The following is a 72,089-nucleotide window of genomic DNA, read 5'->3' as shown; positions in this document are numbered from 1 at the left end:
AGATCCTCTCTCTCCCTCTGCCCCTTCCCCAGCTTGCATGTGTGCTCTCTCTACTGAATAAAAAAATAAAATCTAAAAAGAAAAAATAAATAAAGCTTCATTGGAGATCACAGCCTATACACGGGACCAAAATGAGGCTTCTTACCACTTCCCCCTGAATTTAACTTACCCAGTAGATGCTGGGCAGGGCAGTCTTCACTGCACAGGGGGATGCTCTGCTCAGGTTCACTGATCACAGGGAGATGACACACACAGCTGAGGCCAAGGCTTGGGCTGGAGCCTGGGGTTATACATCCCTCAGTGAACCACCCTAACGACCCACAAACATAAGGGGAATGGGCAAGTGAATAAAGACATCCCAAATATCTAACCCTCTCTTGGGGGAAAGACTGGAGTAAAGGCAGAAAACATGGAGTATGAGATGTAGAGTGGCTGGTGGCCCAGAGTAATTCTTACACAGGAGGCCTCTAGCACAGTCTGCAACCTGGGCATTGGGGAAAAAAGTGATAACAGTAGTAGTCTATACTGGCCTCCATGCCCAACTTAGGCAAATACTGCCAGCTTTTACATATGGAATAGCTCACAGTCAGGAAAATCAGTCTTGGCACCCTGTCTTGCAGATGAGGCATGCCCCAATCAGAACACCATCCAGTGAAGGACAACCCCCCCCAGAGCTGGGACACTTATCCAGGACTCTTTGGCTGTAGTCGCTGGCTCACACTGCAGGCTGTCTTCCCTACAGTCCCCGACTCCATTTCCGAGCTACTATACTACTCTTACCCTTTTTACTCTTGCACTCTTTGATTCTGCCTGTGTACATTGGCTTGCCTCTACCTCACTGTCCCCACTTTGGACCACATTAAACAGGATTCCTGTCCTGTCTGGAGCCTTGACACACCTCCCACGTTGGCCAATCCTGGCCGCCAAGGCCAGGTCCTGGTCAGGTCATCCTGCCCTCCCAAAGGGCAAGGACCCAGACAACTAGGATGGCCACACACAGCAACACAGAAACATGTTTTTGACCCAGTTAACTATAAGCAGAACACAAATTACATTTGCAAATACATGACAATAATACACTAAGGGGAAATGACAGAATTTTTAATTCAATGTTTTTCTATTATCATTGTTGCATTATTATTGTTCTAAATTCTATTCTTAAAAAATAAAATAAACTCTATTCTTAGTTCAGACTTTGTTTTATGTGGCTTTCACTCTCAACATCAAGGCCAATCATTATTGTTAATTATACCAAAAGATTTGCATATATTATCTATTAGCTCCTTTGTCTCTAGATCAAGAGTAGGGAAGAGGAACCATGCCATTTAGATCCTTCCAACTAGAGAAGAAAAACACACAAATGCTCATCTTTATTTCAATTTATTTTATACAACTGAAAGAGAAACAGAAAAAAATTGTTAACTTTTGGCAAAGTAAAATTGGCATTCTAACTTCACAAGTTGAAAACTTTTATTATCTTATTTAACTTTATAAAAAATGGATGAAATTGAGTTTTTTTAGATTATCAAAGAATATAAAAGAAAAAGAAAAGCATCACTCTGGGCTTAAAAACGTGAAGAACACTTTTACAGGATATGAAGTGCTTAGAGTATGAGCAGAAATTTTCATGACTAAGGAGGTATATGATTTGCCCAAGATTATAAGAGTGACCAAAATGGAACTGGACCCTTGGCCTCTGACGCCAGTACTCTTTCCATTCTCATCCAGCTGGGAAACTGGTTGGAAGATACAACAGATGAGCCAGAGAAGAAGAAATTGTGTTTTGTTTTGTTTTTTAAAGATTTTATTTGTTTGAGAGGGAGAGACAGAGCACAAGAGAGCACAAGGAGGGGGAGGGGCAGAGGAAGAAGCAGACTCACCGCTGAGCAGGGAGCCTGACTCAGGGCTTGATCCCAGGACCCCAGGATCATGACCGTGAGCTGAAGATGGACACTTAACAATCTGAGCCACCCAAAAACTGGGTTTCCCAGAAATTGTGATTTTTAATTTGTCTTCAGATCAATGTAGTCCAGGGATAGTGTCACTGACTGACAAATATTGTTTAAGTCTCATTAATGGAAATATGGAATCTACCCATTGCCCATCATGACAATCAAAGTACTCTCCCATTCTGAGAGTCTCTACTTCTCTCAAACTTTTGAGCTTCTCCCTGAAAAATTTCCAGGATGAATTAACTTGAATGCTGAACTACACAAAAGTCATTAAAATGGTATTACAAGTTTCTAAAGACAATCTATATGATGAAACAGACTGCCTCTAAATTAGGTTTATGAGAAATTATAATAAATGTCAGAGAATTGGAAGCCTAAAAATATGCTAAATTTATCCGAAAAGAAACAAGTCCAGTAGAAAAATTAATGATCAAGACTTTTCCTTAAATCTGAAAGGGAAATTAAGACAAGATTCAGAGTACATTATATCAAGAAACTTTCCTCTAAAGGGAAAAAATCCAACATCAATGTTTGTTTAAAATGCTTCTCCTACATGGATCTTGCTTATGGTTGACATTCAAGGAACACTTCTTGATTGATTTGGTGCCTTCAAGGTAGGTCTCCCCAGAAGCATCTCTATTATATGAAGCTATGGTACTTTAGCCATCAGGAAGACAAGACAAAACAAAAGCTCCTCTAGCCTAAAAGTTGCTAGGTTAAGGTCGAAGGGGAATAGGGTTTGGGAATTTTGTATGTAAACCACAAATTTATGTACATGAAACTACCTAGCCATTAAAAGATAAAAATTGTTCCTTTTCTTCTTATCATGTCTTTCGGGGCCTTCTCATAGATCAGAATATAAAATATCTAGAATTAGGCATAAATCTATGTTTACACAACCGTTAGTTTTTCTGAGATATTCCTGACATATACAACATAACGATTCAAGAAATTATTGGTATTTAAATCAATATGATAAGTGTGCTATGAAACATTCTTAAGATTTCTGGAAACCTAAAATCTACTAAGTGGTCGAATGTAAACACGAGGTTAAACCTTAGGCTAGGTGGTTCTTGTCTGACATCTAGTGTTTCTGATTCATTACTGCAAAATGCCTCAGTTAATTTTAAACTACTATGAGAATGAAAATGCTATATGGAATAAAAACTTATTTCATTTTAGAAAGAAATTTGTTAAGTGGGGTAAAATTACAAGATAAATAGTAACAAAGCTTCTGTGTCTAAGGAGCAAAAGACTCTTTTCTCTTAATTCTTCCCATATGAAAAAAGTGCTGTATTTTCTTGCTAGTCTGATAGGGCAGAAAGACGCAGCATGTATGAGGGCTGTTCATTACTGCAGAGAAGGCAGGGGAAATGAGAGGAGGGGCACCGTGTGCCATGTGCTGACTGGGCTTGAATACTTTGGTGGGAGTTATCACTGTACTTTGAGAAACCACAGGACCATCCTAACCCCAGAAACTCAGCCTGACGAGGTACAAGGATTTGCACACTCCGCAGTGTGGAAATGAGACCACTAACATCCATTCATGGAACATCTTGTGTCAGGCCACGAGTTAGATAAATCTGTGGGCACTCAAAAACATCTGGCTGAGTAGAAATGAGTGACAGCCTGTGCTTTGGAGTCCAACATTCCCACTCCATTTGAAATGTTTCATAGGGGTAAAAGGATGAGAAATATGGAGGGGGGGTGAGGTAATGACTTTGGTAGTTGTTACCCAAAAACCCTTATACGCTGCATCAGCTGTAGGCTGGGGAAGGATCCTCATTAGCTGTCTCTTACGCACAGAAAGAAAGCCCCATTTAACTCAATCCTTCCTCCTTTTGTCCTTTCTTCCTTTTTCTTCTCCCCACCCACACATCGACTTGCTCATACTTTGTCTTTTGGACTCTGCTCCTGTCCTGCCAACAGAGAAGTCTCGAGCCTCAGTGTGGCCCGCTGACGGATAGCATCAGCATCACCTGGGAGCTGGTCAGAAGATACTCAGGCCTAACCCCAGACCTGCCGAATCAGAATCTGCATTTTAGTAAGGTGCCCAGGTGAGTCCCATGCATGTAAGCTCGAAAAGCACTGCTTTCAACCAGAAGCAGTAGCAAATGAATTTCAGCTGACATATCAGCTCTCACACTAGAGATAGATGATTGGAGTCATGAACTGGCTTGATGAGGGTCCTGGGACCGTGAGGGGTGTCTTCCATGAGCATGGTGTGGAGTGTGGCATCTATACTTCAGATTCTAATGCTTCCTCAGTTTCTCTGTGTATGCAGCAGTTGTCACTGGGCCCCTCGTGAGTCAGGAAGCATCACCCCTAGACACAGGCAAGCAGAGGTCCTGCTCCAGACCTTGCCCAGCCAGGCCGCCTCTCTGGAGTACCTTCCTCAAAGCCATCCAAGCCCCTTTCTAGTGCCTGGGACTGGTCAGGGCAAAGTGCTGTCTGGGTTGGGTACCCTGCACCTGGACCTGGTCTTGTGTGGGTCCTGGTCACAGGAAGCACATCCCCCCAACATTTCCTATGTGCCTCCACAGTGGTGGGGAGCCAGCCTTGGCAGAGCCATGTGGGTAGGGCACTCTGAGCCTAGGCAGACTTGCATGGGCCCTTGGGCCCGCTTCTTCCCTTCAACGTACTATCCAACACTACTCCATTTGTGCCGTACCAAGATGCCCAAGCAGCTTTTGGAATTGTCCCGGGTCCTGTGGTCAGACTCCAGTTCCAGGAGGGCCACCCAGAAGGCACAGGATTTCTTTCACAGGATTGCATGAGATTGGTTGGCCAGAATGGTGCTGACACACTGCTTTTAAGTGACCTTCATGAGGGGCACAGGGCAAGTTCAAGGATGTGGGCTACTGGGGTCTACTGCTGATGCCTGGGCTTGAGCTGCAAGTGTGGGCCTGTGTGTATTGACCTTTACACATCCAACTTCCAACTACAGTGTCGCCTCCGGTTTATAGAATGCAAAGGTAGTGGGGTGGCAACCCCCATCTTTTAGCCTTCATGTCTCCAGTCACTGGCACCCAAGGTGGTCACTCTACTCTTTCCAGGGGCTGCACATGATAGTTGGGCAGTCACTCTACTCCTTCCGGGCAGCTATCTCCTCCTGTGGTTTTCCTGAATGTTGGCTCAGGAACCTCAACAGGCACCTCTACTCCATCTTCTCTTCCCTCCATTGATGTAGCAACATCAAGCTGCCCCGGTCAGTCTTAAGCTAGACAAGAAAGGGACATTTGTTGTCTGGATGGGACTGCTCTTCTCACTTGCCCTTGGGCCTCTTGCCAAGCCTTCTGGCAGGCGGTGCCATATGAAAAGTAAGGCTGTTGTCAGCTTTGAAAATGATTCCATTCTTGGAATAACGTGAGTCTAGCATAGAAGACTTCAAAAAAAATACATGGCTGGAAAAATGGAGGAAAAATGGAAAACTTAGAGTAAAAAGGAAATGATGACTTCCATTTTCTTGTGTTTGTGGTCATTATCAATGAAGCATAGTGAGAATCTTTGGGTATTCATGGCAGAAGGATGGATGCTATGGCATCATGAGCAAGGATAAAGTCAGGATGGAGGGTTATTAGGGAACTTCAGAGGTGAGATTTAGATTTTAACGCAAATGGGTTAGGGAGAGCCCTGGCAGTCTAACAGCATCGCGAACCTTTTTCTAGTGGTAAGAAGGTGGTGAAGTTAGTTAGCAACGGCACACTGGACAAGACTTAACAGAACTTTTTTGCTCGTAGATACAAACTAAGTCTGCCACTCTTGTTAAAGGCTCGTGATTAACTGACTAGACGTGTTATAATTTCTATGTTCTCTTTGGACTTCTTGCCCAAAGCTCATGGCTTTATTATCTTCAGATTATCTTCTAAAAGATCTTATTCATAAGAGACCCAGAGAGAGGTAGAGACACAGGCAGAGGGAGAAGCAGGCTCCCTGCAGGGGGAGCCTGATGCAGGACTCTATCCCAGGATCCCAACCTGAGCCAAAGGCAGATGCTCAACCACTGAACCCCCCAGGTGCCCCTATTGTTATCTTTCTGTACATAAAATCATTGCTCATCTCCTACAACACTGCCCAGTTTCCTGGGTTTCTGCTTCTCTAGCAGGAGCACTGAAGGACGGAGAACGGAAGCATAAACATTTGTCTGTCAAGAACAGCTCAAACTATCTGCTCTTCTGCTTTGTTGTCCTCGAGGAATTCCTAAATGTCAGAGTTGGTGAGGGTGCGTGGGATGATGAGGGATGGGAGTGGGAAGACAGATTGAGAAATGTATTAAAATGTATGCAAATAAATGTACGACAGCTTTCAAATGATTTTCCACGGAAAGAAGTTCACTCCCCAACGGTCACAAGTATTTATGGAGGGCTTACTGTGTTAGACACCGTGAGAGATAAAAAGTTCAAGACATGCTTTGCTTTCAGGTATGCAGTTTAACTATGAAGCTGAAAAGGCAGAAAAGGAAATATAGGTATATGCACACACTCTTACACACTCTCTTATGTACACATTCACACCCTCATACTCATACTCTCACATACACATACTCAAACACCCTCATTCTCACACTTACTCACATACACACCTTTACGCACTCATGTAAACATTCTCACTTGTACGCTGTCACACATACACACCTTCTCTCATGTACACATCTTCACACTTACATGCTCTCACATACACCTCACACATATTCAAATTCTCACACTTACACCCTCATGTACATGTACTCATATACACACACCCTCACTTATGTACATATACACACCTTCACATATACAAATTTTCTCACACACACTCTTACACACTCTCTCACATACACATACTCACATACTTTCACACACACACACACACACACACACACACACATAACCCCAATACTCCTAAGACTCAAAGAAAGACTCACAGTGAACTAGAGGTAGGATATAAAAAGGGTCTTTGGTAAGGATGGGGTTGATGGGTAGGGGGAGGTGTTTATTTCCACAATCAATAAGAAAAAAAATATTTGTTATTTTCAATCCTTTGTTTGTTCTAATCTTCAGATAAAAGCTTTTCCATGAAATACACTGGGATTATTTATCTCACTGATTATCAAAGGCGATATAAATTGTCAAATACACTGGGATTATTTATCTCACTGATTATCAAAGGCGATATAAATTGTCAAATACACTGAATGAAGAATCAAAGCTAGGAATATCATAGAAAAGGGATCTTTTCTGTGTGGCTTTCCATTATTGCCATGAGTAGCAAGTTATTGCAACAGTTTAATCACAGAATGATTCAAAATTTCTCAGTTAACACATTGCGGGCTGTCAATCAAATATATAACTTTGCTGAAATGAAGAAATATTTCCCGTATAAACTGGACGGAACTGATAAATCAGTGCTTCATTCTCTTCAACGACAGATTCGAAATGATGACTGTTTTTCCGAGCTACAAGAAAAAGACAGCTAAATTTTAAAAAGATCGGATAAAATTTTCAAAAGGCTACCTTCTAACATTTCTTCCTATAATCAGCAGTATCAAGCAGGAAAATACCACCAAAAAAAAAATACCATCAAAAAGAGAAATGTCTTCTAAGATTTCTCCCAAATAAAGCAGCACCTAACTTATTTATTGCCTCTGCTGAAAGAGCATCTGCATCGGCCCTGCACCAGATCCAGTGTGGGGCTCACTCTCCCACTGATCTAAACATCGCAAAGGGCCTACTATGTGCAAGATTTGATGCAGGACCCGGGGATGGAAATAGAAATGGGGCAAGGACCTATCACTCAAGAACCCTAGCCTAGGGACGCTTGGGTGGCTGAGCAGTTGCCTTTGGCCCAAGGTGTGATCCTGGAGTCCTGGGATCAAGTCCCACATCAGGCTTTCTGCATGGAGCCTGCTCCTCCCTCTGTCTCTGCCTGTGTCTCTCTCTTGAACTTAAATAAAAAAAAAAAAAAAAAAAAAAAAAGAACCTTGCCTAGTAGCCACACAGAATCATACACTGTGTTGTTCTCATGTGTGTTCTCTGTGTTCATGGAGATGCTCCCAGAGTCAAGGGAATGGAGAAACTGGCAAAGCTGAGGCAGACAGAGAAGTGGGAGATAAGACAGAAATGTAACAGACGAGGAGGCACAAGTCGGCTGACGTCAGAGTGTGAAGCAATGAAGGCTCAGACTTTATCCTCAAGTGGAAATAAATACAGGCTTTGTGGCAGTTTTAGTAAGAAGAATGTTGGGAAATAGAGATAAAGAGAATAGCCCTGCCATGTGATAGTACTGCAACCAACTCCACCTATTTGCTGTTCTCATTTATCCCCGTACATGTGACACAAAAATGTTATCTGGGATTAATACTGCACATGGGAAGATTTTGTTTCCAGTTTGGGGTTTTGGTCATGAAACTACCCATTCAACTGAATGTAATTCTTAACCAGAGTAAACTCATGAGGAAGCACTTTACTAATGTGTGAGCAAGGAGGGCTGACAAAAGCTTAAGGCAAGCTTGGGGAGAGGGGGCAACCCCAGCCGGCCGAAGTTCATGCCTCACCAGAGTGATGATGCCCTGTCCCTTGCAATTGTGTTTGTAGTTCTGTCTCATACTTGTATCACTCAACTAAAAATTAAGCATCTAGGGACACCTAGGTGGCTTAGTTGGTTGAGTGGCCAACTCTTGATCAGCTCATATCATGGTCTTGGGGTCGTGGAAGAGAGTCCCACATTGGGTTCCATGTTCAGTGGAGAGCTTGCCTGAGGACTCTTGGCTTCTCCCCTCACCTGCATGCACTCACTCTCTCACAAACAAATAAGTTAAAAACAAACAAACAAACAAAAGGGGTACCTGGGCGGTTCAGTCAGTTGAGCGTCTTTGGCTCAGGTCATGATCTCAAGGTCCTGGGATTGAGCCCACATTGAGCTCCCTGCTTAGCAGGGAGCCTGCTTCTCCCTTCCCCACCCCACTCGTGCTTTCTCTCTGTCTCTCTCTCTAATAAATCTCTAATAAATAAATGAAATCTAGGAAGAAAGAATGAAACAAAGAGAAGAAAGAAAGAGGAAAGAAAGAGGAAAGAGAAGAAAGAAAGAAAGAAAGAAAGAAAGAAAGAAAGAAAGAAAAAGAAAGAAAGAAAAAGGAAGGAAGGAAGGAAGAGGAAGGAAGGAAGGAAGGAAGGAAGAAAGAAAGAAAGAAAGAAAGAAAGAGAAGGAAAGGAAGAAAGAAAGAAAGAAAGAAGAAAGGAAGAAAGAAAGAAAGAAAGAGGAAAGAGAAAGAAAGAAAGAAAGAAAGAAAGAAAGAAAGAAAGAAAGAAAGAAAAGAACTCAGCAATCTATGCTATTGTTTAAGAATTTAGCGCACTTCAGAGCATACAATACTGTTAACTGAAATAACTGTCCTGGTTTTATTTGAATGCTTAATATCTGAATTTTAGGGCTTTCACATAATTTATTTTTTTGTTAAAGTTAAACCTACAGAGCATCTATAGAGCAAAAGAGTATATACAAAGTTCAGATCAGGACAATTTCCTCCAAAACTACATACACTAGACTAATAAAATTATATACCCACATATTACCTTCAGCAACAAAGAACTCAGCTAAGTAGAATGCAGCCTTTACCGCATTAGGTGCATGGGAAATGCCTTTTAATTGCCCCCACTCATAAGGTGCTTTCTCTGGATGCCACTGGACACCATATACTGGATACTTGTACCCTGCATGAAGAACACAAATGAGTAAGTATTAAGGATGGTCTAAGGGGAACCTGGTTGGCTCAGTTGGTTAAGCGTCTGACTCTTGATTTCGGCTCTGGTCATGATCTCAAGGTTGTGAGATCAAGCCCCATATCCCTGCTCAGTGCAGAGTCTGCTTGTCCTTCTGCTTCAGCTCCTTCAGCACATTGCATGTGCTCTCTGCCCATAAAATAAATGAAAAAAAAAAAAAAGAATGATCTAAAATGTAATTTACAATAAAGTTATGTTTTATAGCCTATGTAAAACATTATTTTATAACTCACAATGTCAAAGTAAAATTGTGCTTATTCTCCCAGAGATAAAACTTGTCCCATGTGATTAGTGACCCAAGTTTCTTCCACCAAGGGTCTGTTTCCCTCCTATAATGATGTATTCATAGGAGAACAAACTATGCCATGCATTTTTGGGGTCCTTTTATGCCAGCCAACTTGTCTCAGCCTAAACTATGTCCCTTTTGTGGGATGGTTCCTAAAGTCATGACTGGTGTTTCAGAGGCTGCCTGGGAAGTGGCTCTGTGGACAGTTAGGAGGCTACTGAGGAATTGGCAGGTTAGGAAAGTAGTTACTATAGGACAAGGCTAAGCTGGATGGATGGGAGGTAACATTTTCATGCATCTGGGGAGCAGAAAAGTGGCACAAATTTTTTAGATGCAGAGAAGGAGGGCAGTAAGTCAAGGACAACATCCAAGTTTCTCACTTAGGTTGATGTGGCAAATGGCAGTGCTACTGCTGGACCAAAACACAGAGGCGGGAAACAGACTTAAAGAGAAGATGATCAGCTCACTTCCGGCTGGGCTGACCAACCTTCCCCAGAATTCCCCAGATATTGTTTGTAAACCCTCCGTCCTTTGGCCTCCCCCAAGAGCAAGCCAGTAATAAGGCCAATCTTCGGGTAACGTGAACTACGCCCACCTTCTTCCAGTTTACTCCCCTCCAGCACCCTGGCCTCCTCAGGTAGCACTGACCGGCCTCCCTGACTCAAAGATGTCTATTGTTTCTGTAAGCTCTCATTCATGGTACTTGATTTTTTGGCTAGGAACTGCTCATTTTTCCTTAAAGCCTCATAATGTGGAACTCCCTTAAAGTCTGGGATAAATGAAGTTTTCTCCAGAGAGAATTATGAATATTCACTTTTTCCATGCATGTTGGGACACTACCAGACTGAGACAACTCTAAACAAAAATTTCGACTTGAGATTTATTGAACTTCCCAGTTTAATGCAGGCCACATGTGACCAGCCTGTCATTATGAATGCTCAAGGCTTATTTACCACCACCCTCTCTCCCTTAAGGGTCAAAGTACAAGATGGCAATTCTCACAGTTACGCAGGCAGGATTTGTTGGGGGTCCTGCTACATGGGGTACTTTGACTGTGGGGGTTCATCTTATGTCCTTCTGATTCAATAATAATAATGCTGGTTTAAACACTCCACTTAGTAATATAATACCATATAATCCAGTAATTCCACTGCTGAGTATTTACACGAAGAAAACAGAAACACTAATTTAAAAAGATGTATGCACCCCTATGCTTACTGCATCATTTGCAAGAGCCAAGATATGGAAGCAACCTAAGTGTCCAGCAATAGATGAATGTATATAAAGAAGATGTGGCATATACATAAAATGGAATATTACTCTGTCATAAAAAAGAATGAAATCCTGCCATTTGGGACAACATGGGTGGACCAACAGGGTATTACACTAAGTGTAACAAGGGACAGAAAGACAAATACTATACGATCTTGCTTATATGTAGAATCTAAAAAACAAGACAAACATGGGATCCCTGGGTGGCTCAGCGGTTTGGCGCCTGCCTTTGGCCCAGGGCGCGATCCTGGAGACCCGGGATCGAATCCCACGTCAGGCTCCCAGTGCATGGAGCCTGCTTCTCTCTCTGCCTTTCTCTCTCTCTCTCTGTGTGACTATCATAAATAAATAAAAATTAAAAAAAAAAAGACAAACAAAAAATAGAAACAGACTCACAAATACAAAAACAAACTGGTGGTTGCCAGAGGGAAAGGGCATGAGGAGATGGGCAAAATAAGGGAAGGGTATTAAAAGTTACAACTCCAAGCTATAAAATAAAATAAGTTACAGGGGTGAAAAGTACAGCACAGGGAATACGTCAATAATACTGTAATAACTCTTCGGTGATAGAAAAGTACACTTATTGTGGTGAGCACTGCATAATAATGGAATTGTTGGATCACTATGTTGTACACCAAAAACTACTATTAACATTGTCAACTACACTTTATTAAAAAAAAAAATACTCCACTTAACTACCAGAGGTTTTGGTCTGAGTATCCTGTCACTTCATCAATGTACAGGTATCCCTCTGCTTTCCAAAACTCCACATTATGCCACTTCCCTGTTATGAAAGACTTACACTAGTATAGTCACAGCTTTATTTCACAAAAGTGAAAATCCTCTTCAGATTTCTCTGTTAGAGGAAACAGGTACTCGTGCAGGTCTTTCATAAAACCAACGTGCCTTAACTTGAACTCTTGGAAAGTGGAGAGATACTGTTTTGTGCCATTGTGGCTTAGGAGTTTCATAGAAAGGCTCTACTTTTGGATAGTGGGGTAAACTTGTGTTTAGGAAGATGTTTTTCTGAACATGAGTCATATTTTTTGTTGTTGTTGGGAGGAGAATCCATCACAGTACTCATTCTACAACACTGGTAGAAACAGAAGTCATTTTCTTCACTTATTTCTTTATCTAATCCCCCCTTATTCTTTACTTTCTTTCTCCATCACTCCATCTATCAGATGACCCAGGTGAATCACAACTGATTTGGAACATAGACAAAAACACGCCTCCTATCCCCCAAAATGCCTTAGCTTCTATCCCCACACCCCAGAGTAACATGATTTTATTTGTAAGCATCAAATCAAAATTAACATAAATATAAGTGAAATAAAGTGTCCATGTGCCATGATAGATACCTTCCATTGTTGAAATAAACTCAGTCTTGCCATCTGTATTTGTAGTTAATACATTGAAAAACTCCTTTAAGTTTTCATTCTTTGTAAAATTCTAGAGTATAAAAATAAAACAAAATAATTACTTCTGTAGTTAATCTACCTGCATTAATTTCATTGTTAATTAATGTAATACCGTCACAGAGAGGCTCCACTTGTGGAAGTTTGCAGTCAGAGGTTCCACTGATAATGACTTCAACAAGTCAGGAGGAAAATTCTGGAACATTCTGCTCTGCGATGCATCTGAAATAATTTAAGCACAAGAGAAATAATTTAAACACAGAAAAAATAAAATCCACTGAACTCACTGATGTATGGCCAAAAAGGGCCATAATTAAGACATAAGATAACCAAATGATAAGCAAAACATATCATTTCCACACATGTATTCATGTATTCATGAGTCTAACATATAAATTCAAATAAGTTCCATATTAAGTACTTCTAGAATTTTAAGATGAATAACTAAAATCCTTCTGGCAGATTAATTATCAGGCTAGCCATAGAAGAAACAGAAAATTTTAACTTGTGTTTTCTTGAAAACAGGTACAATTTACCGCATGAATATACTATATACTTTTGTTTTCTCAGGAAATGATCCAGAACGTTCAACATATTTTCGAAGGTATCTGGAATTTAAAAAGTTTTAAAATACCAACAATGTAGGAAAGAACATTAAACAGGCCAAGAGATTCCTACCCAGTAAATAGATCAAAAAGAGCAATTTACCTCAACACCAGCTTTCCCTAAATGAAGCCTCTCATTCAGCATGCTGATGGCTTCCATGAGAATCCTACACCTCAGATAAAAATCTGACATAAGGTAGTTGGGTGAATTTTATTTCTTTTTTTATACACACTGGTATTTCACCACATATATCCAAAATAGTCTGACCTAATACATGTACTTCGCACAGAGGTCTTGCAATAATTAAGAAAGATAATGTGAGAAAGAACTTTGAAAAGTATATAAAGCATTCTGTAGGTTCTATGTATAACAACTACTGCTTTCCATCCAAAATCCTCATGAGAACAGAAAGAGCTGACAGCACTCAACTCTGAGGGTTCAGAGATAGGTAACCTACAAGAATCATCACCTAGTTACACAGAGGGATATAACAAAGAATTTTCCTGGTCTTTGCCCTGAGTTCCTGACAGGGAGCTTCTAAAACTCTCAGAATTTCCTAAGCAACAGGAGTGTCTTCGTCATGCTAATGAGGTGACTTCCGTGGGCCCCTAGATCGCTGATCCTCAGAGAAATCAACCACAGGATTAGAATAGGTTAGGACTTTGAGCCAGCCTGATTTCCAGGGATGGAAAGGGGAATAAAGATTGAGTTGAGTCACCCAGCCGATGATTAAATCTAGCTTGCCTTTGCAATGAAACCCCAGTAACAAATTCTAGACAATAAAGCTCATGGGAGTTTTCCAGTTGGTGAACATATTGACGTACCAGCAGAGTGGTGTGCTCTGACTCAACAGGGAGAGGACGTGGAAGCTCTGCATTCCCTGTGGGACCTCATCCTATGTGTATCCTTCACAATAAAATTGTTAGTGCAAACACAGCACTTTTCTGAGTTCTGTGGGTCATTCTGGTGAATTACAAAATCTCAGGAAGGGTCATGGGAATCCTTAAAATTGTGGCCAGTCGGTCAGAAGTGTGGGTGGCCTGGGGATGTGACCTGTGGATGGTATCTGAATTAAGGGCAGTCTAATTGGTGAGATAATCTATAACTATGGAGCCTGCGCTAACTCCACCAGAATCGAATTGCAGCACACCATAGCTAGGGTTAGAACAGAGTGCACAGTCAAGAGAAAAATGCTGTACTGTAATCATGGCTAACATTTATGAATTGTATTTAAAGCACTTAGCACATTAGCTGAAAAGGAGTATCTTATTTAATCTTCACAAACAATTCTAAAAGGAAAAGCCTTTAAAATCAGGAAATTAAAGTCAAGAGAGGTTAAACTTTTCTCCAATGCAAAAGGGACAAAGCTAGGACTAAAGCTCTGGTCCAATATTAGAGGTCTTAATCATGCATGGTCCTGATATCCCTATAGGCAATGAACTGTCAAAACTCAAAACTCCTAAGCCGTCGTCACAGCTCAGAACAAAAGTGATCATTCATATCGGCAGCTTGTGCAAATAATTTAAAAATTAGTGAACATTAGGAGTATTTCTGACTTGAATATTTGCTCCTTACTAATCCAGCCCAAGTAATATTTTTAAAATGGTCGAAAAGAGGGGTACCTGGGTGGCTCAGTGGTTGAGTGGCTGCCTTTGGCTCAGGTTGTGATCCCACATCCTGGGATTGAGTCAGCATCAGGCTCCCGAAAAGGAGCCTGCTTCTCCCTCTGCCTATGTCTCTGCCTCTTTCTCTGTGTCTCTCATGAATAAAAAAAATCTTTTTTTAAAAAAATGGTTGAAAAGAGAATTCTCACCTTTAGTGAAGTTCAGTGGCATTGTAATTCCATCAGTATGTGTAAGAGTTAATAAGCACTGTCCACTAATCAGGTATGAAAGCTCTTCGAATCCAAGGCAAGTGCCCCATACAGGAAAATAGTCTCCATCATCAAAACTCTTCGCAGAGTAAAAGAGAAAAGGTTATTCAAACTTTTTAAAACAAAAAATTATACATTTGATTTGTCATTTCAAGGCAGGCACCTGAATCATGCATGGGTTTCTAAAGAATTTTTCAGGATCCATTAAGTAGGCTAGCACTTAACCTTTCCTCAGATCAAGCTCCTGTATAATAATTCAGTTTTAGTCAATCAAATTCTCCAAATCTCAGCTGTGCTGGGAAAGAAACTGCCAGGCAACTACCAAGCAATACAAGTGACAATTAGGAACTGCAAATATTAAAGAAAATGCTAGACAGATGTCTATTTATACATCTTCTACAAATCTTGTTGCTCTGGATGATGGCCCGGTTTGAACACACTCTGAAGTTCTTCCATTATCTCAGGATTTATAGGAATAGCTGGATTATTAGCTGGATTTCTAGTAATAGCTGGATCATACCACCTTCAGCTAATCAAATTTAAATCAGAGGAAATCCATGATATGGAAAGAAAGGAACAGTCAGGAAAGAAACGGCTGTGGCTAAATAAGTTTGAGGTTGCTGAGCTTTTTTTGGTTTTTTTTTTTTGTTTTGTTTTTTTTTTTGGTATCTTCAAGTAGGTAATTACATTTCAAAAAGTAGACTTTTGGATCTTAGGGGTTCGGTGGCTCCTTTTTGTCTTTTTTTAATTGAGCAAGCTAGTTACACGAGTTCTTCTATGCAAAAGGCAAAATGACTAATTTATAATATTCAAATATATATTTCCAATGCATTTTAAATCATTCACATTATAAAATTTCCACTTTTTCAAAAAATAATATCCATTGAGCATGTACTAAGTACATGGTACCATATAATATGAAATGAGGAACACCTCAAAGGGTGTTAGGACCATGAAATCTGCTGAGACATGAATAACTAGCGTCAAGATATTCTGTCTTCTGAAATAGAGGCTCCCGAAGATCATAGACCCTGTCATATAATTGAGCAGGAGCTAAATAAATGTTTGAATTATTCTACAACAAAATACTCTGTTAAGAGGGAAGCAGGATGCCATTCCTGTTGGAGTTGGGAAAGAAATCTGGGCAGAAGGGAAGGAGGACCTTTTCCTGGAAAGATGGACAAGTTGTGAATTAGGGATGGAATGGAAAGAAACAGACTAAACCAGTTTAAAAGTAGGAGGACAGAGAATACATGCTAGAAATACCAAACCAGCTTCAATTATGTGCATAAGGAAGAGCTAGGAAAGTGGGCCGGGGACACACACTCTATGTCTTGATCCCAAGACTATGAAAGGCTACAGATTATTTAGCCTAGAATTAAAAGTTTCTAAACAAGTATCTCATAGGCTAAAAGCAGTTCTTCAGGGAAATATTTAAGGGCAGGGGCAGATACGAAGGCAATCAAGATTATAGTTCAGGAGAGAAAGAGTAAGGATCTGAGGTAAAGTGCAGAGGCAGGCTCAATGTGAGACATTGCAAAAGGATTCAAGAGGCTCTGCCGGCTATCTGAATGTGGAGTCCAGAGTAACTGTGAGGACAAGTCAAATAGGATAGAAGTCAGGACGAAGAGCGGTTTCAAGAGGAGATGAGAGCTAGTAACATATGAACAATGCCTGGTACACGCACAAAAAAAACAGCTTAGCATGAGGACCTATTTCATACCAATGAGCACTAGTGCAGACGGCCAGTCTGCCAGGCCCTGGTTCCCTCGGAAGCCCAGAATTAAATGGAAAACACAGGAAACAGGTGAGTGCCACCAAGGGCTGCTAAACAGCAGGAAGCTCAAAAGTTAAATGGGGATGAAGCTGGGGTCATTGTGAGGGAAGTATTACCACATTGCTTAAGAAAGAACTGTCCTAAACATGAGAGACACCTAACTCTGGGAAATGAACAAGTGGTAGTGGAAAGGGAAGTAAGCGAGGGGCGGGGGTGACTGGGTGATGGGCACTAAGTGGGGCACTTGGCGGGATGAACACTGGATGTTATGCTAAATGTTGGCAAATTGAACTCCAATAAAAAAAAAATCTTTTTTTAAAAAGAAAGAAAGAAAGAACTGTCCTCATGCAAAATTAACAAAACCCACCTGGAATAATATGCAACTGATATTTACCTGTTTGGCAAAGTTGTAAAATGTTTTGGCCGCGAGAGCATAACCTGACTTCTTGAGGTCAACACTTCCTCCAGGGAAAAGGATCCTGAAACAACATCAAATAGGGTGCATTTCAAACCTATACCCCACAGAAAATAAACATTCTATTTTATTTTAAAACAACGTTTTCCTTATCACATCAGCAGCAATATCACTAAAGAAAGAAAATTATGACAAATATATATAAAGTATTTACATTCCTACACATTTGTAAAATACCATAGTTAACAATACTTTTGTGCATATTCTTCCAAAACTTCTTCAATAAACAAGTTTATTTTTGAGACGGAGGGTGGATAAATTAAGAATAAGTAAGTGGGGAAGAGGAGGAAAGTGTACAAAGCTAGAAATAAAGTCGAGATAAAATTCTAGGTACAGCTAGGTTTAAATTATGGAATCAATGATGCCAAAATCAATTACAGGCCCACAATCATGAGTCAGTCTTGGCTCGTAGAGAATTATTTTTAATCATAAAGAACAAAATGGTCATAAGAATATATGTAGGCTAGAATTAAATATTCATGAGAATTTAATTTTTGTTATCACCCTGAAATTTCTTCTAAAATATGCACACTATTAAAAAATTTTGAAACAACAAAATTAAAAATCCAGAAAAATTCTGGGAAAAAAGAGGGGAAGTCATGTTTGATTTGATTTTATTCTACCCATAAAGGAGAGATACAGAAAAATATTTACTATTTTTTATATCTTTTTTAAAGATTTTATTTATTTATTCACGAGAGACACAGAGAGAGAGGGGCAGAGACACAGGCAGAGGAGATGCAAGCTCCATGCAGGAAGCCCCATGTGGGACTCAATCCTGGGACTCTGGGATCACACCCTGAACCAAAGGCAGGCGCCCAACCGCTGAGCCACCTAGGCATCCCTATATCAACTTTTTATATTAAATTTTAAAATATAGGAGATCCCTGGGTGGCTCAGCGGTTGAGTGCCTGCCTTTGGCCCAGGGCGCGATCCTGGAGTCCCAGGATCGAGTCCCGCGTCGGGCTCAAAGCATGGAGCCTGCTTCTCTCTCTGCCTGTGTCTCTGCTTCCCTCTCTCTCTCTCTCTCTCTCTGTGTCTATCATGAATAAATAAAATCTTTAAAAAAATTTTTAAAAATAAAATTTAAAATATATAACAAGTCTTCAAATAACTAGAGTTATTCAAAAAAGATTACAAAACTGGATTAAATGTGTTAAAATTCTAAAAATACTTAAATATGAATTTGAGATATATGACAGTTCACATTTTTTAAGAAAGAGAGAGAGAACACATGTGACGGGGGGTGGGGAGAGGGCAGAGGGAGAGAGAGAAAGAGAATCCCAAGCAGGCTCCACGCTTGGTGCAGAGCCTGACATACGGCTCGATCTCATGACCCTGAGATCACGACCAGAGCTAAACCCGAGTTGGATGCTTAACCTACTAAGCCACCGATGCTTAACCTACTAAGCCACCCAGGCACCCCAAAGGTTCACTTTGAGACTACTGCTCATTCAACAAATACATTCTACCTCTTGGTATTAGCTTGGAGAGAAAAGGATGAGTAGAAAACTTACAAACTATAAGGTAGAACATCTACCATGAAACTATGCAGAAAACCCTACAATTAAAAGTGGCTTAAAGAAGGCTCATTAGCAGGTGTCCCTTTTCATTTACTCCATTTCTAAAAAGCTGCCTCTGCTCAAACCTGGTGTGTTTAATGCCAAAGTCCTTTCATAAAGTAAAATTTTAGGTCTGTCTCTTTCAGATTGGGAAACCCCTTTAAAAGCAAGTCTCTGCCTTTGCATCTGTGTTCCTTCACAGAGCAGTATGGGGTTCACTGTGTAACACGGGCTCAATAAAGGTGATTCTGAAGTTTCAGGAGAGTACAGCTCATGTTCTAGTATATATTTCTTGTATATTTTTGAAGTTCTATCATATATTCTGACCTGGATTTACTTATCTCTTCTATGCCAAAGTACACCGCACATAATGGGTACTGTAAATGTTTTACTCATAGCTTCAAAAAAAAATAGTAATAAACATAGCTTTGAAAAGTCAGGGTGGCAGGGAAAGAAGCTCTTTTTATAAAAGCTTTATCATAAAATAGACTTCTTCTACTCAACTCCCAATCAAAAACAACCACCTTTAGGGGCGCCTGGGCGGCTCAGTCGGTTGAGCACTGGACTCTTTGATTTTGGCTCAAGGTTGTAGGATCTAGTCCATTTGGGCTCCTTGCTTGGTGAGGAAGAGTCTGTTTCTCCCTCTTGCTCCCCCTCTCCTTCCCAGACTGGTGTGTGTTCTCTCTCTCTCTCTCTCATAAATAAATAAATAAAATGAATGAATGAATTAATAAATATCTTTAAAAACTACCAGCTTTAAAATCTGTGTGTTCACCTGAGAGTTTATGCTATGCTTAATCTCCTCACCCCTACCTTAAAAAAAAAAAAAAAAGCAAATGAGAGTATTCTATACAAACCATTATGTGCCTTGCTTTTTTTACATAACAGTATCACACTGTCCACATAACAAGTGATCCAAACCAGAATACTGATACCCTCATTTTTTTTAATCTGTCCATAATACTCTTTTATATGCATGTAGTCAATCTCTTTTTACCCAATTCCCAACTGACTGACTACTGGGTGGCTTCCAAACTGGAGATATTTCAGACAATTCTACTATGAGTGTTGGGTCTAAGTTTTCACATAACAAGAAGAATATATTTATAAAATAAAATTCCTCTTGACAGATTTCCTGGGTCAAAAGGTATGTGCATCTTTAATTTCATTTCAATTTCAGTAGATATTGCAAACCTATCCTACAAAAAACTATATAACTTACAGACTCATAGAGTATGAGAATACTTGTTACCTCACAGCCTCACCATAGAGTATTAACAAATTGTCTTCTTTGCCAACTTGATAGTTAAAAATAGTTTTTAATTGCTATAATTATCTAACCTTTAATTATGAGTAATGTTGAACATTTTTCATGTGATTAAAAGTTTTATTGTTAAGCTAACCAATCATATCTTTTGTGGTGAAGCCAGAGAACAGAAAGCTTTTTTCCAAATTCTATTCAAATTATCCTCTGAAAGATAATCGATTATTATCCTCAGACTAGGACTTCTAAATCTCCTAAATAAGCAGTATGCCATGGCATTCAAAGTGGCTTCAAAATATTTAAGAGAGTAAGCATTTAAGCATTAAAAAAACAAAGATTATGTCATATGTTTAAATAAACTAAATGGATCCACTATGCAACATTTATTTCTTAAGCTGCCTTCTCTCTGCAGGACTTTTCCAATTTCTCAACAAAACAATTCCTATAAAAGAACTTGGAAAACTAACATTACACTACTATATGATAGTTACACAGTAACATGTATATTTGTAAGTACCTTTTTGCAAAAGCAGATTACATCTACCTCATACCCTGTAACAAACCAATTGCCAACTTACCCATTAATAGATTGGAAAAGCTTTTTATACTCTTCATTTGTAAGATCAGGCCTGAAAACAATAAAAACAGTTACAAAAGATCCATTTCCAAAACCAAAGGAAAAATGTAAGGCTGTAAGTGAAGTCCCCACATTAATTTTAAAAAGACAAATAAAAAATAATTGTTAAATACCAGATAATTTTTCTCTCCCTTCCTAGAGGAATTTTTTTCAAACTACATGAAAATCACATACTGTAATTATATCCTTGTTTTGCTAATCAGACAAGTAAACATGTTTTTATGTGGTCTCATATAATTTAATATTGTGAAGTTCGTGTTAATATGTAAAACATTGAAGACCATGAGATTTGGGCACCAGTAATTTCTCTGCTAGGTGAAAACCATCAAAAACATGTAAGGATGTTCAGTAGTTTTACATAAAGACTAAGTAAACAGATTTATTAATGTGCCTACCTTAACTATAAGCAGTTTGGGCAGATAAAAACAATACATATAAATGTCAAGTCTCTGCTATATTCCATCCCCACCACCAACTGCAAAGATTTTGAATACACAACTGTGTATTCAAAAGTCATGAGTTCAGATCTAGGGACAGGCTGCATGCACATCACTGTACACCAGATAATTATTCTGAAGCTAAGTTGCCCAGGTAATTATGCTGAAGCTCCTTTCATCAAACACTACTTAAGGGCTCCTAACATCACTATGTTATTGATGATTTTAGACCCTTCTCCAGAAAAAAGTGATGGGACTGATACATGAAAATTTAGTTAAGTCACAGTAAAATGGGTTTGCTCTTCCAACAGTTCAAGAAAATGCAAGAACGAGAGAAGAGAGTATCCTGGTTATGAAATTCCTGTGAGAAATTTCCTACATTAAGTAGTCTTCTGGTTCTATAAGAAAATAACAAGGTATGATACCCTCTCAATCAGCCATAAAAGAAGTAGGCTTATGATCAATGTCAACCAAAGTCCATTCCTGCTCCAGGGACCGTTTTTTTTTTTGGGGGGGGGGGGCATTACAACACCTCTTCCATTTTTAAATACACTTATGATGCCCAGAACTTGGGCTGTGCTTCGTTCTGCTGGGTTTTCCTGTAAGTACAAATGAGCTTTGCAAGTCCAAGCTATTTAGGGGTGCCTGGGTGGCTCGGTTGGTTAAGCATCTGACTGTTATTTCAGCTCAGGTCATGATCTCAGGGTTGTGAGATTGAGCACGTGTGTCAAGCTTCATGCTCAGCAAGGGAGTCTACTGGAAATTCTCCCTCTCCCTGTGCTCACTCTCTCACTCTCTCAAATGCTCTTAAAAAAAAGTTCATAATAATCCTCCTCCCAAGAGAGAGCTATAAAGCAGTGGGTGATATTGCAGTGGTGCTTAGCAATATTTCAGACAGAGGATTAATGGACAAATAGCCCTGACTTGGGAAGTGACACGGAGATTCAAATCTGAGTCCACATTCCCAGTATTCGGCCAACCCAACCTCCCCACACTGTGTCAATAAAAAGGGAACCAAACCGTCAGGACCCAGAATCTTCCCCATGAATATTTAAACCAGGACATACAATCACCACCAGAATGGATTTAGATCACTCAGCTACATTCCAGGGACTTCTACCAGCTAGCCGGGTGGCCTGGTTTCAATCATTTCATTAATTCTAAATAAATGGCTCCCCTATTGTCCATGACAGAACCTTTGGACCCTGCTAATCACCCTTAAGGGGCTTAATTGTTGAGGGGAGGTGGGGAAGAAGTGTCCCGAACTCCAGTGCCTCAGAGTCTGGACAGGAAAGACAGGCCAGGTCACATTCTTTGAATACAGATGTTATTTGCAGTCAGACTTTCTAGAAACCAAAGACCTTCTCAATAGGGCATGAAAAAGTTTATTCTCTCTTTATCTAAAAGAAAACAGCTTGAGCCTGTTAAAGATGACAGTTTCAGCAGCAAGAAAAGGAGTAACAGGCATTGTTGCCAATGGTGGGCGCTTACTTCATTTTAAAGTCAGCCCTGACGACTGTCTTTTAAAAAAAAAAAAAAAGGCTGGAAAGTCAGACTTTTCTGAAGTCTTCTGATTTGTAAATGTTTAAAACTGTTTTACATGTTTTTTTCTGTTTTACATTTTTAAACCAAAAGCAACCCATGGGCTGTCACAGGCTACCTCTCAGGAGGATGCTCTGTGGGTTCCACTAGCCCCTCAGTGAGGATTTATGATAACCTCAGGGCAACAGGCACCCAAGAAGACAGCAGACCAAAGACAAATTTCTTTAACTATTCCAGAATTTTGCCTAGGTCTCCAAGCATCCAAAACTCAGAAATAAATTCAACATTATTGTATGGCCACTTCATTCTCATACTATATTAGGTCATCCTTTATAGGTTACTCTGGGAATTTAGCTGCCACGCACTACATAGTTTTTGTAGGATAATATGATTCTAATTCTGAGCAATATACCTTAAGATGAACTTTGGGAACCCAAGCTGGAAATTAACCTCCATCCTGACAGTCATGTTTTCAGTGACTGTCATAAATGCCAGCATTCTGCTGCTAAGTCATCAGGTTTCAAAACTTGCTCAGTTTCAAAACTTCCCCAGTTTCAAAACTTGTCCAGTTTCAAAACTCCTCATTCTCAACTATTCCTCCCTATGTCCTTTCATTCTATTAGTCATTCAATCTTGCTGATATTTTTAGAGAATATTTACCCATCGACCCTACAAGTAGGTCAAGCCTCATCACTTCACACTTAGCCTCCCTCGACAGTTTCTGAACTGGTCTACCTGCCTGTGTCTCTCCTACCTTGAATCCAGATTATCGGCACTAATGTCCTAAAAGAACACTTGCAGAAAAAAGCTCCCATGATCAAAACTTTGAAACACTGTTCTGAAGCCTTAAAACCTCCTCAGTTCTAAAACTCTGGTGTTATCTGGGTTCCAAATAAGGTTTCATTTGAAAAATTAGATTTGCTATGAAAAAAAATGAAAGACGAATGTCAAAAGCGAATGGGGTAGAGATAATTAAACGTAAAAGATCAAACAAGAGGACGATCCGTATGAGGCTAAACATAAAACCATTTTGTGGTACAATTCTCTCAGTTGTAATGTTTGCATTTTGATTATTAGTGTTTTATTTGAACAGTACCTTTCTTTGTTATAGCTTTTTTTTTTAAAAGATTATTTATTCATTCAGAGAGAGTGAAGAGAGAGGCAGAGACACAGGCAGAGGGAGAAGCAGGCTCCATGCAGGAAGCCCAATGTGGGACTTGATCCTGGGTCTCCAGGATCACACCCCGGGCTGCAGGCGGCGCCAAACCGCTGCACCACGGGGGCTGCCCTGTTATAGCTTTTTAATGTGGAATTAATCACATAAACAGGCTGCCCAAAGCAAGCAGTTTGTTTTGTGTGTGAAATCACTTACAGTGGCTTAGACAAGGAGAGCTGGAAGATTCTACAATATGACATAAATCATTTAATCTTACTATGCCAATATATCACAAAAAGTAATGTAGCTCCTTTAAGATTGCAATTCTTGTTATTTATATTGAAGCAACACCACTGTGCTAGTTATTTATTTAACTTTTAAAGAAGAGTGTGAAGGTTTTTTAAAAGTTATCTTCTAAAACTGTGTTTTATTCCATAAGTGTTCCCTAATTCCATAGTGTTTCCTAATATTATGGAATAAAGCTGGTTAAGTTGTCAATTCTTTTACTCCATTATTTTCCAAATGTCTGATGAATACCACCTTTTCTGGGGTATTGGAAACTATCATTTCATTCTTTACCTAACACGCTTGACAGACCTCTAGTAGCATTGTAAATACAGACAGCTTCTTACTTGAAACAATTTAATGACTCTAAGCATTAGGTGCATGACAAAAATTAGGAGCAATGTTACCACATTTAAATGATACAATCATAGCAAAGAAAACATTAATTTTTGAGATAAAAAATAATTTAAGATAAAACAGGAGTTTTTATTTATACAGTGTAAAAAATATCAGCTCATACCTTATTGGTACAACTCTTGCACCTGCTGACTCCAGATATTTTACATAGGATGCTGCAATATAGTATTTTCCCAGGCTTTTCAGTTCCTTATTACGGCATTTTTGCATTAATACTCCTAAATTACAAAGAAAGAAAGAAATTTAGTTTCAAACAATTTCCCTTTTTTCTTACTTAGAAACTGAGACACATCACAGTAAAAATATCAGTACTTTGCTTGTTTAATTCACAGAATTAAATATAAAGCTTCTTCTGTAAATACATCCATAGACTTTGGTAAAAGAGCAGCAGACACTGATCTGAGTTTTAAGTAGCCTCCTCTCTCTCGCCTCACGAAGGAGACCAAATAAGCCCCAGTGCAGGTTTACGATAGCACCAGCCTCCTTCACACAGGCTGGATCAGTCACATCTTTAAGTCTAGAAGGAGGCCTCTCCCGTCCCACACTCAAAGACACACTGCTTCATTGATAATAAAGCAAAAGAGTGGAAATATCTTCTGTCCACATCCCTCCAACATCAGCAATACTACATGAATCTAAGCAATCAACATCTTGCCTCCTCTGCAGACTATTACAATAGCTTCTTAAAAGGTCTCTCTGCATCCTTTCTTAAACAATCCTCCACAATTCCAGTTCTCCACATGGAAAGAAATCTGAATGTATCGCCATTCATTCATTCACTCATTTCCTCATTCAGTATTTTACTGACTCATAATATATGCCAGGCACTGAACTAGGCGCTGGAGACACATGAGTGAACAAAAGAAAAATCCCTCCCTTGTGGGCTTTAATCCCAGTGTGTGGGAGGGAGAGAAGAGAGGACAAATAACTAACAAGATAAAAAGTTAAAACAGAAAGTCTGATGGCTGGTGGCAAATGCTAAGGGAAAAAAGTAAAAAGTAAGTAGAGTGGGATCCCTGAGTGGCGCAGCGGTTTGGCGCCTGCCTTTGGCCCAGGGCGCGATCCTGGAGACCCGGGATCGAATCCCACGTCGGGCTCCCGGTGCATGGAGCCTGCTTCTCCCTCTGCCTGTGTCTCTGCCTCTCTCTCTGTGTGTGTGTGACTATCAAAAATAAATCTAAAAAAAATTTTAAAAAAAAGTAAGTAGAGTAAGAAGGTGTGTGTTGGAGAAGGGGAGGAGTTGGTCCCATCTATCCGGGGGAAGAAAGTCTCCTTAAATACAACAGGCAGGCAAGTCCTCTCTGAGAAAGTAGAACATGACATTTGAGCCAGGACTTCAGAGGGATGAGGGAGTAAACTATGTGCAAGCATCTGGAAGAAGAGGGTTTCAGGGTGTGGGAATAACAAGTGCAAAGCCCTGAGGCAGGCATGTGCCTTTCACATCTCAAGGAGTCCATATGACTAGAGCTCTGTGTGAGCAAGGGGAGAAAACAATTGGAAATGAGATCAGAGACAACAAATCAACAGGAGGTACCTCTTTGTTTAAGTAAGTACTTCAATGGGGTCCTAAACTTTTATAAACCCTACAAGACCCTATGCGCTCGGCCCCACCTACCTCTTATCACTGAAATCTCAGCCCCAGCACAGTACTTCATCTAATATACATCAAAACATGTCTATCTGGGAATCCCTGGGTGGCTCAGCAGTTTAGTGTCTGCCTTAGGCCCAGGGCGTGATCCTGGAGACCCAGGAGCAAGTCCCACATCAGATTCCCTGCATGCAGCCTGCTTCTCCCTCTGCCTGTGTCTCTGCCTCTCTCTCTCTTTCTCTCTCTCTCTCTCTCTCTCTCTCTCTCATCTGAATGAATAAATAAATAAAATCTTAAAAAAAAAAAAAGTCTATCCGGAGAATACACCTGTGCCCTTATCATTTACTGCTTTAGCATTTGGAACACCTTCATTGCCTCTATAGGCCACCTAATAGGAAGAGCTGTCTAAATCAATCACTTCTCTATTTCCAGCTTGTCACAAAAGTTGGCATTTGTTAAGCATCGGTTAACACTTGCCAGATGCCACAATTTGTTCTGACTGTTTTTCTTGCTATGGATAAGACTGTCTTTGCGGAGGAAAATGAAATGTGGTAAGGAAAGAATTAGGGAGAGCCACAGGAAATGGAGAACGGAGTGGTACAAGGCAGGCAAGGCGAGGTGCTACAAAAAAGGTTTGGGATCTCTGAACTTAAGTACCAGGAAGGAGAAAAGTATATTAGAATGTAAGTTCCACCAACTTCTCCCCCTCCCTGCCCCTACACCCACATACTCACTTTTCCCATCCAGAAGGCAAAAACTCAGGCTGTAAGTCCCTCAAAATGTGACCCAAATTCTACCCATACTTTAAGGCCACCTCACAACTTTTATGGTTTCCTTGTCTTTGACTCCTCTGCACTTCTTAATTTAATGCCTTGCACATAGTAGGTGCTTAGTTAACTATTTTGTATTAACTGATGGGTCTGAAAAAACATTCCCCTTTTCTGTATTTGACCCTGGACTACCACTGCTTCTAGGAAAGGGAAAGAATCCCTCCTCCCCCCCCCCCTTTCCCTCCTCTCGGTACTCACAATTCTCAAAGCACTACACAGAATTTTATTTTGAGTTAATTCTCTTTGGGGAATCTAGCCACCATTTTAAATAGCTATGAAATAAGGCATTCCGTTCCAAATGTTGATACAGAACGCACTTGAAAATTGGGCACTACCAACATATATAAAAATATATATATATATTCGTTTACTTTCTATTTAGTTACAGAATACAATGTTCCTCTTCTAGGAAGGCTAAAGACTTTCAATAGCATCATACTACCTCTAAAGTATGGCCAATCTTGATTGTCTGACATAAACTGCTTTTGGCAAATTTTAATTCTAGGCTGAGTAGCCTTCCCCTTCCCCGCATCGACTGTCTGTTCTGGCGATGCAAACTGATTTTACTCTTTAAAACATGAATGCGCTAGAAAATAAATAAAATAAAATAAAATAAAATATAAAATGAAACATGAATGCGTTGGAAATGAAAAAAATGCATGCTTCACTTCCACACCAGGGAGAACTGACATTGGGATCACAGCAGCCACTGCTGCCCTGCTGTGCTGAGGAGGACAAGAATCCAACGCACACCGTGAAATCTGGATTCTCCGGCCAATCCGAGTCCACATGTATGATGCACTGTATCTTAAAGCAGGCCCTCGCTCCTTGCAGTTGTAGCCCACGTAGGTACCGAGCTGGGCGAGTCAGTAGCGATTCCCAGCCATGTGCAAAGAAAACCGTCCGCAGGGTTCTTCCCGGCGCACCCTCCTCCCTCCCAGCTCTAAGGGCCAAACGGATTCGAGGAAACCGCCCGGCGCTCGCGGTGCTGCGGCACGGTCGGAAGGGCGCCTCGGCTCGGCTCCTACTCGCGCTACGAACGAGGGCTCGGCTCGTACCCCGGGCTCGGTGTTTCCAGGGCGGGACGCGCCGGGGACCGACACCCGCCGCAGGCCCGCGGCTCCCGCCCGGCCTTCTTACCGATGATGGGCTTGCTGGACGTGGAGGCGCGAGGAGAGCACGAGCCGGGGCTCGCCGCCGCCCACAGGAGCAGGCCCAGCACGCAGAGCAGGCGCCCGAGGCTCGCCATCGCGCTCGCCGCCTCCCGCCGCCTTTCAAAGGCACGGCTGGCTGGTCTACGCGGCCGGCGGCGGCGGCGGCGGCGGCGGCGGCCGGGGGGGGCGGGCTCCGGGCCGCGCGGGGGCGGCGGCGGCGGGAGGGGGCGTCGCTCCGCCGCGGGGCCTTGTGGGAAATGTAGTTCCGGCGCGCGCGCGCGCGACGGCCGCGGGGCTCGGGCGGGCGTTTCCGGGGCCGCGGTCGGCGTGGCGTCCTCATCGCTCCGCGTTCGCGCTGCCCCCCCGCGACCCCGCGGCCGCCAGCGCTGCGGGGCGGCCGGTGCGGAACGGGCCGGAAACTTGCGGGCGGGCTCGGGGTGGACGGGATCTTCCCGTTCAGCTCGTCCATGGCGGTGACCTCCTGCCACCCGTGACCGAGCCCGGGCTCTCGAAGGGGAAGGCCCGGGCCTGGGTCTGAGCGAATCTTGTAACCAGGCCGCCAGCGCGGTCGGCGAGAGGTTCGAGAAGGCGCCCGGGAACTTTGCGCCAACGGGAGCTCCGGCCCGAAGGGGAGACCTTGCGTGTCCTGAGCAATGGTGACAGCCCGCTCGGGCGCTCCCGCGTTCCCTGGAGGGAGAGACTGTGGCCTCAGAGGTAATTTCCACACCCCGCTCTTCGTCCTCAGGTCCAGGCAGCGGGAGGAAGCGAGGGGAAGGGGGAGGACCGGGGATGTGGACACACCCATCCCGGCGCGGGCGCGCGGCCTCCCCTGCGGCCTCCCCTGCGGCCTCCCCTGCCCGGCGGCTCTAGGAGGGGCCCCTTGTTTGCTGGCATCGCCCACCCGGAGGGAGCCCCTGCCCTTTCCCGTTAGCTTGGACCCTTGGACCGCACACTTGCCTGCCTTCTACACAGGCGCAGAAACGATGACTCTAGTTCCTGGGCGATAGAAGTATTTTGAGGGTTTGTTTAAGATTTTTAAAAATACAAGTGTGGAATTTAAAAAAAATAAATCCTTTTTAAAAAAATAGAATTAAAAGATGCTTTAGAATCACTAGGCATATTTTGGTGGGAAGGTAGGTAAAAAGGCAAAAAAGCATCTTCTTTCTAGGTGGGAGTGGCCACTCGCAAGGGCCAAAGTGAATTCAGAATAAAATTCTTTGACGAGTATTGGGAGTGTGTTCAATCAGGGCCAACTATTGGGGATGCAAAGATGAATCGGTTGGACAGTGTCTTTTTTTAGAAGAAGTATGCAGTTTTCAGTAAGGAGAAAAGACGGGAAGGGAACATGACTTACAGAGAGAGTAAGAATTAGCTTTGGTATATTTCAAGAGTGAATGCAGTAAGTAGCCTGGTTTGATAAGACAATAATGCTACTGTACAGGGGCGTGGTGAAAGATAAGCCCACAGGACGTGGTTAAAGATATTATGAAAGGCCTTTAAGTACTCAGCTGGTTTTGAGTATAATTGAACAGAGGAAGAGCCTTGGCAGATATGAATTCGTGGTGTTGGAAAAGGTGTCTATCCTCGGGGGACCAGTAATTATCTGGCCTTTTACACAAAAGTAAACTATTTATTTACTTTTATTTCTTAAAAGATTTTATTTATTTATTCATGAGAGACACAGAGAGAGAGAGATGCTCAACCACTGAGCTACCCAGTCGTCCCTAAACTCAATTTAAATAAAGATGTAAATGTGTAAAACAAAATATACTCCAATAAGAAAACGTAGTAGTAAGTGTTCATGACATTGGTGGTCAGAAGGATTTTATAAAACGTTGTATAGAAAGATGCAAGTGGGGCAGCCCCGGTGGCACAGCGGTTTAGCGCCGCCTTCAGCCCAGGGTGTGATCCTGGGGACCCGGGATCGAGTCCCATGTGGGGCTCCCTGCATGGAGCCTGCTTCTCCCTCTGCCTGTGTCTCTGCCTCTCTCTCTCTCTGTGTCTCTCATGAATAAATAAATAAAATCTCTTTTAAAAAATTAATTAAAAAAAGAAAGATGCAAATGTTAATGGAGAAAAGTAATAAATTTGACAATGTTATAATTTTGAAACTTCTGCATAACTTTAAGAAAGTTAAAGATAAGGCACAAACTTGGAGAATATATTTACAAAATATAGAATTTTAATAGTTTATTTCTAGAATATACAAAGGACTTAATAAGAACATCTCAAAAGAAAACTAGGAAAAGAATATGAAAAGACAAATTAAACCTTAAATAGTCATCAGGAAAACGTAAATTAAGATAATACATTACATCCATCAGATTGGCATAAATGTAAGCCTTGAAAATAACAAAGTGTGTAGAAAATGAAAATTCTTTAACGCTACTAGTAGAATCATAAATTATTACAACCATTGTTGAAAACATTAGAGAATATCTGGTAAAGGTGAAGATGCACATATTCTGGGGCTCCTGGGGGGCTCAGTCGATTAAGCATCTGCCTTCTGCTCAAGTCATGATCTCAGGGTCCTGGGATGCAGCCCTGCAGTGGGCTCCCTGCTCACTGGGGAGTCTGCTTCTCCCTCTTCCTCTGCTGCTACCCTCCCTGACCCTCATGCATGCTCTCTCTCTCTTTCTCAAATAAATAAATAAAATCTTTAAAAAAATGCACATATTCTGTAAACGAATATTTTTCAGACGTATGTATATACCCTAGAGTAATGCTTGGATGTGTGAACAAGGAAATAGATACAAGTATGTTCTTTGTAGCTTTTTTTTTGGGGGGGGTGGATAACAGTGAAATATTAAATATTAAACGCAATGAAAATGACCTATAAGAGAATGGATAATAAATTGAAGAATTTTTTTTAAGATTTTATTTATTTATTAGTACACATGAACAGGGAGAAGGGCAGAGGGAGAGGGAGGAACAGACTCCCTGCTGAGCATGGAGCCCAACATGGGGCTCGATCCCAGGACTCCGAGATCATGACCTGAGCCAAGGTCAGACACCCAACTGACTGAGTCATCCAGGTGCCCCAAATTGAAGAATTAATAGACTTTTAGAAAGCATGAAAATAAATTGGAGCTATCTTTAAACAAAGATACATCCATATTAATAAGAGATAACAGAGATAAATTATGCTTGGGTCTAGAGGATAAGTCAACCACCTGAACCAGAATCTCTCCACACATTTTCAAAAAAAAAAAAAAATCATTATGTACAAGTAGTGCAAATATAATCACATGTGATGCATGCCTTTAGCAATATTAGAAAACAGAGAATACCACAAACGTCCAATTATCAGAAAATGGATTAGTTCCAAATTTTAAAAAGTTTCCTCCACTGCTACAAGACATCTAAATGTAAAAGTGGGAGAGGCAGGACTTCAGAGAATCTTTGAAAAAGAAAAAAGGGAGTGGATGATTAAACAAAGCATAGGCAAAATCAAACCTTGAAAGAAAATGTCAAACATTAAGTGCTAACATACTGAATACAGCCTGGGTCTTAGTAAGTTATAACAATGGATGTCAAGAAGGAGCTTGAAAATAAGAGACCAGAAGTGTCAGATACAGAGAGCGTTACTTTTGAGGAAGAATCAGCTACATTTATGAGAGGGTAATGTCCCTTAAAGACATGGCAATGAAGAGAACAAAAGAAGGGGAAAAATTAAGGATTCTACAGAAACAGAAGAAATAAGTCGTGCCAGCCACCCTACCTCACTGCTACATACATAAAACTGCCACCACAAAAACATTATCTTTTAAAGGAATTGCACACTTCACTATATTGACACAATAAGATACTTTTCAAGTAGGAAATTGTCTACAAAATGCTTGTTTAAAAAAATCAGACCAACACAATGCAAAACTACTCGGAGATGAAACAAAAAAGGTAAATTGTAACATTTCACCTAATGAAAATTATTCCTCAAAACAAAACTGTAAGACCAAGTTCTAAACTAAAATTAAATATTCTCAAACAAGCATTAGATGTGTGTATATATGTGTACACATCAAATCTAGTTCACCACCTAAGAACACAAATGGACAAAATCAGAAAGGAATGCCTCAAAAGTTGACCTAATCTGGAAAAATTTGAAGGAAAAGACAAAACTATCTCACAAGTGAAGAATTAAAAAAAAAAGTGAAGAATAAATTACCTTCATCTGTCTAAAGCAGAGAAGACTCAAGCAGAATTTTAATGGCCATCAGTGAAGAAAGAGAAGAAATAACCAAAGGAATGGTGACTGAAAAAGTAAAACAGATCTTAGAAAAATGCTTAAAATGAAAGGCAAAGAAGATTCAACATCTGTATTATTGAAGTCCTGGATGAAGAAGAAAATAAAGCAATGGAACAAAAGTTTTTACCATAATCCAGGAGACTTTATGTAAGGAAGAGAAGAATGGTAAAATTGACCTGGAATGAACAACTCTGAGACTTACCCTAGCAAAACTCTTGGACATTAAGGAAAAATAAGAAATTATGAAGGCCATGAGGCAAAATAATCAATTTACTTATGTGGGTAAGAATTTTAGTATGATCTCACACTTTTCAAGAGGAACATAAAAATCAAGGCAATAATGGAGCATCATTTTAAGAAAAATTCAAACAAATTTTTAGATTTCTATATGCAAGCTATATAAACAGAAATGTTCTCACACCCTTCCTGGAAATCCATCTAGAAGATGAATTTCATGTAAACAAAAGGTGTCTCAGAAAATACATCAAAACATTTGATGGTGAGCATTTAATAGAATTGTAGTACTAATACTAAAATAAGAGTAGGGATATGGATCAAAGAGTAGAATATAAATATATATTCTGCCCAATAGAAAGAATGCAAGTTAAAAAAGTAAGAGGAAAGGAGAGAGAGAGGAAGGGAAAACTAAAATGAAATTGTTGTGTATAGGTAATAGGTGAGAGTCAAAAGGTGCCATTTAAAACTGACCAAATAGAAAACATTAGAAAAGAACAAAGGGCATGGTAAAAGTCATATAAGTAACTGTACTTATGCACATAGACATAAGATAAATAGATCCTAGCTGGAAAAGAGAAATCTGGAGTTTTTTTGTAGTTATGTAGGACTGGCAAAAAAAAATGGAAAATATAAAGTACATGGTTAAATTTTACCATGGAATATGTGCCAAATTCTGGGATGTTACCAGAAACTGAGGAAGACTGAGTAGGAAAGGCAGAGTGAAACATTCACTTGTCTTGCAGAGTTTTGGAAACAAAGTTCCATTAGAGAGAAAGAGCTTTCAGCAAACCCACAAGAGATACTTCAAGGCATTTACAAGACTTTTTAACCTGCAAAGATGGGTACTAAGTTTAAAATCTGCCAAAGGTAGAACTTTCAAGGCTGAAAAAAAAAAAAAGAATATGCAGAATATCAATTGAAAGCCCAAGAGGACCAGGGCACCTGGGTGCCTCAATCGGTGGAGGATCAACTCTTGATTTCAGCTTGGGTCCTGATCTCAGGGTCCTGATATGAAGCCCCACATCAGGCTTCATGCTGAGCATGGAGCTTGCTTGGGATTCTCTCCCTCTTCTCCCTTTACTCCTCTCCTTGCTCTTACGCTGTCTTTCAAAAAAAAAAAAAAAAAAAAAAACATTTAATTAAAAAGCCCAGGAGGAACAATCATGAAGAATAGGGATGAACCAAAGATGGACTAAATCTTAACTAAATTAGCAATCCAGTATAAGACCTGATTGGATTGACTAGCCTTTCACTCTATCTGACAAAAGAAAGAAAGAATCATTGCTAATGGAAGATATTATCTGGAGCCTCTACAGTTAAATGCAATGTCCAATGTACTATAAAGTATTTCTAAAAATATGAAGAAGCAGAAGTAAGTGATAGTAATATAAAAAGAAAAGTAAAACTGAAGACCCATGGATAGATAGGTAGATGATCCTGATACTGCAATTAGAAAACAAGGTTTTTATTTTAAATAAAATTTTAAGTTACAATTTTATTTTTTTTAAATTTTTTTTATTTATTTACGATAGTCATACAGAGAGAGAGAGAGAGAGAGAGGCAGAGGGAGAAGCAGGCTCCATGCACCGGGAGCCCGACGTGGGATTCGATCCCGGGTCTCCAGGATCGCGCCCCGGGCCAAAGGCAGGCGCCAAACCACTGCGCCACCCAGGGATCCCTTAAGTTACAATTTTAAATTAAATGGAGAAAAATATGGGCAAAATCAATGAGAAGTTTTCAACAAAGAAATGGAATCTATAAGAAAGAATTTTAAATTCTCTTTATTTTGCCTAAAGAATAATGTCTCCTGTTTTATATATTAATTTTAACTGCAAGACATAATATCATCAGAAGATCCTGTTTTATTAGTAGGTATGTTCCTAACACTGTAAACAGTTGTAAGTTATCTAACAAAAAGAGCTAAACGGAGACTTAGTAAGTTTAATACAAGTATAATGCAAAGCAAAAATTAAAAGTGGGCACCTAGAGTAAAACACATTGAATTTTTCTTCAAAATCGGGAAAACAGCAAAACAAAAGTCACCATTGGAATGTCAAAGAATAAAACAGACCACTAGAGCTAACACAAAAATAAACAAAACATAAGCAAAACTGATATCTTGTTTTTCCCACTGTACTTATATGTATTTATTCCCCCACACACACTGTATTTGTATTTAGCTGTGAAAAATAAAATCTCCAAAATGACCTTTTACCCTCAGATCTGTTTAAGGACCATTTGTTTTTGTTTTTTTTTTTAATAATAAATTTATTTTTTATTGGTGTTCAGTTTACCAACATACAGAATAACACCCAGTGCTCATCCCATCAAGTGCCCCCCTCAGTGCCTGTCACCCATTCACTCCCACCCCCCGCCCTCCTCCCCTTCCATCACCCCTAGTTCGTTTCCCAGAGTTAGGAGTCTTTATGTTCTGTCTCCCTTTCTGATATTTCCCACACATTTCTTCTCCCTTCCCTTATATTCCCTTTCACTATTATTTATATTCCTTAAGGACCATTTGAATTGATAAAGTTTATTATTAGTAACGTGTTTTTCTTAAATATTTATAATAGCATTATCCCATGTAACTGGGCCTAGTATTTTTTTCCACTTTCAAAAGGGACAACCCTTTGTTTACTTCTACGTATAGATGTATTAAGTAACTGGATATTCCACCCTAAGTTTACATCAATTATTTACAAAAAAACATTCATGTCTGTCTGAGTTTCTCAAGCCACTTTTTACTTGAGTCAGGGTAGGTCCTTGCCACTGGCCACTTTTACACTCTTAATTGCCTCTAGAGAAAATCATCACCAGTGTTTTACTACAGATGCTTGTGGGCCACTTCTTGTTGTTAGAAGTACCACTGACTGTCACCAAAGCAGAGTCCTGGATGCTGCTCATCTAAATGCTGTAATGTATATAGTTCTCCAGTCATCAACTGCCTGCAATCACTCATGACTTATCTATCAACAGAAGGGTGTCTGGCTGCACCCTAGAATTTGCCTAGCCTCTTCTGAACTACCCTGTTTTTAAACTTCCTCTCTTCTGCTCCGTTCTTTATACACCTTGACATCCAGAATGGTAGTGATGGTATAGAAAGGAATATTCCAGTGTTAGTCCTTGGGTAGGACTGGGAAGTGGCAAAAGGCACTCTCATTACAATTGCACTAGTCTCATTCTTTAGTTCAAAGAGTGAGGAGATCTCAGATGACTTATCTCTTCAAGAAGGAGAGCAATCCATTTAGTGAGGCCCCATTAAGAACTCAACAGGCCACTAGAGGAAAAAGCAGGGGAGAAGAAAGACGAAGGGATAACTGGATAAATTTAGGAGTATTATCAATGTGACATACATCCCAAAGTTGAATCAAGTCACTCCTTAGGCATTTACTTTTAGTGAAACCAGTAAGTTCAGTTGAACAGGATAAACATCTCTGGGGGCAGGCAATGGCTTATTAATCACAAAAGAAAGGACACTTCTCTAGTATCTTCCCAGGTAGGGCTCTACTTACTGAAAACAGGACCCAAAGACTTAGAACCACCAACCAGAAGAACAACTATAGCCTTCTTTGGCTACACCCTGTTCTAGATAGTTCTTGGTTTACAGGAGGGTAGAAGGAAACTGATAAGGAGTTTTCTCTTATGACCCTATTGGGAAGGAGAAATAACTATCCGAGAGCTTAATAAGATGAGAACATCAGAGTGGCCCGAAACTGGCTACAGAGTGTCTACCTCTCCTATGAATGTGTACTGCAATGTTTGAAACCAAGTGTTTGTTTACTAAGGTAGGGAAGAGGCATTTTTTTTTTTTTTTTGCAATTCCTTCCACTCATGACATCTGCTAGATGACAGGAAATTAACATAGCTTGCCCAGAATCCAGTGGAAACACGTGTGGGAATAAAAGGTTTAAAAGTGACTGAAAAAAATAAAAGTGACTGAAAAAGGTCTCTCTCTGTCTATCATAAATAAATAAATCTTTTTTTTTAAAAAAAAAAGGGATCCCTGGGTGGCTCAGTGGTTTGACGCCTGCCTTTGGCCCAGGGTGTGATTCTGGAGTCCTGGGATCGAGTCCTGCATTGGGCTCCTGGCATGGAGCCTGCTTCTCCCTCTGCCTGTGTCTCTGCCTCTCTCTCTATCATAAATAAATAAATCTTTAAAAAAAGTGACTGAAAAAGGAAAAACTGAATTAATTTTAATTTGAAAATATATAATTAATACAACATTTTTAAAAAAGATTTAAAATGAACTAACCCCTCACCCTCGCAATTTAAAAAAAAAAGCAAAAAGCATGGGACTAGGGGTGCATGGCTGGCTTAGTTGGTGGAGCATGCAATTCTTGATTTTGGGTTGTAAGTTCAAGCCCCATACTGGATGTAGAGCTTACCTAAAAATCTTTTTAAAAAAACAAAAACAAAAAAATACATAAGCTAGAATTAAAACTTAAAAAAAAAAAAGGTAAAGAGTAGTCACTAATCCATCCCACACTATTTTCATACTTTCTAAGGAAGATGGATTCTGGATGAGATATTTTGTTTTGCTAAGGGAAGAGGGGTGGTTATGGATTTAGAGAAATCACAAAGGAGCCTAGAGAAATGGGACATAATGAGGGATGAGGGAGAAGGAGAGGAAAGGAAGGGAAGTAAAGAGGAGGGAGTAGAGGAGAGGGCAAGAGAGAGAAGACAGAGGACAACAAACAAAAGAGAAAGACTGTTCAAAGGTACATTGTGGTTTTGCTGCATGATCCGCAATTTTGTCCTTTTTACCATTTCTACGTGGAAGCTTTTCTAGAAGTCTGCATACTTTATTCATGTTTTATTGTCTATATTGTGTAACTGTGCCAGATGTGAAATTTTTCTCAACATAGCAACTGAATGCAGGCTGAGTCAGCTAAAGGAGGCCCGGTTACATCTCTGTATCTAGGTAAAGCATTCATGTAATAAAGGATAAAGCTGAGGTAAAATGGTAGTTCACAACTGTCCCCAGAAATTCTCCATTGATTCCAAACAGACCATCTAATTATCAGAGAATATTTGGGTGGCTTCCATCAAAGACAAAAACTGGACAAAAAAAGAGGTTTATTTTATTCTGACTATTGCAATTTGGAGAGTACCTCAGATCTGAGTATCAGAGTGTCTCAGTAGTGGCTTTGCCTTAGATTTTTGTGGAAAGGAGTGAACATGTGGCATTTTGGAGGTTTATGTTAGGGGTTATTTTGCAAGCAGAAGTCACAGATACCTGAACAGGAAATGTTTTTCTCTGTAGTTAAAAAGTTTCAGAAGGACCAAAAGTTCTAATCTTAGCAAATCAACATGACAGATAGTTCTAATCTTAGCTAATCAATAATGAGACAAAGAGTGAGAAACCAGAGGGTCTGTGTCTGGCTTTGTCAGCAGGTTTCGGCAAAAGAGAAAGGTCTGTTCAAACGTAGTTGTCCCAAAACAATCTTAGAAATTAGAGTGATTTGTGTGGAATTTTGATCAAAGTTCAGAGAAATAGTCCACAAAGTCATGTTGGCACTATTCTTGGAAAGACAGCCAAGCCACCTGTTATGGTCTGACAGTGGTCTGGAACTGAGAAGGTTTCTGGAGACAAGCATTTAGTTAGGATACATCCAAAAATAAGCAGAAAAAGATTATTAGGGATTGTATTAGGGAATAAAAAAAAAAGACTTGAGACCAGGCTAGTGAATTCCAGAAAATTAGTGTGGTGAAGTCCTTCGACAGTGGAGTTAGGTCTGTGGTAGCAATGGAATACATTTCTTCATTAGCAACTTGAGTGTTCTTATTTATGATGTAGAGGTCAGAGAAATTTGGAGGAATACATATGTGGCAGTCACTTCCAAATGGCACAAGATTAGATCAAGTGCCAGTCAGTTGTGGAGCTCTGTGTGCTAATTTTTGAAATTGTTTACCAAGAAGTTCAGTATTCTTTATTGCATCATTTGCAGTGATGGTTATTTCCTGTAGTAGTTCATGGAAGATGTGAGAGCTTTGGCTCAATTCTTGAGTAGCCCATAGTGGAGATGCTCCAGACAAAAAGATGGCTCAAATGTGGTGAGATACAGCATCCAAGTCCTCAAGATCTCCTGCCAAGCTCTCAGCTTCCCTTTCAAGGGTGTTATCAGGCTTAGGAGAGAAAGGAAGAATATACTAACATTTTGGCATCAGTCTTCATTTTCAGGAAACACAGTTATGGTCCAGATCAATGATAGTCATTAAAGAAGACAAAGAGGAATTTAAATACTTTAAGAAAGTGGTTGGGCTGCATATCTGGTAAGGACTCACAAGACTGGCCAGGTAATATGAGCCTCTCCAGTGCTAGGAGATAGCAATAGGTCTGCTTCCTTAAATGAAATAGGTGTCTTTTGGAATAACCAAAGAAAATGGGGCAATTTTTTGCCATAATGTCATCCTTTCTAACATATAGAAGCTGAGAAAAGGGTATGGTTATAAGGAGACTATCCTGATTGGGAATTTTCCGTATGTGAAACTGTAGTGCCCCCAGGTGGCAGCATCCATGCTGGAGTTGTTAGATGTAAGGTTGCGTTTTCTTTGAGTAAATGATGAATAGTTAGGAGTACTGTCATTAGAGTTGGCAGAGTAAAAGATGACCCTTGAACAACACAAGGTTGTGAGGCATTAACACCCTGGCCCTGCCTAGTTGAAAATCTTCATGTAATTTAGACTCCCCCAAAACTTAGTTACTAATAGTCTACTGTTGACCAGAAGCTTAGACAATAACATAAACAGTTGATTGATGCATATTTTGTGTGTTAGATGTATTATGGACTGTGTATTTATAACAAAGTAAGCTAGAGGAAAGGAAATGTTATTACAAAAATCATATGGTAGAGAAAATATATTTCCAGTATTATACTGTAAAATATCTGCATACAAGTGGACACATTCAGTTCAAGCCCATGTTATTCAAGGGTCAACTATATAGATAAAAACTGGAACCTAGAAAATTCTTGTCTCTGAAATTTCCAGAGAAATAAATATAACTTTTCTAAAAAGTGGTCCAGATTGGATTTGATTATTTATTTAACTGATACAAAATATAGGAAGAATTCCCTAGCATTGTGTAGGGAAAACAGCTAAGCTGTGGTGGTTTTAAGGATGGGAAGATTTTGAGGAAAATGAAGGAAAGGGTGAACAAAGGCAACAATTTTAATAAAGATGTTAAGTTTGAGTAGCCTCGGGCAGCCCGGGTGGCTCAGCGGTTTGGCACTGCCTTAGCCCAGGGTGTGATCCTGGAGACCCAGGATCGATTCCCAAGTTGGGCTTCCCTGAGTGGAGCCTGCTTCTCCCTCTGCCTGTGCCTGTGTCTGTGCCTCTCTCTCTCTGTGTGTCTCTCATGAATAAATAAATAAAATATTAAAAAAAAAGTTTGAGTAGTCTCAGTTTAGCAAAAGCTATCCAGAGGTTTTGGGGATCCTGAATATAGGTAAAATAAGGAATAGGGAAGAAGGAATAGTAAGAAGGGCAAAAAAGACATGTTTCAAGGAAGTTTTGATACTAATCAGTAATAGAAAAATAGAAGGCAGATAACACGAAGGAAAATATGGAGGGAATTGAATATAACAACTGTGGATGGGGATCCCTGGGTGGCTCAGGGGGATCCCTGGGTGGCTCAGGGGATCCCTGGGTGGCTCAGGGGTTAAGCGCCTGCCTTCAGCCCAGGATGTGGTCCTGGAGTCCTGGGATCAAGTCCCACGTCCTGCTCCCTGCATGGAGCCTGCCTCTCTCTCTGCCTGTGTCTCTGCCATTCTCTCTCTCTCTGTGTGTTTCTATGAATAAATAAAATCTTAAAAAAAAAAAAAAACACCTGTGGATGATCTTGTCCCAGTATGTTAGTTGCAAGCTGACCACTTTATGGTATCATACAATTATTCTTGAGAAAGCCTACTTCATGTCATAATAGGGGAGGAAAACCTTTTTTTTTTTTCCCTTCTACTCTGCTAGGATCTCTGACAAAAGATTAACAAGAGAAAAACTATTCATGCAGTGTACATTGTGTCAGAGAAATTTCAATGAAGGGTAACTTAAAGGGTTGGTTAGAACTTGGGCTTATAGAACATCTTAGCAAAGGAAGAAGACTTTGAGTTTCTACGGGTGATAAATTGTGGGAAGGCAAATAAAATATAAGGAGAATTAGTGGAAGATAAGGGCTAATAAATTATTGTTTATTATATATATTTTTGGGACTGATAAGGGTCTATAGTTGTCATCAGTGATTAACTTTTGTCCTTCCTGGTAGAGAAAGAAAGGGGATATTTATGTCCTGCTTTTAGGTAAATAGGGGGAAGGTGGAGAGCTTTTCTTGTATCTGCTTCTTCTCATTTCCCTGCAGCTGAAAATAATCCTTATGTCAAAGTGGCATATTTTGGGGGTAGCACAGTCTGTCACCTATGTCATCATCTGCTTCTGTGGGCCTCTCCAAAAACCTTCAATTTAAGGTTTCCTGTTGAAGTGGATTTCTATTTGAAGTAAGGTTTTTATTTCTTTTTAGTTGTGAATTGTGAACCCAAGTTTGTAATCTTTGTTTTGGAGCAGTTTGGGTGGTAAGAAGGACCCCTAAATTGGATCTACCCCTTTCATATATAAAAAAGGGAAAGGGTATGAGTAATTAGAGACGTGAACAGTGGAGAAGAGGACAGAGAGGATTTGAGATTTTGAGTTTCAGGCATGGAACCCAATTAAGGAGATCAGGGCCATCTCTCTAGTCACTATGTATAAGGGAGAGGCAATAGCAGAAAAGTTAGGAAGTCAGTTCTGGCAATAGCCAACTATTCGTGTAAGTCCTTGGAGTTCTTTTGGTGTTAACACAAAGGGAAATTGATAATGGTGTTAATATTTTTCTTTTTTTTTTGAAATAAAGCCTTTACTTCAAGGAGAATATCATGTGCTAAAACTTAAAGGCTGTTTTATGTTTAGAGATGTTATGTCCCTTTTGGATAAGAGCTTGGAGTGAATTTTGGGTATTGACAACCATCATTAATCAGAGAAGGTCATCTACATACTGAATTCCGGTAATGAGACTCAGATACTCTCAGAGGATGGACTGAAGTTCTTCAAAAGAGGTTCTCCTGATTAATGAGTGGGTAAGACAGAGCAGTGGGGCAGGAAGATGGAATACAGTGTGGGGCTGTGCCTGACCATTCCCCATCCCAGACCTTTACATCACCCCATGTGCATAGTGCTTTGAGAAAGAGGGGCATGGTGCGTGGTAAAACTCTGCTCTGGGTAACGTGCAAAAAGAGCTCTTACGGACTGGAGAGGGAGCTCCTGATGAGAACTCCTGAGGAGGAGTTTATTTACTCAACTATGGTTAACCAGTCTCTGGAACAACATCTTGGGGGCCAGCCTGTAATTCGTATGTGTGTGGGAGTAAAATTAAAAGAAGTGAAGTTTAAAATCAATGAAAAAATTAAAGCCAATTACTTAAAATACTTAAAACAGAGAAATGGATTGAGGTCTGAGATAAATAAAGCCCAACAGGGTAGGACCTTATCACTGTAATACTGCTAACATTTAGGATGAGAGAGAGAAAAAAAGAAGGGAGAGGAGGTTATGTCTGAGGGTTTGTAAGGAGGCTGCTGAGGATAGCCCAACTTCCTAGTAAATATTCCACTTAGCACAAGGCAGACCTTCATCCCACTTGTGACTCTTCCCCTGGTAGCTATCCCCAGCCTTGCAATGATAAATATCCCTCGGTAAGGTCTGCATCCTATGAGTATTGATCCTGTGCTAGATGCTAGTTAGATACTGATTATACTAAAGTGAAAAAGACTGTCTGCCTTGAAGAGCACTTTCCAGCAGGTTAACAGGTAAACAGGTATTAATTCAGTGTCATAAAGATTGTTTTAGACATCCACACAGAGGATCCACAAGTGGGAGCAAAGAATTCTCTGGAGGGTTAAGGTTTTCACAGATGTGACAAGTGAGCAGGACTTTGCAGAGAAAGCAGGAAAGAAAATGGAGCCGAGAAAACAGTAAGAGCAAAGGTTCAAAGTACACGCTACACACAGTACACATATTTTACCTCCCTCCCCGCCACCTTCTGAGATGTTTTGCATGGAGGGGGTGATAGTTTCCCAAGTGGTGAGAAGGCTGAGTGCTAGAGTATAGGTGGGGTTTGGAGTCTTGCAATGTGAGGTTGGAAGAACAGGTTGGGCCTGGTTGTTAAGGGCTCCGGATGCCAATTAGTTTACCGCACAAGCAGTGCTGCTTCTCTCAAAGTTCAGGGAATAAAATCTTGCAGGAAGAGAACTCTGGCAGCAGTGGAAGGGGTATGTAAGGGCAAGAATAAGGAGATACTGGTAATACTCCTCTATTGTGGAGGCCCTTATAGCAGGTCTGATGAGAGATGACTAATCTTGGAAATGGGTTGGGGCCTGACATTCCCAAGTAGGATTGGTAGAGTCTGGTGGCCTATGGAACTGGGTCTATGAGGAGCACGGTGGTGGCGTGGAGGGTGTGGACTTCAGCGCCAAGCCGGCTGAGTTCAGTGATGCTGGCATTTGCTAGCTCTGTGAATCTGAGCCAGGAGCAGACACTTTCAAAGTTCAGTTCTCGTCTGTAAAAAAATGGACAAAATGCCACTTACCTTTTTTTTTTTTTCCGGCAAAGATCACAAGGCACAACGTGTGTGAATCTAAAGTTTTATCTGGCACAAAATAAGTAATCCGTACATTTGAGTGCCCTTCAGCAGGTGTGTAAAGCCTCACACATTTTGTTTCATGTGCATCTTTCTAGGGGAAGTCCTACTCTTCTGTCCCCATTCCCTCCCTCCAAAAATATAGGGCTATTTACTATTTCTTAGACATGGCCTATTCTTTCTCATCTCTGTCTCTGTTCATGCTGTTTCTTTTCTTAGAATATCCTTCCTCTCCTCAGTTCTCCTTGTTTGCTAGGGCAGTCAATTCACCTTAAATGTTCTGCTTCAAGTTGTACCTTGTCTAAAAACACATCTTCAGTTACCCAACGTGGAAATTATCTTTCCTTCCCAGGCATTTGTTTTTCCCTTCCAAGGCATTTTATTAGAACCATTCTAATGACCCTTACACTATCCTGCACTTTACCTGGCTATATTGTATATATATTTTCTCTTTTCTAGGTAACATCTAGTTAATTTCTCTATTCACTGTAGTATTTGATTCAGTGTCCAGAATTATCAAAAGTAGACATTTAATAGATTAATATGATTGACCTGGGTAGAGAAGAAAGCAGTTAAGCAAGTACTAGCTATGGGGGAAGGAGGAGGATGGTATGCGTCCTTGCTAACAAGAAAATTACTGGAGATGTATTGCTGCCAATCCTAATTTTATTACCCTCATTACTGGTTCTGCCTGTGTGGAGTTCACAGTTCCTCCATGGCAATAAGTGTGGCAAAATTTAAGGAGTTTCAGACAACACCATCCTACTAGTTTGTTGAGTTTTTGGTAGGTTTGTATGTTTGACCTGTTTTATGAGCCACAGACTTAATTTGGATGAGCAGCAAAGGCACAGTATATGCTTTAGCTCTTCTGTGTTATTTCTGTAAGAAAAATATATAGTTTGACGAATAAAATCATGATCTAGGTTAACAGCAGATTGTTTCAAAATTTGATTATCTGATTAAGTAGTACATTTTTTTCCACTTAGAAGTTTTAACTTATTAAATCTACATGGCTTTGTTTCATGAAATTAGTTTTGTGGTCCCTTTAAGCACAGCGAGAGACACTAGAGGAAAACGGTGTGGAACTAAGCAGCCCTGCAAAACCAGCCTGCAACGAAAACTTACAGAGGAAAAATTAGCATTTGTGTAATGTACAACCAGACGTGGTAAGTTTTTCTTAAACTTATCTATAAAGAAAGGCAGTTTTTGAAAACAAATGCCTAACATTTGTATTTAAAAATGAAAAAGAAACAGCTATTATGTGAAAGATCTTTATTTTCTTTTAAACAGTATTAAAGTTATTGTGCAGTTCAGTAACACAATGAACACGTTAGAGTGAACCTTCTAAAAGGCACTTCCGGTGCAATCACAGTAAGGTAACAGTGACAATCTTACCATCTGATAAAGCTGCCTGCTCATTTCACATTGTTCTTTTAATGTTCTTCAAGAGTGAATTGTTGCATTAAAAAAAAGTCAAAGTCTCATTTTTTTTTTGAAATGTACTTCCGTTGACTGACATATTTTAATTCTATTTACTTTTAATGTCCTCGCCAGTGAATGACATTTAAAAAACATTTTTAAATATTACCCTTGATCCATGTGCTTCACTGAGTTAGAAGAAAGTGTTTTAATTATCCAAACATAAATGAAATGGAACTCTGATATAAGTCTCCTTCAGAGGAATAAAGCTGAGTAAATCAGAGCTTTCTGTTGTTGTTATTGTTTATTCTTTTTCAGTGATTTTATTCTGCTGTTATTCTTAATTATATAATTTTGTGAATTATATGATTTTGTAAGGAAGATTTTATAATTTTTTAGAAAGCAGGCATGATCCGATTTCTTAATAAAAAATATAATGTAAAGTTAGCTTCCCAATGCTAAATCAAAATTAAATATGTACTTTAAAGAACATTCACAATTGCTCTCAATTTTTCATAGACATATGTACAGAGAATCACAAGTATCAGCTCATCTGATTAAAATAATTTTCTTATAAAGAAAAAACCTTCCACACATCTTATCACAAAGATACTATTATGTGATTAATGTTGAAACTCAACTAAGCTGAACAAATGTTTAACAAATTTTTACCCAGTGTTTTTTTATTTTCAAGCTTAAAATAAAATTTAAAAAATTATGAAACACTATAAAAATGGTCATAAATTGAAAGCTATGTTAACATTGTATCTTTCTTAATAAACGATATATTCTTGACATAAGCTATCATACAAACAGCACATTTTAACTACTGTTTTTTTAAAGTAAATATGAATTAGACAATTTGACTAGAATATTCTGATATATAGTAAAAGTAGAATTATTTCATACATAATCTGAAAAGTTCCAGGTGTAACTGACAGTGATTTTTAAAATGTAAACATATCCTTTCCTTTGTGTAGTTGTGTTATTGTTCATTTAAAAATAGAGTCCCTGTAGGACTATTATTCCATTTCTAATTATTCCAAATATTATTCCATTTCTAATTCTCTATGTCATGATAATAACCAAAAACTGAAGTCAAAATTACATTCTTGATATATTTGAAAATGCAGAAATAGTATTAAGAAGCCATCAGCTATGCCTGGAATATTTCTTAAATTATTTTTGATTGTCAGTTGTATCAACATGAGTAATTATATAGAGACCTCTAGATGCTATCTATGATAGTTTGTGATGTACAGACTCTTCAATCAAAAGTTTCTATTGTGCAAATATGCTGAAACAGAACTTCCCTGAGATGAACTATCTTGCTGGTCCACAGAAATAACTCTGTAAAACTGTATTCAGATTTTAATCTGAATTACAATCTAATCAGACACCCAAACAAATGGGCATTAATAGATTTTTATCATCAGTTGATTGGTACTAATACTTATTTTCTTGGATTACTTATACATTACTAAACCAATGTAGTCTGATAACTTGCTGAAAATGAAACTTCAGAAACAGCTACTTTAAGATATACTTTCAAGTACAAAAATCGTGAATCCTTTCTATGCTTTTAAGGTGTACTACATTTAACTACTTGAAAGATAAAGAAAATGCATTTAAAAAGTCAGGAAGTTTCCTAAATACCCATGTTGCTCATGTCAGAAGAGTTTTACATTTTAAAAGATCAGTCAAACCCGTTAACATTAATTGGTTCAAACGATTGTTTTTCTTTCATTTATATAACCAGGTAGGATCTCACTCATATATTTATAATTAGGAAGTCATTCACATTAAATAACTTTTTCTCATTCGCTGATCTGTGAAATGCTGCTGAGATAATTTTCAGACTTCATTATAAAATTTGTCCACTCCTGACAAATGTCCTCCATGGAGAATTCTGCTCCACCATATTCCAGAGGAAGAATGTCTGGGAAATGCTGAAGTAAGCTTTGTTTGTAATTGTTCCCATGCATGTGAATCTGAAATAGCCAAAATGTTTTAGAAGCTACTCCCTCAGATGTTCAGTGTATTAGATACATTTCTAATGTAAAATCAGTACCATAAAACAAAGCATTCTAATGACTTTCAAGATAGCAGAGCATGTATAGGTAGTATGCCTTTTATTTCTCTGCTTATGTCAGAATTATACGTATATTTCTATTCTGCTGCTTATGAATGTAATCACCATATTGTTTTTATTTGTATTTGCATAACTATACAGGGTTTATAAAAAGATATTTTTTAATAAAAAGTCTATACTCTTTCAAAAATAGATTTTAAAACTCTAAAATTATTTTATACATTCTATTCCCTAATGTACAGGTGATTCTTAGCAAAATATCTAACATCCTGAGACTGTTCTAGAGATGATAAAAATATACTACCTGGTATTCATTTGTATGAATTAAAAGCATATATCTGCACACATAGCTATGTATATGGTGAGTAATTTATGTAGTACAGTTGATGGATACTCTTGGCTAGTACAGAATTAAGAGACAATTATGATGGTTGAGAACCTTAAATTTTCAAATACTGTAAACTATAAAAATTGATCATATAATGCCAAGAGGTTAAAATAAAGACCTAAAACTTTCAGCTAAAAGTACATCTTGCTAAAAATAAATAAGTGCCCTCCTTCCAACGGCTAGGGCAAAATGTTCATCTATATATTCATTGATTATTATTTTTTTTTTTTTTTATTTATGATAGTCACAGAGAGAAAGAGAGAGAGGCAGAGACACAGGCAGAGGGAGAAGCAGGCTCCATGCACCGGGAGCCTGACGTGGGATTCGATCCGGGGTCTCCAGGATCGCGCCCTGGGCCAAAGGCAGGCGCCAAACCGCTGCGCCACCCAGGGATCCCTATTCATTGATTATTTAAAAGCAGTTACTATATGCTAGAATATGACAATTGAAAGAGGAATGAAACAAGGTTCCTGTACTCGAGAACCTCACAGTCCCAATTCTTGATTTCTTCTGAAATGTTTAAAAGATCATCAACTAATTGAAAAAAAAATTCCACCATCTCCTCAGAAAGAACATTCACAGGATAGTGCCAAAATGTTGAAAGGGAAGAGAATGGACTGGTTCCCCTGCTCCCTTATTTTGACAAATCTCTTTCATGTCAATTACCTTTTGCTGAAATGCTTCACCTGCCTTCTCAATTTTTTATTTTTCCTTCTTTTCTGCTTATATTCTATTAATTTAGATTCCATTTATTGTTTTTGGTTTTATTTGTCCAGAATATAACCCAAAATAGAAATAACTTATTTTTAGATCTTTCAGAGTTAAATAAAATGTGGTCAGCTATTATCAAGCTACACTGCAGAGAGAGACAAAACTAAAGCCCCCAAAAAACTGATTTTTCTAAAAACACTAAAATGAAGAGTGGCCATTTTCATAGGTGTGGTTCTTCTTAAAAACAGATAGAAATTCCTACTGGATAACCTCTTCCAATTATCCTTTACAGATTAATGTAGAAGAGGGGTTGCCATTCTTGGGAATTCAGATTTTACTCGAAAAATCCTAAGAGATATTAGATATACACCGGAGATAAGGCTCCACAGGATATATAAAAACAAAAACCAAAAAAAACCCATCAGGGGCAGGCCGGGTGGCTCAGCAGTTTGGCACCACCTTCAGTCTGGGGCCTGATCCTGGAGACCTGGGATCGAGTCCCACATCCAGCTCCCGGCGAGGAGCCTGCTTCTCCCTCTGCCTGTGTCTCTGCCTCTCTCTCTCTCCCTCTATGTCTCTCATGAATAAATAAAATCTTAAAAAAAAAACATCAAATTTCTTTGCTTTAACTAACATGATATTAGTCACATACCTTGGGACTATGGTTTTCATTTATGCATGTCTAATTTAAATATTTATTTTTATTTGCACAGAGAATACATTCATATGACTAGATATCAAAACAAGATAAAAGATACACAATGAGATGCCTTGGTCCCTATTCAAACCTCATCCACCCCATCCATACCTCTACTCTATTACATATAGTTAGGTCACTTTCTTATATACCCTTTTAATGCAAATATAACTAGAGATTCTGATTTCTTTCCTTTTTTTTCCCAAAAGATGTCAGACAAAAAAAAAAACTACTCTTCATTTTTAAATTTCACTTTACATCATGAAAATCTTATTGTATTCCATTGTGTTGATGTATCTGTTTATTTAATCAGTTCCCTAATGATGAACACTTGGTGGTTTCCAATCTTTTGCTGCAATGAATCCTCTTGTATATGTAATTTTGTTTATGTGCTGGTACATTGGTGGGATAAAATCCCAGATGTGCAAAGGCTGCGATTTTGATAACTATTACCACACTGCCCTCTATAGGGAATAGCCGGTTTTCACTCCCACTTCAGTGAATGAGAGGCTATTTCCCCACAGCCTACCTTGATTTTTCAAAATTAAAAAGAAATTTTAATTTATAAAAATGGTTTGTTAGGTACTCAAAACATTGGGTTAATTGTGGGGAGAGGAGGTAATAATGCAATCCGTAAGTAAAAAAGTATTGGGACATTTGGTACAGAAGAATAGTGACTTGAATAGGTTTTACTCACCCGTTCCTTAATTTTTTCAGTCAGGAATGGTTTAATCATGGAAAAGACAGCATGGAAAATTATCGGCTCATTTATCAAATGGATACCACGAACTTTTAATGGGAAGGAATCCTTTTGAAAATAAAGAAAGACAGTATTAATAACGAAGCATAAATCAATATATATTCCTATTGACCAGTTCCTTTTCTAAACACCTGCTATACTTAGTGCAGTACGTAAAGTGGGATTTTATTTTCAGAATTATTTACTCCAAGAACAAAATAGCCTGCTTTACAGTTCATAGTCACTAGATTAAGTAAAGATCTCTAAAAAAGGTTTCACCTTATAGCTTAGGCAAAGTATTATAAAAAGGACCTGCATCTTTTGTAAGTAAGACATGGAAAGTATTTTCCCCAATTATGTATAAATGTTCTTTCAAGGAACCAATGAGTCATTTGGATATTTTATGCTTAACCATTTTACATTCATTTTTATTTTGAGAAACAAAATTTCAGTGAAGTTGAAGGAATAGTAAACACACTATTAAACTTTTGACACAGGTGTAAATCTTTCATATCAAAGTGAGATAGGTTTATTTAGAAAATTTAAAAAGTTAAGAATTAAAAAAAAAAACACTTCAATAGTTTTCCTACCCAAAAAAAAAAAACAAAAAAAAATTAAAAATAGTTTTCCTACCCAAATGTGTTAACATAGAGATTTCTCCCACCAAGATCCTCACATGCAAAATTCTTTTTTTTCCCCCATGCATGGCTTTTACAGATGTGTTATCAGTTTGGAGCTTTTCCTTCCAAGTTCTTTCTATGAATAATTTTATTTTAAACATAATTGCCAATATGCTCCCTAAATAATTTGCACCATTTGCTTCACTGACATAATACAGTTTTTGTGCATATCATATTGTTGCAATAATCTATCAAATGGATTTGCCATAATTTAACCATTTCCCTGTTTCTAGACAAATAAGCTATTCCTAATTTTCACTTATGAAAATTGATGCTATAGTAACTATATTTATAGAAGGCAATGGTGTTTATAAACACAACTCATCTTCAGATGACTGAACTGGACTTCTTGCTTCACTGCTGACAAAATGTGTATGCCTGAGCATTCCTATGTCACCCCTCTGACATAGTTAATTAACCTGTAAAATGGGAAAAATAATAGCCATAGGCCTGTTTGGCCATTAAATGGTAATGCACTTGAGATACTTGGCAAAGTACCTGATACAGGGTAAACTACTATTATTATTATATATGAAGTCTTTACCCATATTTCAGAAAATTCCTTGGCTAGGTCCCCAAAAGTATAATTACTATATCAAAGATGATGGCCATCTTAAAAACCTTTTAATTTCTGAAAGAACTGTATCAACTTATACCTACCAAGAATGTAACATTTTGTTATACCATTGCTATAAATATTGTTTTGAGACAATCTTTTGATTTAGGAAGAAAATTTTAACATCAGAAAGAGAAAGCTATCATATTATTGTTCAAATGGTTACTAATTTTGAACATATTTACAGTTTCTTGCAACATTCTTTTGTGAATTAATAACACTTTATTTCCTCTTAGCATTATTGAATTCTATGTGTCCTTTAAAAGTTATTTAATTTTCTAATAAATGTTCTATCCTGTTGCTTTGTTGAACATATAACTAAATTCAAATCTATTATTTGGAGTTAGTATCCCAAGGATTTAAAATATACACTTACTGTAAGAACAGCAGCAATCTTCTTGGCTACAGATGGGGTAATTTGAAAAGCATGAGAAAACTGCCAGCCTTCTAGATCAAAGACAGCCTTGATACCATTCCGTTGCGTTTCTACCTCCTGTACAATAAGCTCGGATGTGATTAGACTTACACGAAAAACATCATAAGCTGTGAAAACTTTTGGGTCCCATTGTGCTAAAAAAAATTTAAAAATAGCACATCTCAGCATAATGTAAAGACTCCGGAAGATTTACAAAAGGAAACTAATTCTTTTGAGACTTAAAAGATCAGTAGAAATAAAAACATGTCAAGATCATGGATTGAATAAAGGATCAAATTGGTGGTCCAAAAACATGTTCCTGTTTTCCCCCCATCCTCAGATCCCTAGCAAAGAACAGATTTTTAAGAGCATGGGGGAGAAGAGAATGAATGCAGGCTGGATTTGAGTGCCAGATGAAACTATAGCCCAAAATAAGCAGGAGAGGGGTTGTGTGGCTGAAGATGAAAATACCCCTAGCTATGCCCCCAGCTCCGAGGTTTTGGAAATGGGAAAAGCAATGGCTTTTGCATGATAAAGCATTATAAAGAGGGCCTTACACTAACCGGAGGTTGCTAAAGGGAAATGGATGAAGAGCAGACTGACAGGCTGATGTGTCAAACACGCCTCAGTGGCAACAGCACATAGCTGTCAGGTCTGTACAGACCAGAAGAGTAAGTGTGGGCTTTGGAAAAGAGCCAGGGAAGCACTCCAGTAGCTGCCCACACCCAGGGGAAACAATGAAGAATTACCAAAATTCTTGTCCTCCCCCTCCCCCACCATCCCTGGGCAGGCCAGGGCAAGCAGAATGACAGTAATGGATAGGCAAACAGGTGATCTTGAAAGATACACATTCACTAAGTATTACAACATTTCTAAAAATAAAAAGAAGAGGGGACCCACACTCAATAGACAAAAGCACTAAAACCAACAGTTAATAGAGCAAGAAACGTTAAAAAGAAGCAAAACAGTTTCAGTGAGGGAACAAAAGGGTAATGAAGGTTATTATTATAAGAACAGGTTATTTATTATTTGAAAGAATTAGTTGAGATCTTGGAAACAACAAAAAGATAATCCAAAGCAAATCTCAGTTGATGGGACAAATGGCAGAAAAGACAATCAGTGGGTGGATAATGGTTTGGAATACCAAGCTGAGGAGTTCTCTGAAAAGACCCACATGTTGAAATGTATGCATCAAAAGACTCATGCAGCTAGAGACATGCAGCTGGCTCCAGAAGTTTCAACATCCAACTAATTAGAGTTCTGGAAGATAATAATGCAGAGAATAGGGAAGAGGGAAAAGAGGAGTAACAGTAGCGAAAAATGTTCCAAGGCTGAAAAAAAATCCAAGTCTTCATACTGAAGGTTCCGTGGAGTGCCTAAGGAGACAAATGAAAAGGGGTGGGGGGGAAGATTCATGATTAATGGTAAAGTTTCAAAATACCAAAGTGTCTGGCTTGGACAACTGGGTAGAATGGTGGTACCATTTACTGAGATTGGAAACAGTGGAAGAGAAATGTTTTGGGAGGAAAAGATCATAAGTAGTTTTGGACATGTAAAAATGGTGAGTGAGAGCCATCCAATTGGACACAGTTGGAATATGGAGATGCTTGTTTGGACCCCTGGGGACAGGAGGAGATAGTGGAGTGAAGACAGAAATCTGAGAGTTTGTACTTTTATGACAGCCTGTGACGGGGATCATCTTAGGTCTATGTAGAAAGTTGCATAAGAAGAGGAAGCTGAGGCCAATTTTCTAAAGAAATTCGAATTTAAAAGGTAGTAAAACAACTGGTGCCAGCAGAGGAGACTCAGAAAGAGTAGCCAGTTAAAGTCAGGAAAACATCAGGAGAATGTGACATCAGAAAAGCCAAGGGGGGATCCCTGGGTGGCGCAGTGGTTTGGCGCCTGCCTTTGGCCCAGGGCGCGATCCTGGGGACCCGGGATCAAATCCCACGTCGGGCTCCCGGTGCATGGAGCCTGCTTCTCCCTCTGCCTGTGTCTCTGCCTCTCTCTCTGTGTGTGTGTGACTATCATAAATAAATAAAAATTAAAAAAAAATTAAAAAAAAAAAGAAAAGCCAAGGGAAGAGGATATCTCAAGAAACGGGAAGTGGTTTGCTGTGTTGAGATCAAGTAAAACAGAACTATGTCCATTAGATTTGGTGAAAAGAAGGTCACCGATGATTTCAGCACAGAAGAGGGAGTGAAAATAGGCCAACGTGGATTAAGAGGAACTGTGAAAAACTGTGAAAATATGGATGGTGAACATCAATAATTAGAGATGTTTGGCTGAGAATGAGGAGTAGAGAGATGGCTAGGCTGGAGGCTGGAGGATCTTGTGGGATTGAGGAGGAGTTTTTGCTTTGTTTTTGGATGGCTGACACGTAATAGATTTAAATGTTGATGGGGAGTGTCTACTAGCAAGGAAATTTTTGAAAATAGAGACAATCAGAAGTATTCCCGAAAAGGCACAATGGGATTGCGCTTTGCTTTTTAAGAGTCTCAGTTGCCTGGTAAGAATTTGAGTAATCATTTCATGGATAACCCAGCTCAAATATACTATACTACTTTAGACACTGGCAGAAAGCCACAATGGTGAAAAATGTGAGCTGAATGATTAAAAGCCTGCAGTTAAGAAAATAGTTACTGGCATAAATTTCTGAGCTCACCAACAGTTGTCTAAACCTGTGCCATCCCGTAGGGTAGCCATTAGCCACAAGTGGCTATTTAAATGTAAACTAATTCACATTAAGTAAAATTAAAAATTCAATTTCTTAGTTGCCAAAGCCACATTTCAAGTGCTCAATAGCCACATGTGACTAGTGACTATTGTAGAACAATTTCATCATCATAGAAAATTCTACTGGATAGCGCTGCTCTGGACTCTAATAAGCTCCTTTAAGGCAAAAGAAAAATATGTCTTAATTCCCTTTCCAGCATCTATTTAACATTTATTGTTTTTATATGTCAGGTTATGTCCTAATTATATTTCATATATATTGCAAGGTTTTTTTTAAGATTTTATTTATTTATTTATTTATTTATTTATTTATTTATTTATTTATTCATGAGAGACAAAGAGAGAGGCAGAGACACAGGCAGAGAGAGAATCAGGCTCCCTGTGTGGATGTGAGACTCGATCCTAGGACCCCGGGATCACGCCCTGAGCTGAAGGCAGATGCTCAACCACTGAGCCACCCAGGCGTCCGTATGTTACAAGATTTAATGCTCACAGCAACCCCGTGAGATACTTTTTTACTGTGCCTCTGACAGATGAAAAGGTGGGGTTACAGGTACGTAGCTTCCCATGTACCTAGAACGTAGCAGAGCATCAGTTCCAGACTGGGCGATGTCCTGTAGGTCAAAGCTTAATACTTGCTGTTACATTTTATTTTTGCTACTGCAGGATAGTAGTCCCAAGAGGCATACAATTATATCCTCTGGTTTGTAGGCTAATAATGGCAAAAACTGAGTTTCACCTTGTATTGCCCTGATGGACTGCATTTTCTCACTGCTTTCACTGCAGAGATGGTACCTAGGGAAAAGTGATTATGCTAATGTTCTACTGAAAACCTCTACCACAGATTTCCTTTTTTGGTTTCTCCCATTAATTCAATTGTATTAGGTAATTTATAAATCTTTATCCTCTTCTTTCATTTTACTCCTAAACTGCTTCTGTTTTTCCTTTTCACCCCAGAATAAAACATCTTATTCTACATAACACACAGGAAATTTGCTGCATGCTCTTCTATTCTGACCATCACTAAATCTTCATGTTTTCCTGATTTTAAAAATCTCTTTTAGGGGCACCTGGGTGGCTCAGTGGTTAAGCGTCTGCCTTTGGCTCAGGTCATGATCCCAGGGTCCTGGGATCAAGTCCCACGTCGGGCTCCCCAGGCAGAACCTGCTTCTCCCTCTTCCTATGTCTCTGCCTCTTTTTGTCTCTCATGGATAAATAAATAAAATACTTACTAAAAAAATCTCTTTTAGCTAAACAGTGTACTTAAATGTTAATGTACCACAAGAAACCCTCTCTCTAAGCAATAGAACAGTATGAACTCAGTGTTATGGTATGTATGTATGTATTTATAAAGCTTTTATTTTTAAACTATCTCTATACCCAACGTGGGGCTCGAACTCACAACCCCAAGATCAAGAGTCGCACACTCCACCAAATGAGCCAGCCAAGTGTCCCCAGTTTTAAGGTATTTATGATCAAAGTAGCATATTTGCTTTTTCACTAGGAAGGTGTCATTTTTAATTCGTAACTTGCCCCAGGTAATTTATGAACAAACTTGAAAAAACTCCCACCAGGCAGTACAGAGCCAGGACACTTGCAGGAAAGAGTCCCGCCCCCCCACATTAATACAGGTTTCAGTATTATGTTCCTGTGCCTTTGAGTAGCATTGCTAGATAAAATATAAGACATCCTGTTAAAGGTGAATTCCAGGTAAACCACAAATAACTTTTTAGTATGCATGGGGCACACCTGTTTATCTGAAATTCAAATTCAAACTGGACATACCATATTTTCATACAATATATGTTTACTTGCTACATAAAACATAGATACTATCTTCACTGTGGCACCTCTATCCCTAAAGAACTCAGGGACCTTCATTCATCTTCCTAAAAGGACAAGGCAGACATTGGGATGTCTGTTTATGGACGGTGACTTCATGACTGGCCCAATTGTATTTGACACATAAGCTGAAGCAAAAAAAACCGGAATCGGTCTACTTCTGATACCCTAAAGAATTAAATGCAGTGCCTTCTTGCAAGATCATAAACAGCTGAGTTTACAGGCAGGTATCTTATCTATAATCAGGCAGGTATCTCATCTATAATCAAGTAGGAAAAGCAAATCTATAACTATTCTAAAGTTCCCTTGAATATTTATGGGTATAAAAGTTTATGTAAGATTATAATTCATAAGATTCTCCTCGTAAAACGTTGGTTATCTTTGTCCTTTCACCTGGGCCACGAGAGGATGCTGGCAGCAGCGTGAGTCCTTTGTTACACCCCATTTTTAATCATACACAGGTCTAAGGAAGGGCCAGTTGCCAGTCTGCAGGAAAGACTAGGAAGATCTCACAGTGCAAAGGAGATGTTGTGACAAGAGGGGTATGTGGAATATAGTGTCTTCAACACCCCAGGGATGCTGCTTTCCCCCTGGACCTCCCCCTTTCCCAGGGAACGAGCCCCAGGCTCCTCAGCCCTGAGTGGTATCCAACTAGCCATTCACTCCAAAAATATTTAATAAATACCTACCATGTACTAAGTCCTGGTTTCAGTGTTAGCTACAATGAATAACAGAACAGACAAAATCCATGCTCTTGCAGAGCTTGTGTTCTTACAGTTCAGAGTTCTTATGTGGATTTCCAACTAAGCATTCTCTAAACACTCTACCTTGATCTTTTTCACCTTTTCCTCATATTTATCTGCTTTCTTTCTCTCTTAGTTTATACAGTTGACTGTGTGGAAGAATGGAAGTAAGATTTTTTTGGTTTCTAATTTTCTCATGATTGCCAGTTTTGTTATAGTTGAGGGACATTGCAGTCTAAATTAAGCCTCAATTAAAACCTAAAAAGCAAAATTCTTAAATATGGACTCGTGGAAGCTTTTCAACATGGCGGTCAAGAAAAAAGAAAGAAAAAGGAAAATAGTGCTGTATATGGCTTACCAATTCTGTAAATAAGAACTTTGCTGCCAGTGGGATCTCTGGCTCTCAGGACTCCAAGGTAACCAGCCTTCAGAAGACCAAGAATACTTCTGGGACATAGATCTGCGCTTATTTCTGGACATTCTGCCCTCCACTTATAATAGTTTTTCAGCAACTGAAAAACAAAATAAAAATTGTCTACAGAGAGCATACATGGTAAAGCACTTTGTAAAAATGGTAGCAAAGCCTTGGCATTATGTATGGCCCTTACCATCCATTATGTCAGGCTTTTAATCTGGGTTGGGTTTTTTGTTTTTTAGGTTTTCTTTTTAGTTTTAAAAATTAAAGTTCCCTTCTTCAAGGATCTCAGGTGATAAGACATCATCACAAACTTAAAGTTGAATAATTTTCACTCATCTCCTATGGTTGATAGTCTCCAAAGATAGCTACCAGTAATACCTCCCCTCCTGCTAAACACATGCCATTTGTCCCATTCGAGGTGGAATCCAGTTGACTCCTGCCCCCCCACCCCCGAATGTGGGCTGGCCTTATATTTTGCTTCGGCAGAAGTGACACTGTGCTAGTTTAAGAAGGCTGGGACTTTCTGAGTCTGCTTTTGGGGATCCAGAAACCACATAAGAATAGGAATACTAGTAGTAAGTCTATGTGGAAAGAGGCACTGGACAAGCAGGGTCCATCTTGGTCTGGTCTCAGCCAACTTCCCATCTGATGCAGTGTGGAGCAGAGATGAGCCATCCCTGGTCAGCCTTGCCCAAATTAGAGAATCACAGACCAATAAATAGTTGTGGTTTAAGCCACTAAGCTTGGGAGTGACTTGTTACTCAACAATAGATAACTCCTTCCTGAAATAAGGAAGATACAGGAATACTAGAAATCAATTAAATGAATTAGCTCTACAAATATTTTTAGAGGATCTACAATGTTCTACACACCAGGTAGGCACTTGAGTTACAGCCGTGAACAGAATAAAATGCCTGTGCTCCTTGGTACTGACCTGCTGGTGACAACTGGATCATACGTGCCATGGTATGTAGTGAAAAGTTAAATTCCCAGGTTGCTTCATCAGAGAAACCTTGACCCAACCATTTATTACCTGTTTGATCTTGGATAAATATTTAACTCCTTTGTGTCTTGTTTCCTCCATATCTGCCTTGTAGGGTTAAGCATAAAGCATATATGGGCATAATGAGTGGCAGTGACCACTGCTATTGTTGTAATAGGGAAAGATATTTGTATTTATTGCTCATTTGAGTATATTAGTGCAGGTTTTTGTTACAGATAACTAAAATTTTTTTGTTTTATTTTCTTTCTTACAAAAAAGAGCTAAGCCAAAGATACAAAGGAACATCTCTAGACCACTGCTATACTGTCTACTAATAGATAAACAACAAAAATCAACTTTGTTAATAGTGGTATGCTTCCAAGTGAAACAGTATGTCTGGATAGTAGGTCTTGGCAAAGTATGGCCTGAAGGAACCCTGTTTTCTTTTTATTTTAAGAGAACCACCAATAATGGTTACTCTGCATTTACAAGTAATACAGATATTGCCTGTATATTGTGGAGAATACTAAAATCAAATTATGCATTTAAAGTTTATTATGGTTTAATTTTCCTCTTCACAATTTTCAGCATTCTCAATTTTTGTAAAGTGGCAATATGTTTGGGGTTTTTGTTTTGTTTTGTTGTAAAGAAAGAAAGAGAGTACAAGCGGGAGGGGAAAGGGAATCTCAAGCAAACTCCATGTTGAGCATGGAGCCTGGTGCAAGGCTGGATCTCAGAAACCCGAGATCAGTATCTGAGCCAAAACCAAGAATCAGATGTTTAAGTGACTGCACCACCCAGCCACCCCAACAATATGCTTGTTTTGAGTTTAAAGAGGTCTACTAGCAGTGGGGAATGGAAGTTTCGATGAAAGGAAGGGAGAGTCATTGGAATAAACATGACAGGTTTGATCACAAAATCCTAGTGATCTGGAGGAGAAACTACAAATAAAAATTTAAAACCCAAGTAGAGGGTGAAAATCCCAACCTTGGGCAATGTTAATGGCTGGCAATGACTGACGAAAGAGAAAAGCTGGCTGGACTGTAGGAGAAGCGACACCATGGTACACCGAAGGGAGGAAAAAGTTCTGTGTGCCACCGGCCCCCTCTCCTCTCTCTCTCCAGTGATGGTGTCTTTCTAACTTTCTCTTTTTCTGTCTTTCTCCCTCTCGGTTCTTCATTTAATAAACTTTTCTGAACTCTTTTTAAAAAGAGAATGACATGAGTTAAAGAAAACTGAGAGGTAAGAAAGAAAAGCGTCCATAAATTAGCCAACAACAAAATAGTTGGTGACCTAAATAGCAATTTCCAAAAGCAGAAAGAACAAAAGGTACATTGTAGATTCTGATATACTCATTCTACTCTATGAGTTTCTCTTCCTCCTCCTGTCTTAGAGGACATCAGAATGAGTGTTTGATAGTTCCTCGGATATAAAATAGTCCTTTTAATTCTGATGCAAGCAAAATGCTAGAAGCGGCATATTAGCTCCCTTATAAAAATAATAATTTTAGTCTCCCATGGAATCACAGAAGTTGTAGCTTCATTAAAAGGGATCTTTTAGGTAACAGGGGCAGGGGCCTCAACTTATTTATCTCTACAGAGTGCTGGGCACCCAGGAGTTAGGTACAAATGGTAAATGAAAGAATAAATTAATGCATGAGTAACACAGCTGAATTCACATACTTGAAAAACTGACTGTCATAAAGTTGCACAAATCACTCTCATGCCTTTGTCATTTAACTTTTGCAAATTGAATTATCTAAACCTGGATCTTTGATCATTACTTTTCCACTGACATAAACTTGGCTGACATAAATAAGTTACATAAATGATGTAAATTGCTACTGAGCAATTCTCAAACAAATCATCAAAAGTCCACAAAAAAAAAAAATGGCAAGTGAACTTTCATTACTGGAAGGCACCTGTTTTGCTACAATTAGAAAAAAATAAAAGTAAAAAGTTATGGTTTATTTTAACTATGCTTTGCCTCTGACATTTTTTATGCACTTTCAAATGAAGTACAACTATAGTTGTGCTGCTTCTACCGGGTTTGATGGCATTATTTCAATTCCTTCGCACAACCATCCTGAGAGGTAAATATTGTTACCTCAGTTTAAAGATAAGAATACTAAAGCTCAGAGAAGTTACACAGTAACTATCAGGAGCAGAGTCACTGAAACGGACATGTGATAAGATAAATTTTGCAAAAGAACCTATAGGAAGAGTCAATGGATTTTTGAAAGCCTCAAAGAAGACTTTGGGGAAACCATAAAAATATTTAAAGGATAAAAAACTTGCCACATGGAGCAAAAACAGAAGAAACTGAATTACTCACTTATAAAACACAGGAATTCACTAGAATACGTGGAACAGACAGGTTAACAGTTGGCCATTTTATGTTCACTGTTTTAAACAGAAGGGGCAAGTGCAGTATACTTGCGAGCACAGGCTCTGCAGAGTTCAGCCCAAGTTCAAATCCCTAACTCCACCACTTAATAACTGATTTTTGGACTAATTACTGTCTGCATCACAATGTCTTCTAAAATGAGAAAATAATGAGATAATCTGCACAAACACTATTTACCAAGATACCTGGTATGCTATAAGCTATTAGAATCATAAAAACCTCAATAATTCATTATAACTTCAAATACAAAAACTAGAATGAGAAATTTCATTGTAATTGACGAGCTTATCAAGGCCTTCATATACTAAAATTATAGGGCTTTTACATTACAAATAAGGGAGTTTGAGTTGAATTAGCTTCTTTTATGGAGTAAATTGACAAAAAAAAATAGTTTCACACTCAACCTTTCCTTTTCCTTTCCAGTTGGCAGAAAAGTAAGGCAAAGAGTTCACAGACAGAAACTTGATCCCTATCCAGGGGATTCAGACAGCCTTGCTAACCAGTTCCTCAAGGACACGATGAAAACAATTCAAGAAAATAAAGAATACAGACAATAATACATATAACAGATGCTGGAGGTAAATTTTATTTCTTCTTGTATTTAGACATTACTTTTGAAAAGCAGCTAAAATGAAATCAGTGAATCGCACACTCCTTTTATTATTAGTTACCTCTATGCATTTATATGTTTAATGCCTCATTTAAACTGCACTTCTCATAGGACCTAAGAGTGTCTTTATATTTAGTAATTACTGAGTAAATATTAGTTTGTTACTCATACTTGGGTATGAGGATACTTGAGTAGCCATCTGACAAAACAAAAATAAAATCAGATTCCTATTTCATTCCTAACATCAAAATAAATCCCAGTGGGTCAGGATAACTGAGTAGCCATCTGACAAAAATAAAATCAGATTCCTATTTCATTCTTAGCATCAAAATGAATCCCAATAGGTTAGCAACTCCAACATTAAAAAGAGAAGTCCTTGGGATCCCTGGTTTGGCTCAGAGCATGATCCTGGAGTCCCGGGATCGAGTGCCACGTCGGGCTCCCAGCATGGAGACTACTTCTCCCTCTGCCTCTGTCTCTCATGAATAAATGAATAAAATATTTTTTAAAAATAAATAATAGGGCAGTCCCGGTAGCCCAGCAGTTTAGCGCCGCCTTCAGCCCAGGGTGTGATATGGAGATAAGGGATCGAGTCCCATGTCAAGCTCCCTGGATGGAGCCTGCTTCTCCCTCTGCCTGTGTCTCTGCGTCTCTCTCTCTCTGTGTGTGTGTGTGTCTGTCATGAATAAATAAATAAAATCTTAAAAAAAATAAAAATAAATAAATAAATAAATAAAAGGTCATAAATTACTAGAAAAAATTTTGGAGAGAAGAGCTTATCAAAGAACTGATATATGTGATTACATAAAAATGGTTAAATTAGGCATAGAAAAAAAATGGCCCAAGCAACGTCAAAAGACAACAAACTAGGGCAAAGGGTTATTTTCTTTTTACATAAAGACATTTTATGAATAAAAAAAATGTATATTTTATGTGAACAAAATGGAAGAAAATTAACAAATGGTAAGAACAGTTAACTGGAAAATAATTTTATAAATTTAAATATATGAAAGATGTTTAATCTAATTTATAATTAAATAAATGCATATTATAACAAGAACCAATTTCTCATCAAGCAGGTTGACACAGATCATAATGTTTTAAATAGATACTTTTTTTTAAATTTTTACTTATTTATGATAGTCACAGAGAGAGAGAGAGGCAGAGACACAGGTAGAGGGAGAAGCAGACTCCATGCACCGGAGCCCGATGTGGGATTCGATCCCGGGTCTCCAGGATCGCACCCTGGGCCAAAGGCAGGCGCTAAACCGCTGCGCCACCCAGGGATCCCAGGAGTTTTATCGTACAATATAGGTGATAGTACAGAGAAAGAGGCACCATTTTGTAACAAAAGTCATAAAATTAGTGCAAACCCTTTGAAATACAGTTATATTTGTCAACACTGAAATGCAAACCTCACTTCATCCAGCAACTATATAGGTTGAACTTACAAAGATATATTCCTATTTTTGCACAAAGACAAATGTGTAAGGAGACACTACAATATCTAGTTGGTGACAGATATTGTTTATTGCATTTTGTGCACTGCCAAGCAAATTTTTTGAAGAGTTCAAAAAATAATCATTGGAATGAAGGAAAGAACAGCATGCGTGGGCATTGCCATTGGCTGAGGACAACTATATATATCCAAAAACAGGGGGCTGGTTAATAAATTTTGATATAATACATCCATACAATGGAATAGTATACAGCCCCCCAAAAGAGTAAGATGTAGCACACAGAGGGGAATAGGCTGATCTCTATGATAAATGAGGTAAAAGCAAACAAAAATAACCAAGGCCAACTGTAAAACACGTACATGTGTTTGTACGAGCACAGACAATATCTAGAAAGATAAACAGGTTAACAACAGTAAAACTGCTTCTGGGTAGATGACTAGCAAAATGAAGGTTTGGGACGGGGAACTTTTTTCCTTTATAAAGTTACTCTTAGAAACATACTTTGCACTCTTTACTGTTGATGATTTTTTTTTTAAATCACCCATGCTCAGTTTAGTTTTTTCCATTAAAAACCAGTTATCAGGGACACCTGGTTGGCTCAGTGGTTGGGTGTCTGCGTTTGGCTCAGGTCCTGATCCCAGAGTCCCTCACAGGGCTCCCCGCAGGGAGCCTGCTTCTCCCTCCACCTACGTCTCTGCCTCTCTCTGTGTGGCTCTCAAGATTAAATAAATAGAGTCTTTTAAAAAAAAAATCAGTCATCGACAACAACAACACTCCTACTGGGTCATGTCACTGTCCTGCACTATTGCACTTTGCCTGCCTCCCATCTCCGTCCTCACACTGAGTACGCCCGCCGCTGGGGAAAGGGCTAGATGAGGTTCAGGGCCTGATTGCATTGCTGGGTGTCAGGCTCCGCTGGGTACGTATTGTTCCGTGAGGCTGGTTAATGCGCAATCCTGGAAATCAATCAGTGGGTAGGCTTCCTCACTGACATCTCACCGAAGAGGATGCCGAGCTTCGAAGGGACAGGGCTCAAGGTTACGTCCCTCTTTTTGGTTCCTTCCTGTCTTCCTATCATCCCTTCTCTCAACCACCTGAAACGTACCTGGAAACACAGAAGAACCACCTCCTCGCACATCTTCTCACCCAGAATGTCCTGGACTGCTTTGCCGTCCTGACACTTGGGAATTATCATCATTCATAACGGCACTATTTTGCTGGCATTCGGCTCTCGCCCTCCAGTGTTCCCGGCAGCGTCATCCTCCCCGCCACGCGTGGAGCGATCTGCGGGGCCGTGATGAATCCGGGCTTCCCCCCTCGCCGGGGACGGGAGAGGCATCCCCCCAGTCCCGGAGCCCAGTCGCAGAGTTCGGGGCCACACGGGCCATCATCCGCCCAGACTTTCCCGATTCCACGGCTGAGCCCGAGACCCGCCGCGACGCGCGGCACCGGGGGCACCGGGGGCACCGGGGGTCCCGGGGTCCGGGTCCGGGGCCGGTCCGCCGCCCTGCCCGCCGCGGGGAGCGCGCTTACCCGCCAGGCCAGCTCCAGGTCGAAGTCCCGGGCGCGCAGGAACCGCAGCAGGAAGGCGTCGGTGAGCGGCAGCGGCGACCGCGGGGCGCCCGCCGCCCGGGCCCGGCGCCGCAGCTCGGCCAGGCTGGGCTGCAGCAGCGGGGAGTGGTCGGGCAGCGAGCTCAGCGGCAGCCCCGCCGCCGGCCCCGGCCGCGTCTCGGCCATGCCCGCCCCGCGCAGTGCGCCGCGCTCAGCCCCGCCGCCGGGAAGCCGCGGGCGCCGCCCCCCCCGCCCCCCTCGGCCCTCCCGCCCCGCCGCGCCGCGCCCCCCGCACCCCCCGCGGGGCGAACCCTTGTGGGAAGGGGGCGGCGTCGGCGGCCGACGGTGTGGGGAAGCCCGCGCGCCTGCACGCCTGGCGGTGGGTGGGGACGTCCCTCGCGCGCGCGCGCACACACACACACACACACACACACACACACACTCCGATAGGAAGAAGGTTCTCCCATCCTTTTCTCCTCCCTCCCCTTCTTCTACCTTTCCTCTTTCTCTTCCTCGCCCCCTCCTCCTCTCCTTGCTCTTCCTTCCTTCCCAAGCCTCCCTTTTTCTTTCTTTCCTCGTCCTCCCTCCCTCCCTCCTTCTCCCCTCCTTCCTTCCTTCCTTTCTCTTCTTTTCCTGCCTTCCTCCCTCCCTCCTCCTTCCTTCCTCCTTCCTTTCTCTCCTTCTCTTTCTCTTTCTGATCTTACACCTTGAAGGAGCCTTAAGCGTCGAGGGCGCTGTGGCAGGCTCTCCTCACTGAACCCTCCTCCTTACTCTTACCAGTGCTCCAGGCGGACTTTCCACCTCACACGGTGTTACCACAGTGGTTCCTACACATTCCATAATGCCCCCCGGGGAACTCACCACCCCCGCCCCTGGATGTCTCAGTGCTGGGGCACCTGCCGCTCAGCTCAGGGTGTGGTCCTGGGTTCTAGGAGGGAGTCCCACCCACATCGGGCTCCTATGACTCTGCCTCTCTCCGTGTCTCTCATGAATAAGTAAATAAAATCTTTAAAAAAAAAAAAATCACTACTCTCGGCCCCTTCCACCAAATCCAGGCAGTCTTCTCTGTTCTTGAAACTTTATCCTATTAGTGACATATAAATGAATGTCTAGCAAGTGCCAAAAAAAATTAAGTTGTAAACACCATAGACTTCTCCCATTACCCTGCACCACCATGTCTAGTCTTTCAGTGGACAGTCCAGAAATGTCTGACCTCGTCTATGCCATCCCAGGTGATGATGAATCAGGGAAATAACGTGGAAACCAGAAAGGTTGTTAAATTGGCTTCCCCTGATATCTACCATTGCAGCCACCCTAGAATTGACCTGGGTCTCCCAGGGGAATCCATGAGACTCTTACTGAATATGTACCATGTGCCACATAAATGCCAGAATTGCACAAATAAAGCCCAATCTTGGGGATCCCTGGGTGGCTCAGTGGTTTAGGGCCACCTGTGGCCCAGGACGTGATCCTGGAGATCTGGGATAAAGTCCCACTTTGGGGGTCCCTGCATGGAGCCTGCTTCTCCCTCTGCCTGTGTCTCTGCCTCTGTGTGTGTGTGTGTGTGTCTCATGAATAAATAAAATAAAATATTTAAAAAATAAAAAAAATAAAGCCCAATCTTTGCCCTTAGGTGAGAGCAATGAGACAAGCATTTCATTTATTAAAAGAATAATTACTGGGATCCCTGAGTGGCGCAGCCGTTTGGCGCCTGCCTTTGGCCCAGGGCGCGATCCTGGAGACCCAGGATCGAATCCCACATCAGGCTCCGGGTGCATGGAGCCTGCTTCTCCCTCTGCCTGTGTCTCTCCTCTCTCTCTCTCTCTCTCTCTCTCTCTCTCTCTCTGTGACTATCATAAATTAATAAAAAAAAAGAATAATTACTGAGTTGCTACTGTTTCCAGACTTTGTTCAAGGTGCAGAGGCTACACCTGTGAACAAAAAACAGAGAAACCCCTGTCTTTGGGGACTTTTCATTCTCGTGGTGGGAGACAGGCAATAGACAAGATAAATAAGTGACAAAATATGGCATGAGAGAGAGTGATCAGTGCTGTGGGGAAACAAAGCAATGAAGAGGGATAGCACCTACAGGGATGTTTGAATGAACACCCAGAAGAGGTGAGGAAGCTGGCCCAGGGAGACCTGGGTTTGCAGGGCTGCGGGCTGTGACTTCCAGGCTGGGGGAGCTGGGAAGCCATTACAGTAAATAATCCAACGGAAAACACTATAAATGAGAGACAGAGACCCCAAGTCTTGATTTTTACTTGGAGTGAGATGGAAAGCTATTGGCATAAGGGTTTAGGATCCAATGTGAAAACTGATGTGAAAGAGGTACTGGGACTGTGCTGTGAGCACACAGAGGAAGGCTACTGGTCTCTGATGGGAGAGCTGGGAACGCTAGAGTGGGGTCATTTGCTTGACTTTCTTAACACAGATTTTCAGGAGATGATACTCGCTTTAGCTTTGAAGTGTTTTCAAACTTGCCATGCTCATATTTCACTTCCGTGAGCTCTCCTGTTTACTGAAAATCCATCTAGGCCTCAGGCACAAAGATTCCAACGGGGTTTTTGGAACCAGTGGTATGAGAAACAAAAATGGAGGAAAGTTAGCAAATATCTGGACAACTAGCTTACAATTTACTCTAAAAGCATTTTACAATTAATTACTCATTCACACACAATCGTTCATGAGTATATCAAATCGTTTATTTTACTTTCAGCTTCACGAGAAGGACATAAATACTATTTATCATTGATAAGAGGTAACTTTCAAAAAGGGGTAAAATTAGGACTCCAGCAAACATAAAAGTGAACACGTGAAGCTTTTATGTAACTTATAAGCAGAGAACCTGATGTAATAACAAGTTCGAAGGAGACATCCATACAGCATACATGTGTAGGGAATAAGGTGTTGAAATGAATGTGCAAACAGGGACTAGAGTGATTTCTTCCACAGGGAGGGAAGGAGGCCAACTGAAACTCTACTAGGTAGGACAGAATTTGCATGTTTTTAGACAAGAGTTACTTGCCATTGCTATCAGTTATGTACAATTTATAAAGTTGCAACATAGCTTAGATAAAATCAGAATCTGATAATCCAGAGGGTGTCATCTAGAGTCCACACAGTGTATAGTTTTCCGCTGAAGCAATATTTTTCCTGCATTGCTTGGGAAGCCTTAATTTAAATTTTTCAATGTAATATTTATCGTGGAAAATTTTGCAGTTGGAGAGAATGGTAGTGAATATTAACGGACGGCCCACTTTAGCAATCAGTGCCATTTCTGCCAGTCTTGTTTTGTCAGCCTCTCCGACTTTTTTAATAAGCTGAAATTTTTGTTTAGATTTTATTTATTTATTTGAGAGAGAGCATGAGCGAGGAGAGGGGAAGTGGGAGAAGAAGCAGCAGACTCCCTGCTGAAAGCAGGGCCCAATCCCAGGACTCTGAGATCACGTGATCCGAGCCAAAGGCAGACACTTAATTGACGGAGCCACCCAGGTGCCCCTAAGCTGAAATAATTTAAAGGATACTTACAGATCATAGTTTGCTGGTAAATATTTTAATGTGCTTCAAAATATTTTTTTACATTACTAGAGTACCATTTTTCACTCCAAAAAATTTAGCCAGACTTCCACAATATGACCTAATACCCAGTGCTGAATATTTTCCATTTCTACCTCAGATGTGCAGCCTCCACTCTTCTCTCCCATTTGTGTGGCAAGAGGCTGACTGATTGATTTCTTCAATATGCTCCTTGCCCTCTGGCTCCTAGTTCTGTTTAGCCGGTGGGAGCCACTGGCCAGAGATGGGGAGAGTTTGAGGTCAAAGTCTTATTCCCTCAGCTCCCTTCCCACAGTGTCCTAGCAGATTGGCTGTAGCCCTTTATTGAAGGCCACTCTGCCTTTTAGGCAGCCCTCTCCGACCCCTATAACTACTTCTCTGAGTTTCCACAACTACCCACCCCTTGTCCATTCCGGTCTGTATTAGTTTGCTAGGGCTGCTGTAACAAGGTACCACAACCAAGTGGATGAAATAATAGAAATTTATTATCACAATTCTGGAAATAGAAGCCCAAAATCCAAGTGTAGGTCGGAATGGTGGCTCTTTTGGAGGCTGTGAGGGAGAATCTGTTTCATGCCTCTTTCTAGTGTCAGGTCCTTGCAAAAATCTTTGGCATTCCTGGTTTGTAGCTGCAGCACTCTGGTATCTGCTCTCAGAGTTACATGGCCAACTCCCTGACCTCTTGGTGTTTGCGTCTCAATGCTTTCTTCTCTGGATACCAGTCATATTGGGTTAGATTCTACCCTAACCGACTATGACCTCATCTTGACTTGATTGCACCTACAAAGGCTCTATTTCTAAATAGGTTCACATTCTGAAACTCCAGGAAGGACATGAATTTTGGGCAGATACCATTCAGCCCGGCACAAAATCTGAGGGTGGTAATGACTAGATGTCTTCCTTCCCCCCACCCCCAACTGTTGTAAACAGTCCCTTCATTAAGCGACCTATATTGTCGAATATGAGTACACCATCTGTTTCTGGTCAGATCATAGACTGGCCTGCTCAGCCAGTCTTGCACATTAAGATGATTGCGATGTCTGGACTACTTTATATAAGAAAGAACCAGAGTTTGCACAACAGTGAAGATCACATTCCCTTGCTGAGTAAAGGCAAACTGGGTCTGATTATCTACACTGATAAAAATTGGAGAGCCTGTCTTTAATGTCAATAGCACAATGTTTATCTGCTCCAGTTATGATGCCATATCTTAGAACCTTAGCTAAAATTGGCCTCACCACCTGATTGTTTACAGTAATCCACAGATATCTTCTAATACTCGTTTGGCTTTTGCTGACTAAAGGAGTTAAGTTAAATAGCCCAGACCTCTGCAGTTACCTAGACATGTGGGGCTGCTTTTGCTCAACTGTCTCGCGGACAGTAGAAGAATGGCAGTGGGGGGAAGAGGGGCAAGGTGGTCAGTGTCAAGGGCTTCTATTTGGTTTTTCTATTACAGTCGCACTTACTGCGTGGGGTGTGAACAACAGGTGGATTCCGCCAAATACTAATACGTCTAACTGCATTATATATTCTGCGAAGTAAGGAAGTGACCATAGGATCAGCCTCCTAGCTCATCAGATCTGGTGTAAAATAAACTCAGCTGAAGACATCATCCATCACCTGATCTCCACAAGCCCCATGACTGGAGAACATGGTGGTATTTTGGGGCTCTGGGGATTCATAATGTCTGGTAACCCTCCAACGCACTAGGTATTTCTTTTTCCCCTTGCTCTGTTACTCTGGTAAGTGGCTGAAGGTACCTGTGGACTTGACTTGGGGAAAAGATTCATTGTATACATCTGTTGCAGAACAGGAAGTGTCCTTAAAGGACCTAGCTACTCCCTCAACTAAGGACCCCCACATCTGTGAACTAGGCACTTGGTTAGATGTGTAAATTAAATTTTTGAGCCATACCTGCCATTCTTTAGCTGTGCATTAAGAATCATGTGGATTGGGATGCCTGGGTGGCTCAGCAGTTGAGCATCTGCCTGCGGCTCAGGTCATGATCCCACAGTCTCGGGATCAAGTCCCACATCGGGCTCCCTGCATGGAGCCTGCTTCTCCCTCTGCCTCTGTCTATGCTTCTCTCTCTCTCTCTCTGTCTCTCATGAATAAATAAATAAAATCTTTTTTTAAAAAAATCATGTGGATTATTACAGTAAAAATTATTCCCCTTGTTAGAAATACTACCTCACGGAGCACCTGGGTAACTCAGTCGGTTAAGTGGCTGCCTTTGGCTCAGATAGTGATCCTGGAGTCCTGGGATTGAGTCCCGATTGGTCTCCCTGCAAGGAGCCTGCTTCTTCCTCTGCCTGTGTTTTTGCCTCTCTTTTTGTGTCTCTCATGAATAAATAACTAAATTCTTTTTTTAAAAAAAAGGAATATTATCTCACTGCTGTCATTTATTTGAAAATGACATGTTAAAGCCGATAAAAAAGTTTGTTTATTTAAACAAAGACTTATATGCCCCTATTATATGCCAGGCAATATTCTAAGCTCTTTACAGGTGTTAACTCATTAGGGAAAGAGTATGCAATGAGAAAAAGATACTGTCTTCAACAAATGGTGTTCGGAAAATTGGACAGCTATATGCAGAAGAATGAAAGTGGACCACTTTATTATACCCTACACAAAAATAAACTCAAAAATGAATTAAAGACTAAATGTGAGACATGAAACCATAAATATCCTAGAAGAGAGCATAGCCAGTAATTTCTCTGACATTGGCTGTAGCAACATTTTTCTAGATATGTCTCCTGAGGCAAGGGAAATAAAAACAAAATTAAACTACTGAAACTTCATTTAAAATAAAAAGCTTTTTGTACAGTGAAGGAAACAATCAACAAAACTAAAAGGCAGCCTACTGAATGGGAGAAGATATTTGCAAATGACATATCCAATTAAAGGTTATGGTCCAAATTTATAAAGAACAGATACATCTGAACACCCAAAAACCAAATAATCCAATTTAAAAATGGGCAGAAGACATGAATAGACATTTCTCCAAAGAAGAATTCCAGATGACCAACAGACACATGAAAAGATGCACAACATCACTCATCATCAACAAAATGCAAATCAAAACTACAATGCAGTATCACCTCACATCTTTCAGAATAGCTAAAATCAGCAACACAAGAAACAAGTGCTGGCAGTGAGGATATGGAGAAATAGGAACTCTCAGACACTGCTGGTAGAAATGCAAGCTGGTAAGGCCACTGTGGAAAACAGTATGGAGATCCCTCAAAAAGTTAAAAATAAAAATAGAACTACCCTACAATCCAATAATTGTACTATTGGGCATTTACCCCCAAAATGCAAAAACACTAATTCAAAGGGATACATGCACCCCTATGTTTATTGCAGCATTATTTACAACAGCCAACTTACAGAAGCAGACCAAATGCCCATCAATAGATGAATGGGTAAAGATGTGAGATATATATATTGCAACATATACTGCAATGTTATTCAGCTATTTAAAAAAAATGGAATCTTGCCATTTGCAATGACCTAATTGGAGCTATAGAGTATAATGCCAACCAAAATAAGTCAGTCAGAGAAAGACAAATACCACCTGATGTCACACATACGTGGAATTTAAGAAACAAAACAAATAAGCAAAGGAAAAAAGGAGAGAGAAACCAAAAATCAGACTCTTAAGTATAGAGAACAAACTCATGGTTACCAGAGAGGAGGTGGGTGGAGGGATGGGTGACATAGGTGATGGGGATTAAAGAGTACACTCATCATGATGAGCACTAAGGAATGTTTCAAATCGTCAGTCAAAACTATATTATACAACTGAAACTAAACTAATACAACATTGTAAAGTATATTGGAATTAAAAATTTAAAAACAAACAAACAAAGCCAAATGTTAACTCATTTAATTTTCACCACAGTCCTGCGCGGCAGATTCTGTTACTCCCACGTTATTTTTTTTTTAATTTTTATTTATTTATTTATTTATTTATTTATTTATTTATTTATTTATTTATTTTTACGATAGTCATACAGAGAGAGAGAGAGGCAGAGACACAGGCAGAGGGAGAAGCAGGCTCCATGCACAGGGAGCCCGACGTGGGATTCGATCCCGGGTCTCCAGGATCGCGCCCTGGGCCAAAGGCAGGCGCCAAACCGCTGCGCCACCCAGGGATCCCTCCCACGTTATTTTTTGAGGAAAACTGAGGAACAGAGAAGTTGAGTAACTTGCTTAACATCACACAGCTGCTGATTAGTCCAGTTAAGATTGTTTATGCTATGTTGCATCATGCTATGTTGCAATCAAATGTGCAATTATTTTTTGTATGAATGTAAATTGTGGAAAGCAGATTATTTTAATATAGAATTGACTGGGGTTGGGCAGCCTGGGTGGCTGGGCGGTTTGGCTCCTGCCTTCGGCCCGGGGCGTGATCCCACTTCGGGCTCCCTGCATGGAGCCTGCTTCTCTCTCTGCCTGTGTCTCTGCCTCTCTCTCTCTCTCATTCTCTCTCTGTGTCTCTCATGAATAATTAAATAAAATCTTTAAAAAATTTTTAAAAAAACAATCGACTAGGTCAATGTAGTCTCATTATGAGTAAAAATAAAATCGTT

The 72,089-nt window shown here is 40.0% G+C and overlaps 2 protein-coding genes across 4 annotated transcripts; both read right to left on the bottom strand.

Moving 5' to 3' along the window:
* Nucleotides 1–6,862: 6,862 nt before the first annotated feature.
* Nucleotides 6,863–28,480, bottom strand: GGH (gamma-glutamyl hydrolase). Its single transcript, XM_055318423.1, has 9 exons — nucleotides 28,275–28,480; nucleotides 24,820–24,934; nucleotides 20,821–20,871; nucleotides 17,336–17,420; nucleotides 15,105–15,243; nucleotides 12,801–12,907; nucleotides 12,629–12,719; nucleotides 9,503–9,640; nucleotides 6,863–7,386 (listed from the first exon to the last, which is right to left on the bottom strand). The coding sequence occupies exons 1-9, from the start codon at nucleotides 28,381–28,383 to the stop codon at nucleotides 7,265–7,267; spliced, it is 957 nt and encodes a 318-aa protein (XP_055174398.1). The 5' UTR covers nucleotides 28,384–28,480; the 3' UTR covers nucleotides 6,863–7,264.
* A 16,208-nt stretch (nucleotides 28,481–44,688) lies between these two features.
* Nucleotides 44,689–64,791, bottom strand: TTPA (alpha tocopherol transfer protein). 3 transcript variants are annotated; one of them, XM_055318143.1, is made up of 6 exons: nucleotides 64,714–64,791; nucleotides 63,919–64,047; nucleotides 56,868–57,021; nucleotides 51,150–51,343; nucleotides 49,436–49,546; nucleotides 44,689–46,841 (listed from the first exon to the last, which is right to left on the bottom strand). In XM_055318143.1, the coding sequence occupies exons 1-6, from the start codon at nucleotides 64,774–64,776 to the stop codon at nucleotides 46,668–46,670; spliced, it is 825 nt and encodes a 274-aa protein (XP_055174118.1). In that variant the 5' UTR covers nucleotides 64,777–64,791; the 3' UTR covers nucleotides 44,689–46,667. The 3 variants fall into 3 exon arrangements, with proteins under 3 accessions (XP_055174118.1, XP_055174119.1, XP_055174117.1); XM_055318144.1 differs by lacking the exon at nucleotides 64,714–64,791 and adding an exon at nucleotides 63,491–63,669 and having other exon boundaries at nucleotides 63,919–63,992; XM_055318142.1 differs by lacking the exon at nucleotides 64,714–64,791 and having other exon boundaries at nucleotides 63,919–64,140.
* Nucleotides 64,792–72,089: the final 7,298 nt, after the last annotated feature.

The sequence above is a fragment of the Nyctereutes procyonoides genome, unplaced genomic scaffold, assembly GCF_905146905.1.
Source record: "Nyctereutes procyonoides isolate TBG_1078 unplaced genomic scaffold, NYPRO_anot_genome, whole genome shotgun sequence".
Lineage (NCBI taxonomy): Eukaryota > Metazoa > Chordata > Mammalia > Carnivora > Canidae > Nyctereutes > Nyctereutes procyonoides.
The sequence above is the reverse complement of the archived record's forward strand: the minus strand, read 5'-3'. Positions and strand labels throughout refer to the sequence as shown.

Coding starts and splice junctions, on each gene's coding strand:
- GGH (XM_055318423.1), bottom strand. CDS start 28,383: ATGGCGAGCCTCGGGCGCCTGCTCTGCGTGCTGGGCCTGCTCCTGTGG. Junction 17,421..20,820: donor CTTTTCCAATCTATTAATGG/GTAAGTTGGCAA, acceptor ATGTTGTTTCAG/GATCCTTTTCCCTGGAGGAA. Junction 7,387..9,502: donor TGAGTTCTTTGTTGCTGAAG/GTAATATGTGGG, acceptor TTTTTCTTGTAG/CTCGGAAAAACAGTCATCAT.
- TTPA (XM_055318142.1), bottom strand. CDS start 64,122: ATGGCCGAGACGCGGCCGGGGCCGGCGGCGGGGCTGCCGCTGAGCTCG. Junction 57,022..63,918: donor ACCTGGAGCTGGCCTGGCGG/GTAAGCGCGCTC, acceptor TTTGTTTTTCAG/TTGCTGAAAAACTATTATAA. Junction 51,344..56,867: donor AGTTCTTATTTACAGAATTG/GTAAGCCATATA, acceptor AATTTTTTTTAG/CACAATGGGACCCAAAAGTT.